Consider the following 64,840-nt stretch of genomic DNA (forward strand, 5'->3'; position numbering starts at 1 on the left):
GGAATTAAACCCTAATTCATGATATTCTACGGTTTAGGATTACCGATCTGATTCTCCAAAGAATCGCCGATTGCTTGCACATTCTCCACATAAAGATCTTTGTACTCAACCAGGAATCTTCTAATATGTATCCCGAACTCGGAATCTAACCTTTGGGTGGGCAAAGCTTGTCGAAATCTAAAGGACTCGACTAGATAGAAGATAGAACTTCAGTTCTGGAGAAAAGAAAATGTTGACCACTCATGGGGAGAGATGGGAACGAATTTAATCATTAAAATTGATTAAAATCCTCTTTCTAGTCTCCTTTTATATAGAGTTATAATGGGCCAGATTAGGGTCCGTGGAGGTTGGACTTGGGCCAAACCTGTTGAACTTTTGCTAATTAAATTGAGCCCAATATAATACAAGTCCAAACAAAATATTATTATCATCCACTATAGTATAATAATATTGACTGCCCGTCCAATCCCAAATTACGAGTAATCCGGGCTTTACCTCTTTAATTTATTATTTCTCATGTTTAAGATATAAAAATTATTAATTAATTTAAGTCTGCTGTTTGACTTTAATTAATTAATTAATATATTTTTCCAAGAGTTGTCTAGTTCAAAATTTTTGTTAATCATTCTGGAATAAATTCCAACCGCCCGGATTTCTGAATAATAAAACCTTTTTCGAACACCTCTTGAAGATATTATCAAACTGGACTCACCCAACACACGATTCATTGCAATAACAATACTAGCACCTCTAGACATTGCTCACCACTACCCAAGATATCAGGATTCTTGGATTACGAAAAATCCAAACCATTTGATAAATCAAAGTAGTGCATAATAAATATCGTATGCTCAATGTTATGTCAATAATGATTAAGAAATAACAATCACCGAGACCTCATCTTTCAGTAAATAGCAAGTAAGACTTATCTCAACTGTTAGATCGTTTAGTGCTATACCACACCAGTGTCGTTTATTTCCTACGGTAAGGAAACTAGCGGACTGACACCGCAACCTTTCACGATAGGTAGTCAAAGCCTATCTAGGTTGTGAAATTCTATTTCTCTTCTACAAAGAACCGACTGTGTCACCTTCTGTGAACGTCGTTCACGACCAGTCTACTATGTAGGAGAATTAGACTTATTTGCTTCTTATACATTCAAATGTTTGAGAAACATCTTATAAATGAACAAGCAAACATCAATGCGATAAAATTACTTCTTCTCGCATTGGGTTAAAAGTGGATTGTAGAATTTATTGTATACAAGCAATTCTATCCGTGCAACATGCTCGAAATATGCTTTTCAGTATACCGATCCTAACACTCACATCACTTGTAAGAAGATATTGATTGTCTTTTGTGTTCAATTGGCAATTTTCTCATTTCAAATATGACTTGGAATTAAATTGGTAGGTTATAATAAACTAATATTGATTCAAAATTCGCTCATGGAATAATTTTATTTCATCGTCATCACCACATCTTTTATTCATCCACACGGCAAGATAGTTTTTTTTTCATGATTATGAACAAAAATGTCGAAATTTAGGCTAAAAACATGTAATGTACAAAATATAATGTGCTTACTTCTTTTTTTATATGCAATAGTATGTATTCTCTTATGTGAACTGCATATACTACTAATAAGTTAGGATATGGATGTGTTAAAATGACAATCACTCTTAAAATAACATCATACCATCATTCCTAGCCAATTATTTGTATATGTGGACGAATAATCAGCTGTCATGTGGCAATCATAAAAAATTCGCAAGGGTAAATTTACACGGACTGCAACATCCAATACTCTAGACTGCAATATCCAATACTCTAGATTGCAAGGTGACGCGGCCTGCAATATCCAATACGCTAGACTGCAATCTATAGATTGTTGTCTAGCGTTTATACTATTGCAGTCTAGCATATATAATATTGCAGTCTAGCGTGGTGTCACAGTGTCATTTTAAGAGTGTTGTCATTTTAACGCACCCCAGTTAGAATATTTACATAGAGCATTATTAAGGACATCTTAAATTTGCAACATTTGATGCCTTAAACTACAATCATTTTATTATATAAAAAAAATTCGAATAATTAGATAGGATAATGATAAATGTACATATGCATAATCGGATATTTTATGTAACAGCCCGGATTTCTAGTGTATAATAAATACGGCGACTGCTACCAAGGCGGACTTAAAAGCAATAAGAACATAGGCTAGGGTTTCATTTAAAGAGATTTGTCCAAGGTATTAAACGAACTATCAAAGCAATAAGTCAACGGTTTAATCAATAAAAATCAATAAAGAATAGATACCATAAACTATGATCAAAAGTCAAGGGTTTGACATAAATTCAACAAAACGCAATATGTCTCGATCTTCTAATTCAAAAGGAATAAGTTCAAAACAACCAAATGATAATGAGTTTAATAATTCAGCGGAAGCAACCAAGAAAAAGTGAAGCCATGTATGAAGACACAACTACACTCGAAGTTCAAAATTTCCATCTTATTTAATTAAATTTGCTCAACACCCGCCAACGCTCGTCGTCGTTCAACTTGCACATAAGGAAAACACATGCAGAGCTGAGTATTTTGAAATACCCAGTGGACTCATGCCAAAACATTTTATTAATTATGTCACCCTTACCATAGTGAACTCGAGTTTTTGCAGTTATCAAAAGAAATATCATCGAGTATCACAAAAATATTTTCATAGACTGGTTAGTCAAACAACTCCCCACTTTCTCAACAATCCATCAATCACAACCTTTCCATAGTGCGACGAAAGTGTGGCCACACTTTTCGCCCACGAGACCGGCCGACTAGCAAGGACGGCTCCCGATCCCACCATGTACACTAGCTTGGTAGGGTTTGCGGCCCTACTCAGACCCGAATTCGTTTATACATATCCATAGCCCTATAGCCCAATGGAGCGAACTCTCAAACTGGGCATCAGGCGCACAACATCATCACAAATAATCACAGGCATGGCATAACAGTTTAAACCACCCTTATCTCTCCACATTTATAAATTTGCAACATAAAAGAGTTTAAGAATAAAGCCCACCTTGATTTTAAGTATGTTCTCTCTTTTGTTATCCTGCTTCGCAACCGAGGTTTCACCTTTTAATCACATATGCACATATCATGTATCAGTTTCAACATCAACTCCTAAATCATGCATGTCTCAACGTTTCCCCTTTTTCCCACCGATCCGATTTACATTTATCATTCAAAACCAAGACACGTTCATCATATACTTTTATACACTCAACAATCTTAGATCTAACATCAACTTATGTCACACATGAACACATGAGTGTTATTCACACGTCACATATACACACGCGCACGCATACACACACACACGCACATGCACCTCCTATATACCATTTATCCCACTTTCACTCAATCTAGATGCATGAGGGTTCAAGAATACCGATTAATCGGTTAGATGAAGAAGATTAATATATATATAGGTATCTTTTCTTGCTAAAACGAACGGTAGAAACAAAGTAGGGACTTGATTCTTCAACGATTCTTGAGGCTCAAACTCTAATTCTTCTCAAAAGATGAAGAATTATTGGAGAAAAGTAGAAGGAAATTGAGAGAGAGTGGAGAGAGAGGAGTGGCGTGTGATATGAGGTGGGGGGCGATTTTTGGGGGTCTGGGGTTAGGTTTTGGTCCTATTTATAGGGTTCAATAAAATCTCTAGGTAATTAAATAGAATATTTGGGAAGATTTGATTCTCCTCAATTAAATAAATAAATAAAGATTTGGAGAGATATGGTGGGAGAGATTGGCGTTAATATTGATGAGGAATAAGGGGATTTTCGAAATCTTAGGCTATTTAATTAGCCTATGATTTAATTTAGATATTTCACGGAGTAGAATAAAATATCACGGAGAAGAATAAAAATAATAATTCTCCCACTAAGAATTGGGAATAGGCGTTAATATTGATTCCTCCATAAGGAATCAATTCCAAATATTAATTAAAATAAGATATGGCAAGATCTCCTTGAGATATGGTAAGATTTGCTAGAATATTTATATTTATTCATGTAAGAGAATAAATAAGGGATCAAATAATAAAATTAAATATTCTCCTCTCTCAGAAATAGGAGGTTTTCGAAAATCTCCTTATAATAGGCATGGGGGTCGAAATTTCATGCAGGAAAATAAAGAAAAATCAGACTTTGGATTTAATTTAGGTAATTATCTCAAGCAATAATTATATCCAAGAAAAATAGAATTCCTTCTCCAATAGTAGTAGGGATCGAAAATTTCAAATAAATAAATAATGATCCTATTAAATCTCACTCATCCCTTAGGTAAATAATTCACCACAATATTATCAAAAATATTGACTATTTAATTAAATCTCAACTCCAATTCGCAATTAGGTCACAAGGAATCATGCAATAAATCACTCATCATTTAATTCACGTCTCCTACGTCATCAATAGTATTAAATAAAAATTTTACGGTTCTAAAATTAGGGTTTGAAAATTCGGAATGTTACATTTTGAGTATATATATATTAAGAAAAGATTTAACTTTTTATCTAGTAAATCAAGCTCAAAATGATATTTGAATTTTTCATTTAACTTTCATTCATCTAATTTTTATTATTAAAACGTAATGTACTTAATAGTAAATTTATTTTTATATGTATTTAATTTGAAATATCAGAGTATTATTATATACTTTTTTTTTATTTTAGTAATGGAGTCATTTTCACTTGATTTGGGCCAACCAATATTCTCTTTATTTAATTATTAGACTTGATTTGGGCCAACTATCCTATGTGAGCCTAATGAGAAAGACCAATAATATCCTACTATTCTGAGCCTATAATCACAGGTCCACATCATCTAAAATTCTGGGCTTTAAATGACACTATATTTTATTCATACGAGTAAATTACATAGGCACATCCATTATTTAAATTTCTTTATTCTATGACATTACAGAACAAACTTAATATTTTCAAAAAGATGCGAATTTAAGTATTATTATGACATCTGAAACAAAAAATGTAAGTAAAATTAAAAAAAAAAATCAGATTGTTGGAACCGTATATTACTCCATTCTTTCCTAAAAAATATAAACTTTTAGTTAGGCATGAGTTTAATTGCACAATTGATAAAATAATGCTCCAAAATATGAAGAGAAAGCGTGATGGAAAGTATAGGATACACATTATTAGTAGTTTAGTGGGATTTCCAAAATCAGAAAATTCATAATTTTCAGGGACGGACTAATAGTAATTTATATTTTCAGAGATGGAAGAGGTAGTATATAAATTGCTTTTTCACTTGCAAAATTAGAAAGGGATTGTGCCTGACATAGTAATTATTTACGCTAAAATTTTACACGGAAGGGGGCAAATAAGTAAGAGCACCCGCCACCGAGATGAGACGGGCCGAGCCCCGTTACGGGTGGCTCGTCTCACCAAGCATCACGCTGTGGAGAGGAGGGTGGCGAGCCAGCTAGCCCTATGTGGCGCAATTTGATTGGTGGTGGCGTGAGTGAGCGTTGTCCAGTCTAGGATCGAGATCAAGGCAATTGGAGCTGATATGATTTTTATTCATCCAATGGTAGTCTATCCACTTTTTTTTTCAATCTTCTACGATTTAAAGATATTAGTAAAATACTCTAAGAGTATCAGTTTTCTTGATGTTTCAGTTTTCATTATTCATTAACTTAATTTAATAGATAATGATTAATGCTCATTACGACTCTTTGATTCTATTCTCATCATCTTCACGTACGTGCATTTCTATATGGAGTATTTGTTTATTGATCGTAATATTTGAGTCCCTTGCTATTAAGTGCATTTTTGTTAGTTTAATTGTGTCTCGGTACAATTTCTTAGTTTCATAAAGTGATGGATTGCCTATCCTTTCAGACCAAAAGAATTGTTGTGTCCCACGGATACCATCACTTTTAAGATTATGAATACGATATAATCCAACTTTCCACGTCAAATTCTCCATCTTAACTCATCCAAAATTGACTAATCACGATAAAAAAGGAGCCATTTAGAAATCACCGCTCTTGTGCTCGTTGTTAAGTGAGCGCTTAGGGCATCTACAGTGGGACACCCTAAGCGACGCCCTATGCACCGCCATGTCAGCATTTTATCTTCCGCCACTTCCACTTGCAATGGGGCGGACTATAGACCGCCCTAAGCACGCCCTAAGCATTTTACTTCTATTTTGTATTTATATAATTTATGCAAATATATCAAGCAAAAATAAATAAATAAAAACAACACAATTAAGGCAAATCCTACATTTACTTAATTAATAAAAAAGTTACAAAATAAGAAATAAAAAAAAAAGTTACAAACTAAGAAATTAAAAAAAAAAGTGCACTAAATCCGGTCTAGAGTAGTCCCAATCTGCGGCTGAGGCCATCGATCATCCGCTGGATGTCTTCGATTTGAGCCGGGTTGTCGCCTGCATCAGGGCGCTGTGCGCGTCCAACAACGTCCTGTAGTCGGAGGAGGCCACCAAATCCGTATAGGCATGCGACGCAGCCGAAGTCTCGCTCGGGGTCGCACTCGGGGCCGGGCTTGCGGCATGGCCTTGCCCTTGGCCTTGGCAGCCTTGATGCTAGGGGGACGCCGGGATATCGGAGTGCCGTACCTCTCATACTCGAACACCGGATTGTTGAGATCCATTGGAGACGCGCCGCTCTCGCTGCTTGTATAATCGGCGAAGGTGCGCTTCGACGCCCTCTTCTTCGCTGCCGTCGATTGGGGAATCATACCACCAATGAACTTCTGCTTCTCCTTCAAGATCACCCAGGACTGGTAGTGCTTGAAGTCGCCGTACAATGACGTGTACGATCTCACCGCTTTGTCGCGCACATCCGACAGACTCTCACCGTTGGCCTGCTCCCTCTCGCACTTGTAGTACTCCCCCACGAACAGATTGACCTGCTTCTTTATTTGATCCCAGTGCTTGCGTAGCTGCTCCCTATGACGCTTGTAGGCGTGGGGCGGCTTGGCCTCGTTGTATTTTTCGGTGATGCGCTCCCAAAGTGCCGTAACCTTCTGGTTGTTGGCGAACACCGGATCCTCTGACACATCAATCCAACATCTTGTCAAGACGAAGGATTCGTCCACGACGTAGTTCGTCCTTCCCGGGGCGAACTCTTCACACACCGCCGTTTGCGGCAACTTCTGGGCTCGTGCCTTGGGCCGCCTCTTCTTGGTGGCGGAGCCCGATGCAGCGGCGGCGGATAGGCCGCGAGGAGCGGCGGCGGCGGCGGCGGGTGTGCGGTTCGGAGAAGGCTCCATGTCTGACAGCCCGTACGAGTCCGTGATGAATTCGGGATCGTACTGGGCGTTGGTGTCGAATGGCCGGTAGTCGTCGGGTTCTGTACCCGGCCATCGTGCACCACCGAACATCGGACAATTCGGACTTGGGTAATCTCCGAGATTCATTTTGTTTGAAGTGTAGAATATGTAGTGTGAATTTGAGAGTGAAAGAAGTGAAAAATGAGTGAAAAAAGTGAGAATATATATAAGTTTTGTAAAGCAAATTAAATTCAATTAAAAATAAAAAACGCGTCGCATCATCCGCGATGCCACAGTAGCGGAAGGTGCGACGGATGATGCATCGTCCGACGCATCGTCCGCCCCACTGTAGATGCTCTTATAGCCAGCAATGTGGTTCCCCGTTGCATACTTCAGTTTTGGGTCAATCCCAAAAGGCGTTAGTGTCTTGACGTTGAGCGAGTCTCAAAATTGATGTTATTCAGACTTGAAAGCAATTTAACTTGGTTTTGCTAATTACTTGTACAGCATTTGGAATTAAGAAAACCCCCCTTTGACTTCTAAATATCATTCTCTGATAACCAAATACTTTTGTTTTACTTTGTTTTCTAATATATATTTTTTGGGGTTTTTTTCTTTTTTAGGTTGTACGCAATTAATCTATTTTATACTTTTTCCGTCCAAAAAAAATAATGTATATTTACCATTTTTGGCCGTCCACAAATAATAACCCTACACATCATTCCACTAACACTACTTCTCACTTATTTTTTTCCCTTTCCTCTTACTTTTTTCCCTTCCCTCACTTTTACCAAATTATACATTACAACCCGTGCCATACACCAATTGCCCTATTTTTTTTGGACGGAGGAAGTATAAGAAATAAATGAATACAAGTAATACGGTTATGTAACAAATGAACATTGTACGAAATAGTGAAAACGTTACTACTACAGTAGATGCATTGCAAACATTATGCACGATAATGGTTACAAGTCTCAATAGCAGCAATTTCTGGATTGAATATGAAAACAAACAAATAACTATTGTGAAATAAAAGGCAACGTATCATTGAAAAACTGATAATACACTTTGACATAGTAACAACATGAGTTACATGACGATGATGATCACAGCACACATTCTATTAATTATTCGAATTTCGATAACATTAAATTTTAATATGTATATAATCAATTACTGGAACCACATGTCCTTCTAAGCTCCGCCAGTTAATGGTTCGATATCCCCCATTTTGATCATGGCGGCGCCGAAATCCGACGAGAACCTGCCAGGATTGTCGATGTATTCCTGCACAGTACTGTTGACAAGAACTTGATCCGATTGCAGCAGACCTCTCCCATTCCGCAGATTCCTAAACTAAATTGTTGTCGAGGCTGTTCGGAGTCACCCCATCCAACGGCACCAGATTGCCGTCGCCGCCGGTTTGAGGGCAGTTGCGCCGCAGCGTGATCGCAAAGTTCGGGTCGATGCTCTCGTTGACGTAGATCCGGTCCCGGATAATCACGCAATATCGCGCTTGCCCAATCGGTGGTCCTAGGAAGATCGTTTTCAGCAAGCGTTCTGGTGGCGGCGGCGGGGGAATCCCTCCTCCCTAGATTCACTGTCCACCGTTGCATCACGCGCCGCCACTGTCAGCACGTCCGCGCACGACACCACACCGGGGCATATCGCCTCCACCGCCTGCTTTGCAGCTTCCACCACCTCGAACCCTCTAACAGAATTAACATTCTGCAATGCAGTTCTATCATCCAATAGGATTGATCCATCACATCCCCAAATTACGATTTTTTTTTTGTAGTGAGTATTGCAATATTTTTCAAATGCCAAGCTTTGAAAATTCTAATTGGTCCCACCACGAGTTGCGACGTTTTTAAAATTGTGGTGGTATTAGATGATTAATAATAAGAGCATGTATGATATTTCAAATAAATTTATTGGAATTGAAAATTCTTTAGTACACATATTCTGAATCAGTTTTTTTGTTACTAGCCATATTATAACTTGTAATTAATTCCTGTAGTCTCCAAATTCTTCTATCCAGAAGATTGCATTTTTTGGAAATATTTTATTCAAGTGGACTTTCATGTATAATGTCAATTAATAATATGTTGTGTGTATACCTTCCAGTTTCCTACAGTAAGGTGGTGATTGGGAAGCCTTCATCTTATCCTTATCCTTATCCTTATCATGGTGAGATATATATCCCACATCAACATTGTCAATTGTTGCTTTTGATTGATTCAACCAATATGCGAAAAGACTCAGAACTCAGTAGCTACAAATCCAGTCCAGCGGCACCATAGGAGGACTAGTTGACGATGCCCAATTGTCATTTTGCAATGTGGATATTTGAATGAAACATATATTGGGGGTCTGCCCCCATCCTACACACCTACATTCATTCATTGCATAAACTAACATGATGAGTTAAGCCTATGTCTACATTCATTCATTTCCCATTCCCCTCTCAAATATCACTCACAACGTAAACTGCATTTTTTTGTGAAAATTAACTGAATTGGAATACTGAACAGAAAGCCCACTCGTTGAAAAACTGGATACAAAACTCAAATTAAATACAAATTTGATCAAAGAACCAAACTAAATTCAAAATTTGAAAACAAATTATTCGTAACTTTATAATTTCAAAGAAATTAAACCAAAAAATTTTGAACTTCACTTTGGGTTTTCCTCATACACGAAACTCATGGTAAGAAACTATCCATCAATAGATCGTAGAGAAGCAGCAAGGGCACATCGGTATCATCTCTTCCAAGATAATTGCGCTCGGGTAGAGAGAGGTGACTCAACTTATTATTACATAAGCAATACCCGCAAATGTACGAGGCTAGTGCAACAATTAATAAGCAAGAATATTGTATCCCACATAGACGAATTGTATCAACTTAAGTACCATGAACAAACATTAACTACTATCTAGACAATCGAAATGATTTGGTTTGTTCTTACAACTAATAAAAGCATATAATGAGCAAGTAACAAATAAAAATAAGTAAACAAGATCGTGAAAAGATACTATGGAGAAAATGTAGTAGAACTCAAGGATCCGATGCACAATTCTAAGCTCTTATCCAATCTATTTGTCTGACCTTTTAGTGTCACTAGAGTTATTAAGTCGATCACAATTATAGATTAAACTCCCTATTGAAGTGAGAAACCTGTAGATTAGGTCCTAGGATCGAAGTCCCTTATAACCCTAAACCCCTAACTCCTGAAGGCACGATGAGATCAAATAAAAAGGCTATATCTTCTCCTCTCGGTCTCCGATTGGGGCATGTAAGGTATTCACGTGGAGCCCTTTCGAAGAAGAAGATAATGGAGGTTGTAGAGTCGAAAATTTGGAAGTAATCTTGATAGGAAAATTATTGTTGAATCAGACTCCAGTTCCACTTGGTTTCTTGTGATGTGTCTGCCTCTTCTCAGACCTCAATCAATCCATGACCCTCAATATCGTTGTATACTATGATTGTGAACACCTGGATTCACATAAAAGATGGAGGGAGTATATGGGATTGGAATTGTAGAATTGAAATTCAATTGCAAATCAACATATTTTTGTGGTATGGAAAAACAGATTTGGAATTCGAGACTCCAATTCCAATTTCAAAACCTGAATTCCATGGTATTGAACGCACCCTTAATGTCTTGATGTTTAGTGAGTCTGAAAATTGATGCTGTTATGACTTGAGAGCAATTTAAATTGGTTTTGCTACAATTGTTGAATTGTACAACATTTGGAATTAAGAAAATGCCCCTTTGACTTTTAAACATCATTCACTGATAGTCAAATACATTTGTTTTACTTTGATTTTTAATGCATTATATTTTGGGTTTTTTGTTCGTTTTTAGGTTTTTCGCAATTAAACTAAATTTTAATTAACTTTTGTAGGTAATTATTCTATTTTGTTGAAGAAAAATAATAAATGAGTATAAATAATAGTAGTAAAAACAGTTTTGTCTTGACCCAGATATCGGTATAATAATTAATCTATTTTGCTACCATGGTAGAAATTCATGGGTTTCATCCTAAAACCAATAGGTGATAGAAGGAGTGGCCTATGAGATTTATATACTAGTTTCAGTTTTGTCTTAACACCGATGTGGGACAATTATATGTTATTTTTCTAGTTTCAATTGCCAACAATCTAATAATGAACATTGGAAATAGTGAAAAAGTTACCAGATGTTTGCCGATATTATGCAAATATATAATGGATTCTCCAAGTCTCAACAGTACCAATTTTTCGATCAAATAAAAGACAACGTATCATTGAAAAACTTATATTTTGACTTAGTAACAAACATGAGTTACATGATGATAACAAACTGATCACACACGTTATGTATATAACAAGAAATTATTCGAATTTCGAAAACATTAAATTTTGATTTGTATATCAGTTACTGGAACCACATGTCCTTCTAATTAACCCAGCTCCACCAGTTAATGGTTCGATATCCCCCATTTTTATCATGGCGGAGCCGAAATCCGACAAAAATCTGTCAGGATTGTCGATGTATTCCTGCACAATGCTGTCAGTCGATCCTCCGCTGAAAAGAACTTGATCCGATTCCAGCAGACCTCTTAAACTTTGCAGATTCCTAAAGTAAGTGTTGTCGAAGCTGTTCGGAGTAACCTCATCCAACGGCGCCAGATTGCCGTTGCCGCCGCTTTCAGGGCAGTTGCGCCGCCGCGTGATCGCGAAGTCTGGGTCAATGCTCTCGTTTCCATAGATCCTGTCCCGGAAAGTCACGCACCGTGCTTGCCCAATCGTATGAGACCCTGCAAAAATTTCCATTCCAATTAATTAATTAGCTGATCAATCTATAAATTAAATGTTGAAATTGAAAATATGAAAACCCTAGTTTTACCTGACAAAGCAACCAAATCCCTTTCGTTTAAGTTTTTGTTTTCAAAATTGGATATGAGGGTTGGGAGAGGATCGGTGAACCTAGGTAGATCGTTTTCAGCGAGCGCTCTAGTGGCGGCGGCTGGGGAATCCCTCCTCCCTAGATTCACTGTCCAAGACTGCCCTCCAACCGCCACCGTTGCATCACGCGCCGCCACTGCCAGCACATCCGCGCACGACACCACCCCGGGGCATACCGCCTCCACCGCCTGCTTCGCGTCTTCCACCACCTCGAAACCTCTAACCGAATCGCCATTCTGCAATGCAGCTCTTTCTCCAGTGGTATCATCCAATAGGATTGATGCATCACACCCCTAATTATTTACCAAAATAAATTATTAATCATAATAAATAAATTAATTATGAGAAAGAATATTAGATGAATGAGGTATATATAGTACCTGAACGAAGCAATCGTGGAAGTGGAGGCGAACAAGGGAGGCCGCCATCCTCTGCTCGTTGGTTACGGCCTGCCTGATGGAGGTTCGGATTGTACTCAGCGCATCGGGACATGTACTGTCGTAGAAAGTCGAAGATAGTTGTGCATCGGATGGCACGACCAAGAGTATAGCAAGTGTTGCAAAATAATAATAATAATGGTTGATTGAAATCTTCATGGTGTTACGTATGTGTATATGATGTTGAGTGATACCAAGAAGTTAGGAATGATGATTGAAGAGATTGTTAATTAGCTCTATTTATAGGGGAAAATAATTTGAATGATGAAGTGCCGTAAAACGAGACTAGTTCTTTTGCATGGACGAGTCATTTTTTCTACGTACAGTAAGTTGATGTTGTATACTTGTATTGCAATATTTTTCAAATGCCAACTTTTCCTTAAAACTGATTTTCTTTGCTTTGAAAATTCTAATAGGTCCCACCACGAGTTGCGACGTTTTTTAAATTGTAGTGGTATAGGATAATTAATAATAAGAGCATGTATGATATTTCAAATAAATTGTGGTCTCCACTCATTAAGTATATTATTGGAGTTGAAAATTCTCTAGTACACTTATTCTGAATCAGTTTTCGGTGTTAGTAGGCATATTACTTTGTACGCATAAAATTTAACATGTAGACTAATACATGTATATATATCACCCGATCTAATTAATAATTCCGATAGTCTCCAAATTCTTCCATCCAGAAGATTATATTTTTTTTGAATATTTTATTCAAGTGGACTTTCATGTATGTCAATTAATGATTTGTTGTTATAATTGTAATAATACGACTTATGTAGCAAAGAAAGTGTTAAAGAGAGATTGGGATCGGTAAAGGGAGTAATTCTATTATTCATTGATATGTGACTTTGTACATTAGGCACTATAAATAGGCTTAGGAAAAACTATACAAGGAAAACCTAATTACCATTAATTACATGATTCAAATCTTCTATGATTGGTATAGAATAATCTCGAGTATCTTCCTCCAGATATGGCGAGATCTTCCGTAATTTTCTTCTAACACTCCCCCTCAAGTTAAGTAACGGGGTTTCCGATACTCAACTTGCATAATACCTCTTGAAAGGATTTCGAGTTCACGGCCTTCGTCAGGATGTCTGCTAGCTGATCCTCGGACTTGACATATGGCATCTCAACAATCTTTGCTTCAATGTTATCCTTTATGAAGTGTCTATCCACTTCCACATGTTTGGTTCGATCATGTTGAACCGGATTCTCTGAAATACTGATAGCTGCCTTATTATCGCAATACAATCTGCATGTTTGGGATGAGAACAACTCCAACTCCTTCATAAGCTTTCGCAACCATAGCAACTCAGTCAAACCACTCTTAATCCCTCGAAACTCTGCCTCCGCACTAGATAGTGCCACTACTTTATGTTTCTTACTCCTCCATGTCACAAGATTACCTCCTACAAAGGTGAGATACCCTGCAGTCGACTTCCTATCATTTGGGTTTCCAGCCCGATCGGCATCGGTAAATCCATGTATCTGTAAGTGTCCATGTTTCTCAAACAAAAGCCCATGTTCGGCTATTCCCTTTAAATACCTGACAATCCGCAGAACTGCCTCCCAGTGTTCTTCTTGGGGTGCGTGCATGAACTGGCTTACAACCCCCACAGCATAGGCAATATCTGGTCTCGTATGTGATAGATAAATCAATTTCCCAACTAAGCGTTGGTATTTCCCTCTGTCGGCCTGCTTCGCCTCTTTCCTCATGTGCAGTCCATGGTTTTGAACCATCGGGGTATCTGCTGGTTTACAATCCACCATCCCAACTTCAACCAACAAATCCAGCACATACTTCTTCTGATTTATGAAAATTCCCTTCTTCGACCTTAGCACCTCTATTCCCAAAAAATACTTCAGTAGTCCCAAGTCTTTCATCTCAAATTCACTGAATAAGTTTTTCCTTAGCTTGGCCATTTCTTCTTCATCATCCCCGGCGATAATCATGCCATCCACGTATATGATCAAACACGTGATTTTCCCTTCTTGTTTCTTGATAAACAGCGTATGGTCAGAATTGCTCTGCTTGTACCCATACTTCTTCATCACCTCCGTGAACCTCCCAAACCATGCTCTCGGAGACTGTTTCAGCCCGTATAATGTCTTCTGCAGCTTACATACTTCCCCTCTTTGGAACTCGTCCGTGAACCCAGGTAGGGGCTCCATGAAAACTGGTTTTGGTAATTCTCCATGCAGAAAGGCATTAGTCACATCGAACTGATGAAGCGGCCAATCCTTGTTAGCAGCAATCGAGAATAACACTCTCACAGTGTTAATCTTCGCCACGGGTGAGAAAGTCTCAGCGTAATCTACACCATAAGTTTGGGTGTATCCTTTTGCTACAAGCCTGGCTTTATATCTCTCTATCTTGCCATCTGGTCTCCTTTTTATCGTGAACACCCATCTACACCCGACAGCCTTTACTCCTTCTGGCAACTTGGCTTTGACCCAAGTATCGTTCCTCATTAGTGCCTTCATCTCATTCATCTCAGTGAACATTGCCTCCCTCCAGTGTTTATGTTTCATTGCTTCCTCCGCCGACTGAGGAATCTCTTCTTCCTCGTATAAGGCAGCTTCAAAGGCTCTTGCCATTTTTGTCAGATTTCCTTGCACAAAGTTCGCCACTCCGTATTGGCTCTTTTTTCCAATCTTTTCGGGAGAATATCTCTTTGGTGGGACCCCTCTTGTACTTCGATAAGGGAGTGCATACCCCCCGTATCACTATCAATCGTGTTGTCTTCTTCTAGTGATTCTGCACTTATCGGATCAGTAGAAACCATAACGGGATTCGGTTCAGTAATTACCTCAGATATCGTTGGAGAAGGATCGAGGGATCGCGGATGGGATGACTCTGTTGGCGGCGAGACCTACTCGGCGGCAGTGACAACTGACTCTGTTAGATCCTCAATCGAAGAGTTTGGAAGTGGCACAACCCAACTAAGATAGTCCGCGGGATTACCAGGATCACTCTCCCCGTGACTACGAAGGTGGGTGTGGTAAAAGAATTCAGTTTCTAGGAAATTACAGTTCATGGTGGTGGTAATTTTTCTGGTATTGGGGTCAAAACATCGGTAGCCCTTCTGGTTTACCACGTACCCAACGAAAACACATTTGGTAGCACATGGGGATAATTTGGTTCTTTCGTGTTTTGGGACATGAACATAGACCGTGCAGCCAAAGACTTTGGGTTGAAGGTTCAGGTGTTGAGGGATTGTGGATAGTTTGGACAGGATATCAAGAGGGGTTTTTTTGTTAAGGATTTTTGTGGGTAGGCGATTCATGAGATAGACAGATGTGGCTATAGCTTCTGGCCAGAAATGTTTTGGGACTTTGGATTCAATCATTAGGGCCCGGGTTATTTCTAGGATTGTCCTATTTTTCCGTTCAGCTATCCCATTTTGTTCGGGTGTATAAGCACAAGAAGTCTGGTGAACCATTCTCTTTTCTTGAAAAAATTGTGTCATAGGGCTATTAACAAATTACCTCCCATTATCAGATCGAAGAGTTTTGATGGTTGTATGAAGTTGGGTTTGAACCATTTTAAAAAACAAGACAAACTTATCCATGACCTCAGACTTATGTTTCATAAAATAAATCCAAGTCATCCTAGTGCAATAATCAACAAAAATCACAAAGTATCTAAAACCATTCCCCCCAACAATTGGTGCGGGACCCCACACATTAGCATGTTCTAAAGAAAAAATAGATTGCATACGAGTGTTTGATAGTTTAAAGGATTGTTTGTGGCTCTTGGCCAAAACACGAGTGTCACATGAAAAATCAGTAGGAATAGAAAGCTTCGGAAAAATAAGTTTAAAGTTACCAGGAGAAGGGTGTCCTAGTCTTCGGTGCCACAGCCAAATTTCTTGTTTCGTGGATCCGTGAGCCAGCATCGCGCTGCCATGTTGAGCTATCTCGTCCACGAAGTAGAGTCCATTCTTCTCAGTGCCACGCCCAAGAATCCTCTTCGTCCGAATATCCTGTAAAATGCAGAAATCAGGGTGCATTAGAAGAGTACAATTCAATTCCTTCGTCACATGACTGATAGACATCAACCATTGAGATAAGGTCGGAACATATAAACAATTTCTGAGACGAAGTGTAAGAGAAATTTCAATAGTGCCAGATCCCTCAACAGTAATTAACTCCCCACTAGCCGTTCTAATATAGGTTTTAGTGATTTCACTCATGCTACTAAAATCATTCTTATCTGGAGTCATAGTATCAGTGGCCCCACAATCAAATATCCAACCCCTTGCCGTATCAACCTGGTTATTCACAAGATATGCAGCGGAATTTTTTTCTAAAGGAGCAAAGGGGTTTTCGGACACAAATTTACACATACTGGGGTCAATATTAGATTTTTCGATTTCTATAGGGTCAATCTGCGAATTCAGAAAGTCTGGGGGCTCCTTTTTATAGAGATGGGGTCTATTTTCTAATTTAATAAACTTCAGGGGATTAAAAGGAGATTGAGAGAAATGCCTAGGATTTGGTTTAAAACCAAACCCGATACCTCTCGGCGCCGCCTCCTCCCTCTCGGCGTAATTGCCGCTTCCCCTGACGTTGCCGCCGCCGGTTGAAGCTTCCGGAGTCACCGCCGGCGCATTTCCGGTCATTCCCCCATAATTCCCGTTTTGATTTCTCGGTTGTCCCTCCTCTGTAATTCCGACCGCCATTTTTGCTTGAGGTTGAACAGTTCTCGTCCTATGCCTCTCCTCCCACCACTCCGGGTACCCCAATTGTTTAAAGCACGTCAAATACGTGTGCTTCGACTTCTGGCAGTGGGTACACCAGAGATTTGATTTATCTGGTCGGTTTCCCGGTCGGCCAGTAGCTGCGGGGCGCGGCGGTCCACTCCGATTCGTCGAGCGCTGGTTCTGGACAAGAAATCCGCTTCCAATTCCACCCCCAGATGATGTTTCTCCAGTGTTCCCGCCGGCGGCATCTACGGTGGGGGAGGACGACGCCGGTGGCATGATGTGACGTCGAGTTGCCTCCATCTTCACCCACCCGTAGGCTGATTCAACTGATGGGTAGGGATCCTCCTTGAGGATCTCTCGTTTGATCGAATTATACTCCGGATTCAGTCCAGCCAGAAACTTAAACAATCGCTTCTCATTCGAATGTGTTCGATATTGGTTGACTCCCTTGTTGTAGCAAGTGACAGGCTGCTTTTGGCAGCGATCGATGTTGATCCATAGCCCGTGGATCCTCCGGTAATATGTTTCCAAGTCCATATCTCCTTGTCTGATTGTGAGTACCTTTTCTTCCAGGTCGAAGATCAGATATTTGTCCCCCTTGTTCTCCAACGTTACAGCGAGATTGTCCCAAAGGGCCTTTGACGTCTGGTGGTGGGCGAAGTCGGCAATGATCTCATTCTCTATGTTGTCGACGATCCAAGAAAACACCACCAAATCATCCTCTTCCCAATCATCGTACCCTTTGCTTCCCGGTTCTGGGGGTTTGTTTCTGATGTGTGAGTAGGCGCCTCGGCCACTTATCTTGACTTTCATGAGTCTCGACCACAATGGGTAGTTCTTTCCGTTGAGCTTGAATGCCACCATGACATTCTTGCTGTTCTTCAATTTCGATGGTTCAGTGTTGATTTTGTTATCCTCCGTGTCTGACATATTTCTGTGGTTGTAGGATTGGTTATTCTGGATCGATTTTTGGCTAAGAAAGGTCGGGATTGGTATTCTCTGGCTATGATGAGAATTTTCTGAGCCAAAAAACTTCCTGCTCTGACGCCATGTTAAGAGAGATTGGGATCGGTAAAGGGAGTAATTCTATTATTCATTGATATGTGACTTTGTACATTAGGCACTATAAATAGGCTTAGGAAAAACTATACAAGGAAAACCTAATTACCATTAATTACATGATTCAAATCTTCTATGATTGGTATAGAATAATCTCGAGCATCTTCCTCTAGATATGGCGAGATCTTCCGTGATTTTCTTCCAACAGAAAGCTAACAGCAAATTTTTGCAAAAGTTACTGTGCAGTATGGGTGGACACACCAGGGAAGGATTAGGGGCTTAAGCCTTATACCAAAGGCCCTATCCATGAGATAAAATACATGAATATAGTTTAAATTATTTTTTTATATAATAGCTCTTATAAGTGATGATTTCTGCGTCCGCTCACTTCATGCACACTATCTGTTGACAGTTTAGATGACGAAGATTCATGTATACATAATACATCATGGGAGGGATGAAAAAAAAATAATCAAATCAATAAAGGAAACACTAAGAATCGTTGTGTGCAACTTTTGTTATTCAAACATACTAGCATCACCAAAAAACCATCAAATGTGAAAAGGTTTGATTGTTGCATAGTCCTCTTGACTTTAATTTACCTGCATTCGTTTTAACTAAAAATAGAATGTGAAATTAAGGTACTAGCTAGAAAAGTCACCAATAAAGAACCAATAAACAGTGATCCTCTTTTGTTGAGAAATTTAGAAAAAATATAGGTGGATTAAGTATAACGACCCGCCCTCCTAGGGTATAATAAATTTGGCGGTCGCTACCTAGACAACATAAATACAACGAGAGCAAGGCTAGGGTTTCATTTAAAGATATGTGACCTGGGTATTTAACGGGCTATTGAAGCAATAAGACAACAGTTTAATCAAGAAAAATCAATGAAGAGTAGATAATCATAAATGACGATCAAAGTCAAGGGTTGACACGAATTCAACAAAACAAGATATGTCTCAATCTTCTAATCCTAAGAGAAATAAGTTTGGAATGACTGAGTAATAAAAATGAGTTCCAAAATTTAGCGGAAGCATCCAAGAGAAAGTGAAGCCATGTATGGAGACACGACTACACTCGAAGTTCAAAATATCCATCTTATTAATTAAGTTTGCTCAACACCCGCCAACGCTCGTCGCCATTCAACCTGCACATAAGGAAAACACATGCAGGGCTGAGTATTTTGAAATACCCAGTGAACTCGTTGCCAAAACATTTTATTTAATAAGTTATGCCACCCTTACCATAGTGAACTCGAGTTTTAAGCAGTTATAAAAGAATATCACGAGTATCACAAAAATAATTTCTTAGACTGGCCAGTCAAACAACTCCCCCACTTTTCTCATCAATTATCACAATCACAATCACAATCTTTCCATGGTGCGACGAAAGCGTGGCCACACTTTTCGCCCACGAGACCGGCCGACTAGCAAGGACGGCTCCCGATCCCACCGTGTACACAGCCTGGTAGGGTTTGCGGCCCGTACTCAGACCCGAATTCATTTATACATATCCATAGCCACTGTAGCCTAATGGAGCGTACTCACAAACTAGGCATCAGGCACAAAATATCATCAAAACAATCACAGGCATGGCATAAGGTTTCAAACGACCCTTATAACACCAATCAATATTTTTGCAAGAAATAAGAGAGTTTAAGAATAAAGCCCACCTCGACTGCTTAGATTTCAAGTATGTTCTTTCTCTTTGTTATCCTGCTTTGCAACCGAGGTTTCACCTTTTTACCACACATGTACATACCATGTATTAGTCCTAACATAAATTCCTAAATCATGCATGCCTCACGTTTTTCCCTTTTCCCATCGGTTTATCTTAATATCACCAATCAAGATCAAGTCATGTTCATCATATAAATTTCATTTGCATCTTAAATTCTAGATCTATTATCAACACATGTCACACAAGAGTATTTTTCCAACATACACACAACACACACACGCAACGCACACACACATGCACACATACATTCCATATCCCCTTTATCCCACTTTCACTCGTTCAAGAATACCGATTAATCGGTTAGATGAAGAAGAATTAATATAAGAATACCTTTTTGAAGAAAAACGAACGGTAGAAACAAAGTAGAGATTTGGTTCTTCAAAGTCTTGAGGGTCAAACTCTAATTCTTCTCAAAGGATGAAGGATTATTGGAGAAAAGTAGAAGAAACTTGAGAGTGAGGGAAAAAGAGGGAGGGGGCGTGTATAATGGGTAGGGGGCGAAAATAATGAGGGTTAGGGTTAGGTTTTGCTCTTATTTATAGGGTTCAATAAAATCTTTAGGTAATTAAATAGAATATTTGGAAAGATTTTATTCTCCACAATTAAATAAAACAAATATTGTAGAGTAGGGAAGAAGAAATTAACAAAAATAAGCTCTAGGGCTCAAGCATGAAATTTTTGAAAAATGGTGGCTTTTAATTAGCCAAGATTTTGTTTTGTATATTTTACGGAGTAGAATAAAATATCACGGAGAAAAATAAAAATAAAAATCTCCCATTGGAGAAAGGAATTGAGCGTGTAATAGGCCTTTTAAATAAGGAATGGATTTTTACTATTAAGTAAAATAAGATATGGCAAGATCTCCTTGAGGTATGGTAAGATTTGCTAGAATATTTAATTTGAGGTATGGAAGGAAATCAATAAGGGATCAATTAAAAATAACATAAATCCTTTCCTTCCCAAATATAGGTGATTTTCGAAAATCACCTAGAACAAGTGGGGGCCGATTTTTCTCATTAAAAATAGGGAATAGTTGGGTTTTGGATTTAATTTGGATAAATATCCCAAGAATTAAATTAAATCCGGAAAAATAGGATTTTCTCCAATAACATGAGGGGTTTTCGAAAATTCAAGAAAATTAGGTTATGGAAAAATATCCTAATAATCTCACTCACCCATAAACAAATAATTCATCACATAATTCCTCAAATTCAAATATTCGCATGCCACGTCATATAATCAACAAGTTTGACTTTTCAAACTTCCAACGCAACCCTAAACTTGACTCGGTCAAAATTTCGTTCCTCAATTAATTCTCGTCTCCTAAGTCATAAATTAGGGAATTAAATTTTTGGCTCTAAAATTAGGGTTCGAAAAAGTGGGGTGTTACATTCTACCACTCTTAACAGAAATTTCGTCCCGAAATTTGGTACCTTCAAGGGATGAGTTCGGGGTATAGTTCCATCATCTTGTCCTTAAGCTTCCACGTGGCTTCCTCGTGTCCATGATTTCTCCAAAGTATTTTCACTAAGGCGACAGATTTGTTCCTTAGGGTTTGAATCTTTCGGTCCAGGATCATCTGGAGTCTCTCCTCGTAGCTCAAGTCCAGATTCAACGCAACTTCCTTGAAGTGAATCACGTGCTTCGGGTCGAACATGTACTTCCGCAGCTGTGACACATGGAAAACGTTGTGCACGTTCCCAAGGCTTGGGGGTAGCGCCAATCGATACGCAACGGGTCCTATTCTTTCTAAGATTTCGTAGGGTCCGATAAATCGCGGCTTCAACTTTCCTTTAACACCGAAACGTATTATCCCTTTCGACTGGGACACCTTGAGAAAAACTTTATCACCCGTTTCAAACTGTAAGTCGGACCGTCGGACGTCAGCGTAAGACTTTTGCCTGTCTTGGGCTTCCTTCATTCTCGCGCGGATTTGTCGAACGGTTCGACCATCTCTTCAACGGCATCGGGTCCGAGTACCCTCCGTTCTCCAACCTCATCCCAGTATAGCAGTGATCTATACTTTCTGCCATATAGTGCTTCGTACGGCGCCATGTTGATCGTTGCTTGGAAGCTGTTGTTGTAAACGAATTCGATCAGGGGTAGTGCGGTTTCCCAACTTCCGCCTCGGTCGAGTACCACGGCCCTTAGCATGTCTTCGAGAGTCTAAATCGTCCTTTTGGATTGTCCGTCGGACTGCGGGTGGAATGCCGTACTAAAGTTTAATCGGGTTCCAAGCTCGTGTTGTAGGCTAATCCAAAATTTCGAGGTGAACTTCGGGTCACGATCAGATGTAATTATCACTGGGACTCCATGTAGTCGCACGATTTCTTGTATGTAAATCCTAGCTAACTTGTCTGATCCATGGGTTATAGGAATCGGTATGACTTGGTAAGTCGATCTATGATCACCCAGATCGCGGTGTTTCCTTTTTGAGTCCTTGGCAATGCCGTCACGAAATCCATGGCGATGTGCTCCCATTTCCACTCGGGTATCTCTAGTGGCTGTAACTTCCCATGCGGTCGTTGATGTAAGGCCTTCACCTGTTGGCAGGCTAAACAGCGCTCCACGAATGTTGCGATGTCCCTCTTCATGCTGTTCCACCAAAAGGACTCTTTCAAGTCTCGGTACATCTTCGTGCCTCCGGGGTGTGCAGTGTATGGGGTCTTATGAGCTTCACTCATGATCTCGTTCTTGAGCTCCTCGTTGTCGGGCACACATAGCCTTCCTTCAAAGGTGAGGGCGTTGTCAGACTCCTCACTAAAACTTCCGGATTCGCCGGTTCTTACTTCAACTCGGATTTCTTCTAGCTTCGCATCCAACCATTGTGCTGCAACAATTCTCGTTTTTAGATCGGGTTCTATCACTAGGGCGGCGATTCGACTTCCCACCGTTTCGGGCGACACTACCACTTCCAATCACAACTTACTAAACTCTCGCACCAAGCTTTCCTCTTATGTCAGGAAAGTAGCCAGTTGCGAATGGTCTCTTCGGCTCAAGGCATCTGCCACGACATTTGCTTTGCCAGGGTGGTAGTTGATTCCACAGTCGTAGTCCTTCACTAGCTCCAACCATCTTCTTTGTCGCATGTTCAAGTCCTTCTGCTCGAAGAAGTATTTCAAGCTCTTGTGGTCCGTAAAGATTTCGCATCGGACTCCGTAGAGGTGATGCCTCCAAATCTTTAGGGCATGTACCACGGCTGCTAACTCTAAATCGTGGGTTGGGTAGTTCAGCTCGTGTGGTCTTAATTGTCGTGACGCGTAGGCGATCACTTTTTTGTTCTGCATCAACACGCATCCTAATCCAACCTTCGAAGCGTCGGTGTATACTACGTAGTTCACTCCAGGCTCCGGCACGGCTAACACTGGTGCGGTGGTCAACTTCTCCTTCAAGAGTTGGAAGTTCGCTTCACACTCCGGCGTCCAGTTCACTTTGACTCCTTTCTTGAGCTGTTGGGTCATCGGTCTCGCGATCTTGGAGAATCCTTCTATGAACCTTCGGTAGTATCCTGCCAAGCCCAGGAAACTCCGAATCTCGTTCGGTGTCGATGGCGACTTCCATTGTTGCACCGCTTCCACCTTGGCGGGGTCCACTCTGCTTCCTTCTGCTGACACAATGTGTCCTAAAAAGTTCACTTCCTTCAGGCAGAATTCACACTTGCTGAGTTTGGCATACAACTTCTCCGTCCTCAGCGTCTCCAGCGCGATTCGTAGATGTTCTGCGTGCTCCCTTTCGTCCTTCGAGTAGACTAGAATGTCATCTATGAACACTAGGACAAACTTATCTAATTATGGGTGAAATACTCGGTTCATCAGATCCATAAATACTGTTGGGGCATTGGTTAGACCGAACGGCATCAGGACGAACTCATAGTGACCATATCTCGTGCGTAAAGCAGTCTTTGGTACATCCACCTTGCGAACCTTCAGCTGGTGGTATCCGGATTTTAAGTCCATCTTTGAAAACACGCCGGCTCCTCGGAGTTGATCGAACAGGTCATCTATCCATGGCAGTGGGTACTTGTTCTTGAGGGTCAATTTGTTCAACTCTCTATATTCGATACACATTCTCATTGACCCGTCCTTCTTCTTGACAAAGAGCACCGGTGCGCCCCATGGCGAAACACTGGGCCTAACGAATCCTAAATCCATGAGCTCTTGCAGTTGTATCTTGAGTTCTTCCAATTCCTTAGGCGCCATTCGGTACGGTGCCTTGGATACAGGTGCGGCTCCAGGTTCAAGGTCGATCGTGAATTCTAACTGTCGATTTGGCGGCGATCCCGGTAACGCTTCGGGGAAAACGTCTGGAAATTTTCTCGCGCCAGCGACGTCCTCTACATTATTTTCCTCCTTCTCTTCTCCATTAAGATAGACGAGGTAGGCAGGTCGTCCTTTCCTTATCATCGTGGCGGCTTGTAGTGCCGAGACTATGGCGGTTCACCGGTTCATCGAGATTCTATGATACACGATGGGTTCTTTTCCCGGGAAATCTGTCTCTCCTTACAATGAATTGTCGCAAAGTTCGCAGTCAACCAGTCCATTCCTAGGATTATATCGACGTCTCCCATTGCCATAACTTGCGGTCGTGAGCAACTAACTTAAGTTCTCCTAAGGGAAACTCTAAGTTCGAGCAAGTTCGGGAAATCTCTACTATTCCTCCTACTGGTGAGAACACCATCATCCTATGTTCAGATTTGCTAGCAGGCAAGTTTAAGGTATGCACACATAGTTCAGATATAAAAGAATGCGATGCGCCCATGTCAAACAATATAACGATGGGGGTATCGAGGATCTCACCTATACCTGCCAAGTTTTCGTTCTCGTGCTTCCCTTGCTCATTTCTGGGCTGCGTCCGATTCACGGAGTATGCTCTAGCTTGGGCAGGAGGCCTTGGGCGGAAAGGTTGTTGCTGCCGCTGAGGTTGATCCCGGTTCGCTCCCGGTCCCATTGGTGGCGCTCTCGGCGGCTGACGGAATCCTTGATGGTTTTGCCTTCCCCCGTTCCCCACGTTCCTACTCGGACACTCCCTAGAGGCGCCGTTTCCCCCACAGCTAAAATACCTAATCGGGTTCGGCACCCTACATTCCCCAAAATGATACTTAGCGCAAACGTTGCATTGGGGCGGTCTGGCCCGGGGGTCACTCCTCTGGTTGAATGAAGTCTGCCCTCCTCCGTTCGGCAGTCGGCTCGGGGTGGGACGGTATCGCTTGTTGTCGTATTGGGTTCTGCCCTCATCCCATCTCCTTTTATCCCGGGAGTACTGTGGCGGAGGTAGTGCTGGGGCGATGTTCCCCGTGTTCCTCTCCTTAGGCATTGCCGCTTCAACGTCCAGTGCAAGGGCCAGCGCCTCGGCGTATGTAAGTCTCCCACGGACGGCCAATGTCATCTTGATCTCGTGTCTTAGGCCCTCACGAAACTTATCGGTCAGCTTCTCGTCAGTATCGGCCTGTTCAGGTGCATAGCGGGTCATGTCACAGAGCGCGCGGTCGTACTCGGTCACGGTCAGACACCCTTGGGTTAGGTTGTAGAATTCGGCTGCCTTCGCCTTGCGGTAGCTTTTAGGGATGTACTTGTCGTACACCACGGCCTTAAAATCTTCCCACGTCATTCCATCCACTTGATCTCGTGGCATGGTCTTCAGCTTGGTGTCCCACCAAAAGTTGGCGGACCCAGTCAGTTGGTGCGCCACGCAAAGCATCTTCTCCGCATCGTTACACACTAATGTCTTGAAGATGCGCTCCAAAGCGCGTATCCAGGTTTCAGCCTTTGCTGGTTCTCCCATTCCGTCGAAAAGAGGGGGCTTTTGATCCAAAAACAACTTCACAACCTCCATATCCACCCGTGGTGGTGGGGGGGGGGCGGTATCGGTTGGGTCACACTGTCTTCTTCCGAAGCTGTGGAAGTGGATTCCGGATTCCCCCGCCTTACGTTGCGTCTAGGTGGCATTCTGATTCATTTTCACTGGAGTCGTTAGCGTACTTATTCAAATAAATAAAAAGATAGTGATGTGATTTACTTGCAAAAGTAGGGTTCAAGGAATTATCATGTAGTAACATTGTAAGAAGGTAGTTGTGCAAGAAAAGACATAAACAATTGCACAACAAGATGGAAGACACTTTGAAGGAAGTAAAACGGTCAAGTATATTTACAATAAAGGCAGAAAAGAGTAGAGAGATTGCTTGTTGCAAGATAAGGTAATAGAAGATGCGAATTCCTCATAAAAATCTCAAAGTGTGGCTTCAAAATGGTCTTACTACAACGAACGGAAAAGAGAAATGCAATACGAAAGGAAAGTTAAAATGACTAAAGATTCCAAAATTCTCAAAAAAAACATAGGGAATGGAAAACAAAAATCGCTACTCGATCACTACTCATCTCCGCCCTCATCCTCTTCGGGTTCTTCCGACTCTCCGACACTTTCCGCGTTTGAGCTCTCTCCTTTCTCGGATGGTCCCATCTCCTCGTCTTTCTTCTTGTCGCTTAGGGGCGAAGGAATTGAGGTGAGCATCTCTTCGACCTCCCTTCTGATCCTTAGAGGGGCCGAAGTGCCCATTCTAAGTGTCCTCCTGCGGGGAACGCGAGCAACGTGCGGCTCCTCGTCATCGCGATACTTCATTCGGCGTGCTGCTCCTGGCGAATACTTTTGCGTTGGTGGATGGAGAGGAGGTCCTTCGGCTGCAGCTGACATGGCCGGAAGTAGGACTCTTATTAAGCCGACGAAGTCTCCTCGAGGCGTATACATGGGCGGGCTGAACCAAGTGTACGATACTGCGGCTTGGGCGTCCACTCGCTCCAAGGGGAAGGTAGCATATGGATAAGTCGCATGATCCCCGCGTGATGGGTGGTTCCATACGCGTAAGCATCCAGCCAGTGGTCGTAGAAATCGGTGACGTAGTTCAGGAGGAATTGTTTTCCGTCCCATTCCAGCTCCTCGTAGCGCTGCACCGGAAAGTTCGTATTTTTGGCGTAACGACGACGCATCAGGGCATGATAGGGTTGAACCATCTACAAAAGAAGGAAGAAAAGAGAAGTCAGCACCGTCACAAAGGGGTAGAAAGGAATAACAAGTGTGTGTGGGTTCAAATGGTGCTGTGAAAAGATAGACGTGTGAAAAATATCAAAAGATGGTGGTACGAAGATAGTAACGTCGAGATTTTTCGTTCCTAAGCCGACTATTCGCGCGTTTCCTTTCACGTTTCGTCGAGTCCTTATACACACTAATTGTTCATACTAGTCATTCCGCATTTTCTATTGTTGATATAGCGCTGTGATCGTATAGCTAAGTCATGCTAGGTATCAAGTAGTCCAGGTCTAAGTGTTGCAACATTGTAACTAAATTCTCACATAATCACGTTTCGCATTCCACAATTTCGCAAGTTCACAAACAGTATTCAACGAATCATCATTCAAGAAGCATCGCTTCACAAGTACATAGTATTTCCAAACTTCTAAGAGTCATCCTAAGGCATGCTTTCTAGGTTCACAACAAATGACATTTTCCACCAAAAGTTTCAAGAACAAAAAGTTTCAATCATAAGTCACAGTAATATTTTGTACCTCTTTCTTCGTGGTTGAACGGGATATGTCTCAATCTTCTAATCCTAAGAGAAATAAGTTTGGAATGACTGAGTAATAAAAATGAGTTCCAAAATTTAGCGGAAGCATCCAAGAGAAAGTGAAGCCATGTATGGAGACACGACTACACTCGAAGTTCAAAATATCCATCTTATTAATTAAGTTTGCTCAACACCCGCCAACGCTCGTCGCCATTCAACCTGCACATAAGGAAAACACATGCAGGGCTGAGTATTTTGAAATACCCAGTGAACTCGTTGCCAAAACATTTTATTTAATAAGTTATGCCACCCTTACCATAGTGAACTCGAGTTTTAAGCAGTTATAAAAGAATATCACGAGTATCACAAAAATAATTTCTTAGACTGGCCAGTCAAACAACTCCACCACTTTTCTCATCAATTATCACAATCACAATCACAATCTTTCCATGGTGCGACGAAAGCGTGGCCACACTTTTCGCCCACGAGACCGGCCGACTAGCAAGGACGGCTCCCGATCCCACCGTGTACACAGCCTGGTAGGGTTTGCGGCCCGTACACAGACCCGAATTCGTTTATACATATCCATAGCCACTGTAGCCTAATGGAGCGTACTCACAAACTAGGCATCAGGCACACAATATCATCAAAACAATCACAGGCATGGCATAACGTTTCAAACCACCCCTATAACACCAATCAATATTTTTGCAAGAAATAAGAGAGTTTAAGAATAAAGCACACCTCGACTATTAACTAAAATAAGATATAGCAAGATCTCCTTGAGGTATGGTAAGATTTGTTAGAATATTTAATTTGAGGTATGGAAGGAAATCAATAAGGGATCAATTAAAAATAAAATAAATCCTTTCCTTCCCAAATATAGGTGATTTTCGAAAATCACCTAGAACAAGTGGGGGCTGATTTTTCTCATTAAAAATAGGGAATAATTGGGTTTTGAATTTAATTTGGATAAATATCCCAAGAATTAAATTAAATCCGGAAAAATAGGATTTTCTCCAATAACATGAGGGGTTTTCGAAAATTCAAGAAAATAAGGTTAAGGAAAAATATCCTAATAATCTCACTCACCCATAAACACATAATTCATCACATAATTCCTTAAATTCAAATATTCGCATGCCACGTCATATAATCAACAAGTTTGACTTTTCAAACTTCCAACGCAACCCTAAACTTGACTCGGTCAAAATTTCGTTCCTCAATTAATTCTCGTCTCCTAAGTCATAAATTAGAGAATTAAATTTTTGGCTCTAAAATTAGAGTTCGAAAAAGTGGGGTGTTACATTAAGAGTCAACATTTTCTTATTCTTAGGTATTCTAGAATCTGTTCAAATAAATTCTTCTCAATTTTCTTCCATTACAATATTTTATAACAATGTGTATATATATACATAGTTTGGAATTAAAAAAAAAACTACTCCATCTGACCCATCTAAGATGATACAGTTCTTAGCTGGCACGAAGTTTTATGAGTTATTAGTTAATGTGTTTAATTGGAGATTGAAAAGGTGGGTGTGAGAATTAAAATAGAGAGAGAAAGAAAGACTAATATTTTAATGAGAGTGAGAAAAAATGGTTGCGTGTAATAGCTGGAGAGAGAAAATTTCTAATAAAGGAAATATGTCATCTTATTGAGACAAACTAAAAAGAAAAACGTGTCATGTTAAGTGTGACGGAGGAAGTATATCTTATATCAAAACTAAGACCAACTTATAGCCCTTAGATTAATTAGGGTGACAACCACTTAGATAACGTCACATTACTAATATTTAAGATACTTTGCACTTTGTCTAGTTGCCCATTTCAAATCGTGCGCATATACACGTTTAACTTTCAGTTACCCGCATTTTGAATGGGTATGGAGCCGACCCAGTCCATTGCAACCTGTCGTCGAAAAATGATTTTTAGTATACATGCGCCAACACAAATTACTAATAGATAAGGGCCCAGTTATCGATATTACGATGTTTAGTCATAAAAAAGAGTATTATTAATAACAGTTATGCGTTATCCTACTTTCCTAACAGTGTCGACGCTACTTTTGACGACAAACACAATATGTATTTTTATTCTCCATCGACATGCTATTTTGTCTGACAATCAATGTGTTGGTGTGAAGTGCTCATGTGATCATGGCTTGGTGAAGCCGTGGACTGAAGTGCAACTGGGATGAAGTCATCGGCTCAGGACCGTTGAAGAAAACTAGCCGTTGCTCATTTTAGTTAGTTTGTTAGGATCTTTATTGTTGTATTGAGCTGCTCATATAAAGCTCAAAGGGAAGAAAAAAGGCAATTAGATCATCATTGTAACATCCCGGAATTTAGAACCCTAAATTTTGAGCCCTAGAATTAATTATTTATGACGTGGAAGGAGTGAATTATTCGATAAATGAATTTATGGCATTAGTTTGTTTGATTGAGAAGTTTGAAAAGTTAAATTTGTTGACTAGTATGATGTGGCATATGTGATTAATTAAATTATGAGATGAATTATTTGTTAAAGGGTGAGTGAGAATAATAGAGAAAATTTCCATAAATATTAGCCACCTAATACTAGTGATTTTCGAAAATCACACATATTGGGGAGGAAAGAATTATTTTATTTTAGTTAATCCCTTGTTTGATTTCTTTCCATACCTAGAATTTAAATATTCTACCAAATCTTTACATACTTCAAGAGATCTTGCCATATCTTATTTTAGTTAATATTAAAAAGATCCCTATCTTTTTGAATAGCCAAATACACGCCTATTTCTTTTTCCATGGGAGGATTCTTTATTTTATTTTATTTTGCTCCGTGATATTTTATTCTACTCCGTAAAATATACCAAAACAAAACCATGGCTAATTAGAAGGCCAAATTTTCGAAAATTTGGTGTTTATGCCTTAGAATCTATTTTGGTATTTCTTCTTCCCTACTCCATAATATTTATTTATTTATTGTGGAGAATAAAATCTTACCAAATATTCTATTTATTTACCTAAAGATCTTGTTGAGCACTATAAATAAGAGAACCCCTAAACCTAGCCCCCTAATTTTCGTTCCCCATCATTCCCCACTCTCTCATATTTTTCGTCTTCTACTCTCCAATATTTTGCTATCTTTTGGAGAAGAATTGAAGTTTAATCCAAGAATTCATGAAGAACCAAGTCTCTACTTTGTTTCTACCGATTGTTTTTCTCTAAAAAGGTACTTTGTTTATATATAAGTTTTCTTCATCTTCTTCTTCTTTCTAACCGATGAATCGGTATTCTTGAACCCTCATGCATCTTCTTTGAGTGAAATTTGGGATAAAAGGGAAAGGGAATATGGAACATGTGAGTGTGTGTGGTGTGTGCGTGATGTGTGTGCGTGTGTGAGTATGTGTCGTGTGTGTGTGGTATGTGTGGTGTGCTTGATGGCTAAATGCTCTTGTGTAACACATGCTGATGATAGATCTAGAGTTGAAACACTAAGGAAAATATATATATGATAAGCATGACTTGAATTTAATGATTTATGATGATTAAGACAAGTCGATGGGAAAGAGGGAAGTATTGAGACATGCATGAGTTAAGAGTCGTGATTGAATCCGATTTGTGAATATGTGCCTATGTGAATAAAAAGGTGAAACCTCGGTTGCGAAGCCAGATAACGGAAAAAGCAAAACTACTTGAAACTTAAGCAGTCGAGGTGGGCTTTACTCTAAAAACTCTCTTTTATTTTATCAAAATGTTGTTAGGCGTTATAAGGGTGGTTTAACTGTTATGTCATGCCTATGTTTGTTTTAATGTGATACTTGATATGCTTATACGAATTCGGGTCTGAGTATGGGCCGCAAGCCCTACCAGGTTGTGTACACGATGGGATCGGGAGCCGTCCTTGCTAGTCGGCCGGTCTCGTGGGCGAAAAGTGTGGCCACACTTTCGTCGCACCATGAAATGTTATGATTGTTATTTTGATGAGAAAATGGGAGGTTATTTTGACTGGCCAGTCTATGGAAAATATTTTGTGATACTCGTGATATTTTTCTTAACTGCTTAAAACTCGAGTTCACTTGGTAAGGGTGGCATAACTTATTGAATAAAGTGTTTTGGCAACGAGTCCACTGAGTATTTCAAAATACTCAGCCTTGCATGTGTTTTCCTTATGTGCAGGTTGAACGGCGACGAGCGGTGGCGGGTGTTGAGCATGTTAATTAATTAAGATGGATGTTTTTGAACTGCAAGCGTAGTTGTGTCTTCATACATAGCTGCTCTTTTTCTCTTGGTCGTTTTCCGCTAAGTTTTGATACACTCTGATATTGATTCGGTTATTTGGCACTCTTCTTCGTTTTTGAGGCCTTATACTTTTCTTGTGACTTTATCTTGAAACCTATGTCATACTCTTAAGTTTTGATCGTCATTTATGAAACTCCCTTTTCGTTTACCTATTTAAGTTTCTAGGTTAAGTTGATGTCTTTATTGCTTTGACAATTCCTTTAATTACTTTGGTCTAACCTCCTTGAATGAAACCCTAGCCTATGTTCCGATTGCTTTTAAGTCAGTTTTGGATAACAGCCGCCGCATTTATTGTACCCTAGGAGGGCGGACTGTTACAATCATAACAACAAAACATTGATAGGTAGCTCATCTTGAGAGTATCTTGAGCATATCGAGTGTGTGTATTCTGTAACCTCCATTACTCCTTCATTTCTTGCTAGTAAAAAACATTTCATCTCTTCTGTGGACGTAGATCTAAGGATCGAACCACATAAATCAGTGTGTTGATATCTCGTTGATTATTCTTGAATCCACAATTGTAATTCTAACACAATGTTCATCTATTTTTTTATTTTTTTTTTCAACTCCTTGCCACCCACCCCATACCTTTCAGTCACGCAAATATAAAAAAAATACTCCCTCCGTCCCAACAAATATGAAACATTTATTTTTTAACACGAGATTTTATGTTGTGTGAGTTAATGAACAAATAGTAAAGTAAGAGAGATGAAAAATAGAGATGAAGTTGTTTTTATTTTACAAATTAAAAAGTTTCATTTTTAATGAAACAAATAAAAAAGAAAATATTTTATTTTTAATAGGACAGATGAATCTTATAATTGTATATAATAATTTAGACTCTCCAGGGTTGAAATCCTGAGTCCGCCGCTGATAGCAAGTGCTCGGTACACTTGGCAGCAATGTGGTTCGCCGTTGCATACATCTGTTTAGTGTCATTCTCAAAAGGCGTTAGTGTCTTGATGTTTATATTAGTGAGTCTGAAAATTGATGTTGTTCGGACTTAGAAAGCAATTCAACTTAGTTTTGCTACATTTGTACATCATTTGCAATTAATTCTGGTACGTACATTTATTGAAATATGTTTATTGGTGTAACTTTTATTTGAGTTCGAAGGATATATAAATTTAGATTTACAGTTATTAATGATGGTGAAAATCTCTTTCAACATCACTTCGGTGGGTATTAATGATGGTGAAAATCTCTTTCAACAGCTGGGTTCACGTACTTTCAAATAATAGTGACCCATTTTTTTTATAATTTATACTACAAAATAAATGTAACATTATAAAATATTAATCAATTTAAATATTTTTATATTTATATTAGTATATAAAATAAAAAAAAAAATTATTACTTATTAACACATGTAAAGAGTCAGGTATTTTGGTACCCGATACGTCGGGTATGGATATTCGGGGCGGGAATTAGAGTACCCAAAAATATATTGGGTCGGATTTTGGATAGACATTTAGAAGATTTTTGGGTTTGGATACCCGGTTTTTTCGGGTCGGGTATCCACGGATACCCGTATTCCCACCCCTAAAGATGATCCATTGCTAAAAATGGAAACACTTTATCTCTATTTTATTCTCTTGACTTGAGGTCCATTTCCCTAAAAAAAAAGTTACTATTAAAAGGAAAATGTTTTGGAGACATAATGTCTCCAAGCCATAATTCTTAAAATGGTAAGTATATATTATATTATATTTTTAATTAAATTTATATTTTATATATGTACTTTATTAACCCTACATTAATTTGTTTACTAAATACACCTATTTAAGGATATAAATTTTGATTATGCATAGATGATGCATGCATTTAATAACATGCTGCAATCATCTAATCGTTTAAAACATGATTGGATAACTTTTTTTATATATGCCCATTTTAATGCATTTACTTAAAGATATTTCTTTAAAATTTTAAATATTAATTTTATTAGCTTTATATATTTAGTGTACATTTTGTCTACAAATAAAATAAGATTTACCAGCAAACAAATAATTTCAGACTTCTTAATGAATTAGTCTTTATAAATGTGAATTTAAATAATTTTTAACAAATAATTAGAGTAATAAAATATAAATAATTAGTTATCTAATATTTTTGAACTGTAAATACTTAGAGTTACTATAACATGTGACAAAAAATAATTACTTTGTAATTATAATACTATAATCTTCAATATTGATAAACTTATTCTTTTAATCACTTTTTATTCACAATAATCTTTAAAAATAATAAAGTTTTTAGCTCACTTTAATATAACACCCAACACATTAAAATTTGATAATACTATATTATATATTAATACTACTAATTAAGCGAGTATATGGTTTTGATTTTAAGAATTCTCTAGTTCTAATTTTTTATTTTTTTATTTTGATTTTTTTAAATTCTTAAATCTTGGACCATTACAGTTGAACCTCGATAAAATCATATGTTCTTATATCATTTATTTCATATTTTACATATGTTAAAATATTTAATTATAACATGCAATAAATTAAATTTGATACATGGTGTACGAATGCTAATTGAGTCTAGTGTTTATGATTTTAAGTTTAATTCTTTATTTTACAAAATTATAATTTCTTTAATTTATAATTTTTGAAAGATTATGTTTAACAGTGATCAATAAATAATCTCATACTAATAAGTCATAGCTCATCTAATTAATATTTTTAAAATATGTAATTAATATTAAAAATATGTCTGTATGGACCATTATCTTAGCTCAAATAACTATAGCATGCTATAAACTAAAATTTAATATAGGATATAGTATTCATTAAGTTTACAGTTCTGATTTTAAGATATTCATAATTTTAATTTTAATTTTTTATCCAAAATTTCAGTTTCTTAATTCTTAATTTTTGGAACGTTACGCATAATCTCAATTAAAAAAATTATATGTATGTTCTTAACTCAACTATATTTTAAATATATACAATTAATATTTTCTTTTTTATAGCTCGTTGCACAATTCTTTAATATTTTAATGTTATAGTTCATATTTTCTCTTTTTTTTAATAAAATATTAAAGTTTTTAACTAAATTCACTATATCATGAAACAAAGTAAAATTTTATCGTGTTAATACTAATTGAGTATGTGGTTTTGATTTTAAAATTTTCATAAGTTTGATAGTATTAATTTTTTACGTTCCAAAATTTTATTTTTTTAAAAAAATATTACAATTCGATTAAAAATATAAACACATGTTCTTAACTTATATATTTAACATTTTAAAGCTACATATTTAATATTCCCTCTCTCTTTTTTTTGCAAATATTAGAATTCCTAACTCTAAACAAATAATACTCCGCACTATCTTATAATATTAGCAGAGTTTATGATTCTTATTACTTTTAATTATTAATCAATTAGTAGTAGTTGACATGTGGTATATTAAAATAATCTAAAATGAGAAAAGTAGATTCATCCAATTATTTTTGTATTAAATTAATAATTTCTTTGATTTTTAACATTTAAAACGATAGATTTGAATCTGAATAAAAATTAATTGTATTTTCTTAACTCATCTATTTAATATTTTAAAACTATATAGTTATATTAAAATATTAGACGCCCTAGCTTAATTAAATAAAAAATATTAAATTTAGTTAAAAGCAAAGAAAAATTACAAAAAAATTGAAAAGATAATGAAAAAATAGTATATTATTTTATTATATAAACCAATCTGAATAAGATAAATGTTTAATTTTTTACATATTTTTTCATATACTATTAAATGAATGATTTCATTGTTACTACATTGACAAAATGTTTCAGAAAATTTAAGGAAAAAAAATAAGTTATGAAAGAATAGCGCAACGTAAAATATATTTGAAAAAGCATATGATGCTATTTAAGTAATCAAATTATTTTACAATTAAATATAATAATTTAGTTATATAGTGTGTTAATTAATAATGGTAATCTAAATTACTGATTTTTTAATTATTTGTTTTAAAAATTTACACGACAAAAATGGTTTTGATTGAAAAAATTTTAAATTCATTACCCTCGTTGCATGATTAAGTTTATCTCCAATTAACATATATGCATTTAGATAAGAATAATTAATTTGGTTAAATTTTCCTTAATTAGGTATATATCTATTTAATACTTTAATGTTAGGGTAAATTAGTCACAATGTTATTATGGCTTGGAGACATTATGTCTCTAAATCACTACTCCTATTAAAAATAGAAGTGTTATTTTTATAAGATATTACAAATATGAAAGTAAAAGACAACATATATATCATTGAAAAACTGATAATGCACTTTAATTTGACAAAACAAACATGAGGATGAAAATGATGATAGCACACGGTGTATAACACTGAATTTTGAATGTGTCAATTATTGGAAGAAGCACACGTCGATCTAATTAACCCATTTGCACCCGTTAATGGTTGGATATCGCCCATTCTGATCATGGCTGCGGCGAAATCCAATTTGAATCTGTCAGCACTGTTGATGTATTCCTGCGCAATGCTGTTGGTGAGTTGTTGGCTGAAAAGAACTTGATCCGATTCCAGCAGACCTCTCCCACGCTGCAGATTCCTAAAGTAATTGTTGTCGAAATCGGTCGGTGTCACCTCATCCAACGGCGCCAGATTGTCGTCGCCGCCGGTTTGAGGGCAGTCGCTCTGCCGCATCCTCACAAATTCCGGGTCGAGGCCCTGGGTGTTGTAGATCCGGTCCCGGAATGTCACACATCGCGCTTGCCCAATAGTTTTAGCCCCTGCAAGAATTTCCATAAATTAAATGTTGAAATTGAAAAATATGAAAAACCCTAGTTTTTTACCTGACAAAGCAACCATATGCGTTTGGTTTAGGTTTTTGTTTGCAAATTTGGTGATTAGGGTTTGCAGAGGATCATTGCCCCTAGGAAGATCGTTTTCAGCAACATCAATGGTGGCGGCCAAGGGGGAATCCCTCCTCCCTAGATTCACTATCCACGAAGGCCCTCCAGCCGCCACCGTTGCATCACGCGCAGCCACTGCCAGCACGTCCGCGCACGACACCACACCGGGGCATATCGCCTCCACTGCTTGCTTCGCGGCTTCCACCACTTCGAACCCTCTAACAGAATTGGCATTCTGCACTGCAGCTCTTTCTCCGCTCTCATCTTCCAATAGGATTGATGCGTCACACCCCTAATTATTTACCAAAATACTCTATAATTAATTATAATAAATGTAAATTACTTATAAGAAAGAATATTAGATGAATGAGATACCTGAACGAAGCAATCGAGGAAGTGGAGGCGAATAAGGGAGGCCGCCATCCTCTGCTCGTTGGCCACGGCCCTCGTGATGTTCAAACGGATTGTACTCAGCGCATCGGCGCATGTAATGTCGTAGAACGTCGAAGATAATTGTGCGTCGGATGGCACGATCAAGAGTACTATAGTAAGTGTTGCAAAATAGTAATAATGGTTGGATGAGATCGTCATCGTGTTACGTATGTGTATAATATGATGTTGAGTGTTACCAACAAGTTAGGAAGAATACTTGTGATTTTGATGATTGAAGAGATTGTTAATTGGCTCAATTTATAGAGGAAAATAATTTGAATGATGGAAATGCCGTAAAACGAGACTTGTTCTTGCATGGCCGACTCATTTTTTCTACATACTCCCTCCGTCTCAAGATAGTTGGGATATTTCATTTGTACAGGATTTAATAAATTGATAAATCGATGTGTTAAAGGTTAAAAGTGGAGAGAGTAAATAAAGAAGATGAATTTTTTAATAATGAAATGACTCAATTACTTTGGAACAATAAATAAACATACGACTCAACTATCTTGAAATGGAGATGCGTTGACAGACACAGTAGAGAGCCTTTCCCAATTCTTTTTTTTTTTTTTTCTATTTTGATTGTTTTTTTTTTCAAAATTTTGGAATACTATTCTTAACCCATCCCAAATTAGTGATGATATACACCAAATAATTAAAAATTGAAAGTTAAAAAGATGCTCAAGTTGGTATTTAAATTTCAAAGAATAGTAAAAATGGCTGCCAACTTATTTGGGGAAGAAGATGATTAACTAAAAGACAAAAAAAAAAACTAAAATAATAATATAATACTTCATTATATTGAAAACGTGTGTGGAGATTCGTTCCACTCTTATATTTATTATATATATTGGCCTATGATTATATTCTATAATTTCTCAAATCATGAGGCTATGGGAAGTGATCAACCACTCCGTTAGGTAGAACTTTTTTTAAAAAATTAGTAGCAAAATATAACGAGAATCTTGGTAACTAATTATATACTCCAGGTGATTATAGCAAAAAATTGTTTTTTACTAATCATACTTGTTTTATTATGAGAAATTAAGATATAAAATATATACATTGATATATTTTGGTAAGATACGTGTACTCTCCTTGAAATAAAAGTCTATAAAATCTAGTATCTTCCCAAGAAGAGGAGTACAGTATATAGTAGAAACCCTACTAGAAAAATTTTCGGTGTCCGCTGGATGTAGTATTGCAATATTTTCAAATGCCAACTTTTCCTTAAACTGTTTTTCTTTGCTTTAAAAATTCTAATTAATCCCACCACGAGTTGCGACGTTCTATAAATTAGAAGATTAATAATAAAAGCATATATGATATTTCAAATAAATTGTACATGGTCTAAATTGTACATGGTCTCCACTCATTAAGTGTATTATTGGAGTTGAAAATTCTCTAGAACACTTATTCAGAATCAGCTTTTTTGTTATAGATACTCCCTTCATCCCACAAAAGATATCACACTTATGGGACAGTACAAGATTTTAAAAGGTTTTGTTTTGCGTATTAAATAGAAAGAGCAAATATAATTTTAATATTTATATAAGAGAAAACTTTTTTCAAAAATGGAAATGTGACATTTTGGACAAACTAAAAAAATGTGACATATATTATGAGACTGAGACTGGGGAGTATATTACTTTGTATGCATATGTAGACTAATCCATGTCAATTAAAATATATAATTACAAGTGGACTTTCATTTTATTATACGACTTTGTTATATATAAAAGAAAGCTTACAGCAAATGATATGGATCTTGATACAGATATTTGTTCTACTTCATTTGATTTCCTTCATAGAATATCTTTTATATTATTTTTATTATTGATTTTTATAAGTTGTTAGGATTATATTTGATTTAGTTTATAAGGATTTGATTTAGTTTTCTTATTTTAGTAGATACTTTTGTACCACAAGTTTTATAAATATGTATGGAATATTTAATTATAATTATAAAGAATGAAGAAATCTAGAATATCTTTTGTACTATTATTTTTATTACTTACGGGATTTCAATAAGTTGTTAAGATTATATTTGGTTTAATTTGTTAGGATTTAATTTAGTTTCCTTATTTTAGGAGATCTTTTTATACCATATATTATAAATATGTGTGAATTATTTAATTATGATTAAAAAGAATTAAGAAATAAAATATTATTCTCTTTCAACGGTTAAAAACTGATTCCTCACCTATTTATAATATGTGTGGAATATTTCTATATGAAAAATGAAGAATTAAAATTTTGATCTCCTTCTCACTCAACGGAAGGGAGAATAAGATTAATATTTTCATTTTTCTTTTTTCATTTTTCATTTTTCTAAATCATAAAGAAATGCTCCATACATATTCTTAATAGATGTATTATGTGTTTTACAAAATGATTTCCTAAAAATTAAAGAAACTAAATCAAATCCTAAAAAATTAAATTAAATATAATCCTAACAATTTCTAGAAATAAAATATAAAAATAGTACAAAAGATATTCTAAATTCATGCATGAAATTAGATGAAGTAGAATAAATATTTGTATATTTGTATCAAGATCGAGAGAATCGATCCCCTGCTGTAGGAGAATAACATTGCACTAAATATTGTGCCTCAAACGACGTAGTTTTACATCAGTTTCTTTTCCTATTCACGACAACATCTTACTTAATGCAATTTTGTACTCCTTTTATCTTTTTTCCTTTCCTTCCTTTCCTCATATCTTTTACGTCATCTTTGTCATTGCTTATTATACTACTAATATTGGAAATTTGGGCTTCCACGTAACTAATTTAATGTGTATGGCTTTCTTTCAGTTGCCCAATTAAAATGATATATTAAAGATTAAAATTTGGACTAAAGTGTATTTATTTATTATGGAAATAAGTGTAGATACCAATTTGTGATTTTCTATTTGATAAGGGACCGAATAAAAAATAAAGGGTCTTATATTTATGAAAATATAATATTAGAGTTATGGTCTCCAGACGTCAGAAGAATATTCGATATTTTTGTATTCTCTCGTCAGCCTATTGCGAAGAATGTCTTTGATCGTTTGGAAGATCCATAGCCGCTGCAAAGCAATTCCACCGTTTAATTCTAGATGGATCAAGGTACGCTTCCGCTTTATGGTTTATGCTCCTTCTTCATCGTTCTTGATCAAATCATCATAGAAAACTTTATGTAATTGTTCATTCAATTATTCTAATAACCAACTCTTTGCTTATTCCGCCAAATTTACTTTCTCTAACATAAGCTAATTTAGAAAATCGAACTTCAAAAATAATAATACCCAATTAATTGTTGACATTATAGTAGTATATAATAGAAGTATAGAACGATACTTCAATGAACCTAAATAGAAAATACAATTGAAGCACACATGAGGTGTTAATTTTTTTTTTTATCATGCGGTGTTGCTATTAGACGCGTCTCCATCCATTAACAGAATATAAGATTTAAATACATAAAAAAACATATATAACAATTATTCCCAATTAAATACGTATTTAATTTTTCTTTAAGAAATTAAATTTCTTAAATGCCTCAATATGATTTGATAAATTAGTTTTTCTTTAAATAATAAATTTGGTGGAAGAAGGTAGTAAAAGTTGAAAAAATAAATGTTCCATAATGCAAAGAAAAAAGAGGAAAGTAAGGGATTAAAAATAATAGTATCATTATTAGTGAAAGAAACTAATGTAAAACTATGCGTTTGAGGCGCAACATTTGGTGCTTTGTTATTCCCCCACAATCAGGGGGATCCTCCCCACCAAATATATGTGCAAATTATCTGTTGACAGTTTAGATGATGAGAATGATTATGAGTACATTATAGGAGGGATGAAACAAAATAATCGAATCAATAAAGTGAAAAATATGAATCTTTGTGTGCAACTTTTGTTATTCAAACATGCTAGTATACCAAAAAAAATCAAGAAATATTAAAAAAAAAAAAATCCACGAAGTTTGGTCAAATTCGGATCCATCCTATAACTTTCAAAAATGGCCGATAAAATCATGACTTTGATGAATTTTTTATTTGTCCCATGGATTTGAATTTGGGAAGAAATAATATGACGTGGCCACCAGAAACTTACAACGTGGACTCAATATCAATATTACTTTGTGAGGGTGGCGATATAGATTAAAGTTTTAGAGAGTTTTCAAAAATTCGTTTACACTGCGAGCATTTAAAGCTCACCTCCCTTCTTCTCTCTTTTGCGAATCATGTAGCGAGGTATTTCGCCCGTTGGGCAGCTGCGCATGTCAAGTTACCATTAAAGTTAGAGTGGTATAAGTGGCATTTTTAGAGTTGAGGATTTTTTATATGTATAATTGAAAGGTTTTCGTTAGAGGAGGTTTGCTAATTATGTAATAATGATGTGTCAGTTGTTATGGTTCAAGGAAAAAAAATACTAGTAATACATTGGTAGATAGACAAGTTCTTAATAAGAGATTAAGCGCATCAAAGTGTGACTCCATTTATTTGATTTAATTAATCGAGTAAGGGGTGTTATATATGTAAATTAGAGAATTAACTTTTTGAAAGCGCGCGATAGCAAATTAATGCTATTACTACTGTATTAAAATAGTGTGCAAATTGCAGAATATACAGGAAACTAAGGGCGCATCTCACTCGACTCGGTCATTTGCATTTTGTCTCGTTGTTCATTTCAAATCATGTGCATATACACGTTCAACTGTTAGTGACCCACATTTTGAATGGGTATGGAGCCGATCAGTGGTGTATCTAGAGTTTTTGATTTGGGGTACGAATTATACGACAAATAATTACTCCCTCCATCCCGGATAATTCGTCCCAGTTTTCCATTTCGGCATGTCCCACATAATTTGTCTCATTTCACTTTTACCATTTTTAGTAGTGGACCTCATATTCCACTAACTCATTCATACTCACATTTTATTATAAAACTAATATATAAAGGTAGGACCCACATTCCACTAATTTTTTCAACCCATTTTTCATTACAATTCTTAAAACCCGTGCCCGGTCAAAGTGACCCGAATTATCCGGGACGGAGGGAGTATTATAAATAAAATTATATTGATTATAAAAATAATTTATATCGTAAGAATTTTTTATATGAATTACGAGTTATACTAAAAATAATACTTCATCCTCCCACTTTAGGAGTCCCGGTTTACCATTTTAGTATGTCCCACATTAGGAGTTTCGGTTAAAATATTTCATAAAAGCCAATAGGCCCCACATTCCACTAACCTTATTTCATTCATACTTTATTTTAAGATTAATATATAAAAAGGGACTTACATTCCACTATCCTTTTTCACAAACTTTTCTTTACATTTTTTAAAACGCGTATCGAATTAGGACTTCTAAAATTGGACAGGGGAATATTACCTAAAATGTTAAAAATAAGAATTTCATATTAAAAAATAAATGCAATAAAAAAAGAAGATTTTTTTTTATTTGAAGTACAAGTTACATTGCTTAAAATGATAAAAAAATAGAGTATCAATATAATAAATAAAGCAATTAAAATAAATGAAATAACAAACATAATAGGGAAAATCAAAATAATTAAAGTATAGTAAACAATCCTAATATCTATAGGAGTGCAAATTTTACCTAACTAAAAAATTAATTACTGGAGTACTACATTACAAAAACGAAAAATGTTAGTAGGGGTGCAAATAATTAACTAACTAAAAAAAACTAATTACCACATACTGTAACAAAAATGAAAATGTAGTACAGAAATAAAAAAAAGTATTCAAACAAAAACATAATTAAAACAATGAAAAGGAGAATGCATAACAAAAATGAAAATGTTGAGTATAGAAATGAAAAAGTAGTTTTCATAAATCAAAAAGTAAAAGAAAAGGAAAATAAAAGTTAAAAGGTCCAGCGGGGAATAGAACTCGGAGCAGTTGAGAGACATAGAGCAGTTGAGAGACATTATGAGCGTCGGACCACTGGAACACCAAGGTTCAGTACAAAGTACCAATAAATGTAGGGGTAACTGCTTTTAAAGAACCAATTTCCATGAATTTCGGTTTTTTTCCACGAACTTTAAAAAGTTCGTGTAATGTCACGAACTTTATTGTCGGTTGTCATTTTCCCATATCAGGTTTTCCGTACAGATTCAAACTGTTCGTTGCCTATTAAGACAATGTCCAAATTCTTTTATATCTTACTATCGTTATCTTCGTCTTTGAAATAGCTTTGCGTGGGTACCTTGTACGCCTCAATCAGAACTCGAATGAAGAAGTTATGGCTATTTGATGAAGGCTGCGACCTTGTACTATCATAATGGCCATAACTTCTTCATCCGAGTTCCGATTGAGGCGTACAAGGTACCCACGCGAAGCTATTTTAAAGACGAAGATAAAGATAGTAAGATAAAAGAATTTGGACATTGTCTTAATAGGAAACGAACAGTTTGAATCAGACCGGAAAACCTGACATTGGAAAATGGCAACCGACAATAAAGTTCGTGACATAAAAAGTTCGTGGGAAAAACCGAAATTCATGGAAAGTTGGTGACTTTAAAAGCAGTTACCTCATAAATATATTATTAATATCACAAATTTTGGGGTATAGTTATCACAAATTTTGGGGGTATAGTTGTACCCCCTTGTTCCCACTTGCATACGCCACGGAAACTGACACGGTCCATTGTAATTTGTCGTCGATTTTAATACTTGTATTAGTATGAGTCATTTTAATTATGCTGTACATTAGTGGAATATAATATATTTCCATACTAAAGATATATTGATTTTAAGAACATCAAGTTTTACGGAGCGGATCACCTCATTCAAATAATACACCATTTCATACTACACTAATAAAATAATGACATGTGGATATTTTTTAAATTAATAAAATAAAAGACTAAAAGATTAATCATCATACACCAACATTTTAATTAATCAAACCAATAAATAAACGTACTTCCAATAAATAAACCAAGTCATCAATGCAAATTTTCGAGCTGCTCATTTTCTGATCATTCTTGAAACACCATTATTGTTCTTGAAATTCCACTTTCACTTTGTTATTTATCATTCTTTTATTTTTCCCCCTTTTTCTTCAGAACCAAGTAACTTTAACCCCAATAGAAATTCCACTCTGATGTTTTTTAATTGTGATTGTTCATCCTGTCTATGATAAATTTGTATTCAGAAATACAGAAAGGAATCAATATAAACTAAAGTTATAATTACAAGAAATTAATAATATAATCCGTATTAATTGAGGAAGAATTTGAAAAAAAATAAAATCAAAGCCCTAATCACCAAAAAAACATTCATTTCAAAATTATGAATCCCTCTAATTAAAATAAAACCCCATTCTTCCATCTCTGATTTCATCCATCCCATCCATGCCATAAATTTAGATTTTGTCGAGCTACTGAAAATTGAAAAACTAGCAGCAGCAGCAGAAGGCAGCGAGTGAAGAGAAAGAAAATAATTCAGTTGTTTTTCAGCTTAATATTCACTGAAATGGCGCTGATTAAAAAATATCCATATGTCATTATTTTATTAGTGTAGTATGAAATGGTGTATTATTTGAATGAGGTGATCCGCTCCGCAAATCTTAATCTGAATATTGAGCTCCATGACTTAAACAAAATTTTGCTTTATTTCTATTGCAAAATCACTAATTAGTGTTACAGATATTTCATCAAAAATATCTTATATTTTATAATAGTGCAAATCTCATATTGTAGCTTAATTTTCTAGAGTTTGAATTTATTAAAAAATATATTCTTTTATTCGAAGACTGACCTTAGATACTGGTTATCTAATACTTACACCACTAGCGATAAAGTGCAACTTGTTTCTAAATTTAATTTTGTTTAGTGAGATATTCCCATTAAATATATCATATTGCTATTTTAGATTATCACTCGTTAAATATTTTATTTCATATATGCAAATCCTTCTACTTTAATTGTTTATTTCAATAGATCCTTATATAATTTTTTCGTTTTAGTAAATCCTTGTACTTTTATATTCGATATATTTCAATCCTTATTTAACAGACTGTTAACTTTGTTATAACATCATATGTTAATTATTTAAATATATTCCATCTAATATCCTACTCGAAAAATATGAAGATAACATAAATTAAAAAAAAAAGATAAAAACAAAAAACAGAAAAACTAAAGAATCCAATTTGACGAGGCGTTGCCGGGGCAGAAGACGGTCAATCCGCCCTCCACATTGTCCTCGAATGTCTTCTCAGCTGGATTCGCGAGCAGCGTCTCGGCGAAGATTTTGCAGCCGTGCTTCGACATGAGCGCGGTGATGTTGATCTGGCTGGGGCGGGGGGCGAGGGCCTCGGTCTCGGGGGATGAATCGACGAGATCTGGATAACGGAGATGTTGTAGGGAATTGCGTCGATTGATTTGACGAAAGTGGCGGAGATATCGCCGCCGTTGTCCTGGGGGAGAAGCCGACTTTGCTGGCCTTGAGGTCGGTGATGTTGACGAAGCCGGCGGATCCGGTGGCGGAGCCGGTAGCCTGGAACATGGTGGCGGCGAGGGCGGTGCCATCGGTGATCTGGTGGAGCTTCCTGGCGTCAAGTAGTCAAGGAGTACGTGGAGGGAGAGGACGTTTTTTATGGCGCCAAGGGAGAGGTGCTTGGAGGGACATGGCGGCGTTGTCGACGGCGCAAACGTTGATGGTCTTGTGGCGGTTGATCTCGGGGGCGAGCTGGGTGACGGTGAGGTAGTGGTTGAAGGTGGAGAAGTCGGAGTCTTTTTCGAGAATGCGGGTGATGTTGTGGGCGGCGGTGGGGGAGGCGAGGGAGAGGACCGCCGCCGCGGCGAGGAGGAGCTGCATTGTCGGCGGAGATTGCGAAGCGGAGAAAGAAGAAAGGTGAGCGAGTGAGTGAGTGTGTGTGTTTTGTTATTTTAAGTTTTTTTGTTTTTTATTTTTATTTATGTAGTCTTCGTATTTTCGAACTAGGATATTAGATAGAATATATTTAAATAATTAACATATGACGTGTTATTTTATAACGGAAAAGTTAACGATTCCGTTAAATAAGGATTGGAATATATCGAATATAAAAGAACAAGGATCTTACTAAAACGAAAAAATTGTATAAAGACCTATTGAAATAAACAATTAAACTACGGGGACTTAGGGTGTCTCCACCGGCGGCCGTCCCGTTCTCCCGTCGGCGACGTCCGACCGGACGTCCGCCATAGTGAGCGGGACGTCCGCCCACGCCCGTCCCGAGTGCCCCTGCGATGGGCTCGCCCCTCGCGTTGATGTCCGACCGGACGTTCGCCACTGTGGCGAAGGTCGGACGTCCGACATTTTTAATTTTTTTTTTAATAAACTCTAGAAATAGGGTCCCCCCAACTTCATTTCATTCACACCACTTGTGTTACAAGTTTCTCTCTCTAAATATACAAATTTCATTTCTACTACAATGGAGTACAAATTATGTAATTTTATTTTTAAACTATGTTTTTTTTTAAATTATGTAATTTTTTTTAATTATGTAATTTTTTTTAATGTAATTTTTTTAAATGAAGTTTTCGAATTTCCCGTATTTCGTTTCGACGTATTAATAATTGCGTAAATTTTTAGTCCGTAAATTGAATAATTGTGGGAAGGGCTAGTGGAAGTCCTAGTGGGAAGTCCTAGTACAGTGGGAAGAGCTAGTGATGTAGCAGTGGAATGGGAAGAGCTAGTGCTGACGTGGCATGCAGTTTTTATGGGAAGGGCTAGTGGAGGTCCTAGTGGGAGGGGTGCCACCGGAGACACCCTTAGGGATGTGTTTTGCCTTTCATTTATAATATTTTAGTGTGAAACACATTTTTATTATAAATTAATATAAATACATAAATAGAATTTCATTAATCTTTTTCATATATTTTTATATAATATTTTTTGAATAATTTATGATGAACTTAAATTAGATATTTATTTATAGACGAAAGGAATATATCAATTAGGTTTTATTTTAAAAAACTTTTTGGCCCCGTTTGTTTGTCAGGATTCTTACAGGGAAAGTAATCTGATTCCTTGAATTTTAAAATACTGTGTTTGTTTCAATTAATAAGAAAACAAGGAAAGTAAAGTGATTCCTAAAATTAGGGAAAGTTAGTGGAATTTTGGGATTATGATTCCTCAGTCCAAAGCTGTTATTCTTTTTCCCTGATTTGAGGATTTTGAACAATACGGAAAAAAAGATATCTTCTTTTTAATTCTATCGATTTCTCTTCTCCATTATTTATCTCTACTGAATTTTTTTCCTCCTCCTTCATATCTCTGCCGATTTTTTTCTCTCGGTCACCGATTTCTCCTCCGTATCTCACCTCTATTGAGTTTTGTTCTCCCTTTCGATCTTTCAATTTCATGGTTATCTACTAAAATTCTTGATTAACATCAACAAATTTATGGTTTGCTATATATGTAGTTTTATATAGTCAAAAACGAGAACAGGGGTAGCAAAATTAAAACAGTAGCCGACCACAGAAATTCTTGGAGTCGGCCGTCTGAGGTTGAAACAACTTATATGTGATTTCCCAATTAAATTAGGAAGAATGATAAAGAATATATGTGGGGAGTAAATTGTAATTAGCCATCACAATGTTGATTGTCTGATCTTCATTTTGGAGAAGCATGTTTAGGCTTTGCAAACGAATTTGCTTTCAACTTTAACTTATAATCAGATTCTTTGGTCTCCCAAGATAATTTTTGATATCTTTCACACTACTTGAATCAACTGCACTAGTTTGTATAGTTGAGCTCCTTTTCAAGCTCATGCTTTGCTAGATAAATATTCACGTTGTATAAAATGATGAAAACTAAAACCCAATTAATAATACATTGTATAAAGTTATATTAGTAAAATATATTGAAGTATAATATTGATAATATATATTTAGCATGTATTTATAATAAATTAATTATTATATATTTTAATTTAATGTTTAAATTAAGTATAAAAAAATCCTGACATGTTTCAAACATATGAAAGTAAAGTGACCAGGAATTATATTCCTATTAATTTTACTTTCTTGACAAACAAACGAGGCCTTTATGATTCTTCTTTCTCTTCTAGTTAATTGTACTCGTTATCTTTACCTTGAGTCCGTACATAAAAGGAGAAAAAAAATTAGATTTACTTCTTTTTATTTGACAATATACTATTTGGATGGCACATATTTTCTACTCCTTTCGTTTATGAAAATTTGTCACATTGATTTTCTGCATTCGTTATAAAAATGGGTCAGATTTTTACTTATTTGATAATAAGTAATTAAAGTGGAGAAAAAGTAAAATAAGAGAGACAATAATATAGAAAAAACTCTTATTTATATTATTCTTTCTTATTTTACCCTCTTTACACTTTAACTATCTATTACTCCCTCCGTCCCATAAAATTATATGAACTTTCCATTTTCATCCATCCCACAAAATATGTGCATTCCGTTTTTGAAAAGTTATTATCAATTTAATAATGTAGGTCTCACTATCCACTAACACTACTTTAACTATCATTCTCCTCTTCTCTCTTACTTTACCATATCATTCTCATCTTCTCTCTTACTTTACTAATTTTGTCTTAATTCTCGTGTCATACCTAATGCCCATATTTTTATGGGACGGAGGGAGTATTATTTTTCTAAAATGAGTGCAGAAAATGAAAAGTGACAAATTTTCAGGGACGGATGGAGTAATATATAATTAGGAAAATACTTCCCCCCGTCCCATAAGAATATGGACAATTGATATGGTACAATAATTAAGACAAAATTGGTAAAGTAAGATAGATGAGGAGAGTAACAGTTAAAGTAGTATTAGTGGATAGTGTAACTCACATTATTAGTAGTGTTTAATGGTGATATAAGTTGTAAATAAGTTGATGTATAAGGGTAATGAATTGGGATAAATTTCCGAATATGGAATGCACACATATTTGTGGGACAGACGAAAATAGAAAGTACACATTTATATTTTTATGAGACAAAGGAAGTATAAGAAAAATAGAGATAAAAAGTGATTAAAATAGTACTCCCTCCATTCCACTGAAGATGACTCACTTTTCTTTTTGGTTTGTCCCAACCAAGATGACTCATTACTAAAATTAAAAACACCTTATCTCTGCTTCTCTACTTAACACTCAAAACAGATGTGCATAGAATCTCGTGCCGCCCAAGGAAGGGGCCATCTTCTTTGGGACGGAGTGAGTATTAGCTTGAAAAATAAAAGTGATTAAAATAATACTATTAATCCCTCCGTCTTACTGAAGATGACCCACTTTCCTTTTTTATTTTTCACAACCAAGTTGACTCATTACTAAAAATGGAAACATCAGTATTCTCTACTTTATTCTCTCTCTTACTTTACTCTCTCTACTTCACACACAAAATAAAGTTGTATAAATCTCGTATCGCCTAAGAAGGGGTCATCTTTTTTGGGACAGGGGAGTAGTATAGAATGAGGTCCATTTCACAAAAAAGAAAAATATTACTACTAAAAATAGAAAGTGTACTATTTTAATAATAATAATAATAATAATAATAATAATAATAATAAATACTATTCCCTCCGCTCCGCAGTAGTGGAGGTGTTTCTTTTCGGTACGCGATTTAAGAATAATTATGTTAAGTGAGGTGTTTCTTTTTGGCACGCGATTTAAGAATAATTATGTTAAGTGAGTTAAGTAAAAGAAGAATAGAGTAGGGAATTAAAAAGGTAGAAAGATGAAAAGAAATAAATTAAGAGAGTTAAATAAGTGAGAAGAAATATGTTCACTTTTATTAAAAAGAAAAATGACTCAATTACTATAGAACAACCAAAATGGCGAAATGACTATAGTATTATGAAACGGAGACAGTATAATTCTACGAAAGTAAAGACAACGTATGATTGAAAAACTGATAATACACTTTGACAAAACAAACAAGATTTACAGCACACGGTGTATAACAAGAAATTATTCGAAAACAGTGAATTTTGAAATGTGTTAATTATTGGAAGCACATGTCCTTCTAATTAACCCAGCTCCACCAGTTAATGGTTCGATATCTCCCATTTTGATCATGGCTGCGGCGAAATCCGAATAGAATCTGTCAGGATTGTCGATGTATTCCAGCACAATGCTGTCGGTCAATACTCTGCTGAATAGAACTTGATCCGATTCCAGCAGACCTCTCATATTATACAGATTCCTAAAGTAATTGTTGTCAAATCCGTTCGGGGTCACCTCATCCAACGGCACCAGATTTTCGTCGCCGCCGCTTTCTGGGCAGTTGCGCCGCCGCGCCATCGCAAATTCCGGGTCGATGCGCTCGTTGCCTTTGCCGTAGATCCGATCCCGGAATGTCACACATCGCGCCTGCCCAATCGTACGAGACCCTGCCAAAATTTCCATAAATTAAATGTTGAAATTAAAGATATCAAAACTCTAGTTCTTTACCTGACAAAGCAAGCATATCGCTTTCGTTTAAGTTTTTTTTCGCAAATTTGGCAATGAGGGTTTGGAGACGATCGGTGACGCAAGGAAGATCGTTTTCAGCAAGCGCTCTGGTGGCGGCAGCGGGGGAATCCCTCCTCCCTAGCTTCACTGTCCACGACGGCCCTCCAACCGCCACCGTTGCATCACGCGCAGCCATTGCCAGCACGTCCGCGCACGACACTACACCGGGGCATATCGCCTCCACTGCCTGCTTCGCGGCTTCCACCACTTCGAAACCTCTAATAGAATTGGCATTCAGCGATGCAGCTCTTTCTCCGCTGCCATTTTCCAATAGGATTGATGCGTCACACCCCTAATTATTTACCAAAATACTATATAATTAAGCATAACAAAATAAATTAATTACTAAAAGAAAGAATATTAGATGAATACCTGAACGAAGCAATCGTGGAAGTGGAGGCGAATAAGGGAGGCCGCCATCCTCTGCTCGTTGTTCACGGCCTGCCTGATGGAGGCCCGGATTGTACTCAGAGCATTGGGGCATGTATCGTCGTAGAAAGTCGAAGATAGTTGTGCATCGGATGGCACGATCAAGAGTATAGCAAGTGTTGCAAAATAGTAATAATGGTTGGATGAAATCTTCATCGTGTTTACGACTGTGTATATGATGTTGAGTGTTAACAAGAAGTTAGGAATGATGACAAGAGATTGTTAATTAGCTCAATTTGTAGGGACTTTTCTTTTGGTGGAATTTAAAAAATTGATGTATTATTGATTAAAGTTGAGAGAATAAAGTAAGCTGATAAATAAGAAGAGAAATAAAGTTTTTTCCAATAAAAATGAAATGACTCAAATTTGGAACAGTCCAAAAAGAAATAGACTCTATAACGGAATTGATTTGTCAAATGCCAACTTTTCCTTAAACCGTTTTTCGTTGCTTTAAAAATTCTAATTGGTCTCACACGAGTTGTCACGTTCTTTTAAATTAGAAGATTAATACGTGGTTCTCCACTCATTAAGTATATTATTGGAGTTGAAAATTCTCTAATAATCTTATTCTGAATCAGTTTTTGTGTTACTAGGCATATTACTTTGTAGTTAATTTGTACGCATAAAATCTGACTTCGACTAATCCATGTATAATGTCAATTAAAATATGTAATTACAAGTGGAATTTCATTTTATCATATTATTGTAAAGAAAGCTAACAGCAAATCATAGGGATCTTGATACAGATATTTATTCAACTTCATTTAATTTCCTCTATAATCTGAATATCTTTTATGCTATTCCATCCGTCCCATAAGAATATGCACTATTTCCTTTTTAGTCCGTCCCGCAACACTACAAAAAAAAACGTTGTTTTACTAGCACCAAAGTACTTGCTACTAAGCATATATGCTCGCAAAACGTCATTTTGCAAGCACTTTGTGAGTACAAGGGTGCTACCCATTTGACTCGTCACAAAAATTGAGAGAATTTTAGCAAGCACGTGCTGAAAATTTGCAAGCACATTGACTCGTGTTCGCAAAATGGCTTGCAAAAAATTGTGGTCGATTTAGTACATTGCAAGCATTTTTTGCTCGCAATACTTTCTCAATGTTGTCGCCAAATTCAACTTCAGCAAGCATTCTATTGTGCTGGCAAATAATTCCATTTTCTGACTTCATTTTGCGAGTTCTGCTGTGCTCCCTGTTAAGCATTTATTCGAAAATATTTTTCTATTAAATTTTTAAAAATTAATATTAAGATTTATTTTTCCAAATCATAGTATGAAATAACTCAATTGAATGCATAGATACAAAATATTATTTTACACTTAATTCAATTAGATCATAAATTTAGTTCAAATACTACTAGCTCCCACAGCTTAGTTCAAATACTACTAGCTCCCAAAATTTAGTTCAAATACTACTAGCCACTTCTTCTAGACTCTTGAACTTGCTGACTGAAGACCTTAACTAGTTCCTGCAATTCTTCGATCTCTTGATGCAATGGCTGTACTCGTCGCTCAAGAAGCTCATCAACCTGGTCAGTGCTAAGGCCAAACGAGTCGGAAGATGCATAGTCAGTAGCTCAGCTGGTAGCAAATGAAAAATACAAGCTTGTGCTTGCCCAAGGAATCTGTTTCCTTTTCTTTACCCTCCCAAAAAACTCGAGAAATATTGCATCGTAATCTGGATCTTCCTCTTCAGCCCTTGCCAAAACTCTCTCCTTCAAACAAACAAACAAACGTACAATAGCAAGCAATTAGCAAAAAGATAATTAATAAGCTAAACAGGTTTTATAATGTCAATAAAATTCACTGAAACAACCATAGCTTAATAAATCAGTAATCTACACTTTCGTGGCATTCAATACAAATGACGAAATAAATCTCATGAGATCTCGTTAACTGAGAGTATAACACCAATTCACCTAAATTGAAACAGGAAAGAAGTAAAACTCAAGAAGCAATTTCTATAGATCGAGCTACTCTTAACTAAAAAAAAAACATCTAGAAGCAGAGATTTTGAGGGTCTAAAGTTGCATCTCATTTATCAACTGAATCATCAGGCATCCAATTCAAAATTTCAAAGACTCCAAATTTTTCTTTCCAATCGACAATCTCAAATTCTCAATCATATATGCTGAGGGATAGTCGAATAAATGGAATATAGAAGCATGCTAATTTGAATTACCTCTTAAACTCTCGCTTAGGAAACTCATCAATCAATGTGTAGTTAGTAACTTTGTAAAAATTATAAAAATTCTGTTAACATACTCATCCACTTAAGTTCCATCCCTTAGATGTATGATTTTTCTTCTGTATCGATCGGGGAGATCAGGTTGATTATGTGATATTGGTGAATGTACTCCAACTGTTACTTCTTCCCCTTCTTCCCCTTCTTCTTACCCTTCTTCTTCCGGTGACACTTCTACGTCAAAAAGTCTCAAGACATTCTCTAGATCAGGAGGAACTCCTCTAGTTCCTCAAGCTGAGTACCACGGGATGAGGCTCTTCTAAGTTGTCCAGTAAGTCCTCCTCTAGGCATTTCAACTAAAAGTTCAAACATAATCAGACCCTAGCAAGTAAAATAATCCATATAGCATGTATATAAGCAGACAACAGTTATTGCACAATAAATAACCAACACTATTCAAGAGACAATATCCAGGAGAAAAAAAAAGAGAAAACACATACACACTCAATCACCTTAGTGTGTTCTAAGTTATGCAGATTTCCAGAGCTGAGCAAATGTTAATATTTTTTCTTACATGGGATGGGGGTGAATAATACCATTGAACTACAACAATAACGTAGTTGGACAAATATTACTTGAACATTGAGAATATTTGAAGACCTCGTTCCTCAAAGAACATGATGATACGGTGTGGAAGGTGTACCAGCATAGGCCTCGGAAGAGAGTTAGGCCCAACAACTCGACGGTGGAATAGTTGGCGGAACAGACGCATGGGAATCGGCATTAGTTTTTGAAGATTTATTGTTGCAGATTTTATTGTTCCAGATTTATTGTTGCTTAATTTCTCATTGTTGGTTTAGCATTAGTCTAATTATATTGAGACGCCCAAAGGAGAGAAATCATCTTTGGGAGAATCAGTTGTGGGCGAATTTATTACGTAGGCCACTGCGGAGGAGTTCTTTCCTTTGTTCCTTTTGTTTATCATCAAATAAAAGCCGAGTTCCTTTCATTTCAACATAACTTAATCTTCAGAAAAAGAAAGCTATCAGTAGAGGAACTTTTACAAGCTAAAGCACCTAAGTTTTTTTCACTGTGTCAACAATTCATGTCAAGCTTCCATATAAGATTAGCATACACTATGAATGATTGTGCACAACAGAAGTTTAAAAAAAAAAAAAAAACACAGTGACATTATATCCGATTCTCCACTATAATGTGCTTGACAAATTTCAATAGTGAATAGGGAAATAAAGAAGAAATGAAGAATTGATAAAAGAAAATTCCTCAAATCATAAACTAAATCCGAACCATCACCAGCATGAGGAAAATCAAACAACTAGAGAGGTGGAGCAGAAGCTTTCGTAGCCGCGTTAGTTCCTCCGGTTGAATCTTGCGTCCTCCGGTCGATTCTCGCCGCCGAGAGTGTGGTGAAACCTCCGCGAGTTTAGGGTTTTTCTTGAGAGAGAGAGAGAGAGGCGGTGAGAATTGAGCTGAATTTTGAGAAGGAGTGAGATTTTAGCAGACGATGTTTTCTACAAATATCCCCAAATTAAATACCGCCAATTTTGAAAAGAGGCAGCGAAATTTTAGCACTCGGTTTTCTTAAACTATTGCAATTTCACAAATTTAATGCCTAATTAATAAAAGTAAAATGACTATTTATAAAGTTGGCAATATTATTAAATTTAATAAAATTAATAAAGAAAATCACTAAAATGAAGCCAACCTAGATGGAAAACACCAATTTGCCTTATCTCTTTTCTTGGTCGGAAAAGGTATAAAGTAAACTTGAGATGCTTGCTGGGCTAAGACAAAGGAATCATATTTCGGGTACTCCTTCAGTATATTCACTTCTACAATTTTGTACTTCGGATGAACAATTGTACCACCGCGTGGATGCTGAGTCTCAATGACGGACCAGAAAATAGAATTCGTGGGGTCGAAACTATTAAATAAAAAATATATAAAATATAAAATAATAAATAACTATTAGTTTAAAAAAATATAATATTAAAATTATTTTAAAATATGAAATTACAATGTAAGTAACATTACATTTTGTTATGCACTATAGTTAATTCTTATTTTCAAATATTTTATTTTAATTTGTGAGACATTATAAGTATAAATCTTTGTATCATTACTTTTTTTAGTAGTATAATTTTATTTGCTATTCTACAAATATTATTCTTATTATTTGTATTTTAAATAAAAATAAAACTCAATAAAATAAATCAATGAAACATAATACTAACAACAAGTACACATTGATTAGTTTAATAAAATTAAATTAAAAGCATAAATTAAATAACTTGGGGTTTTTTGCGGTCAAACGAGAAATTATGATCTATGCATAAAACTAAAATATATAATAAAATAATCAAAACAAAGAAACCTAAAATCATTTTACTAGCCGCCGCCTATGTAACAACTGCTTTCAACGTCGCTCTTCTTCTTCAAGAAAGCTCTCCTCCCTCGTTCATTCTTCATCTAATTACCTTCTCCTTTTTTATCCAAGATGTCATTTTTTCAATTTTGTTCACTATTACTTTGTTTCTTCTCTTCCATGGAAACACTATGGTGGGGTCGGAGGCGGTGCTATAGTGGTATCGGCCGGCCGATTAATAGAGATTCCGATGGCTCTCACAGACCCGCGGTGGGGTCGGCCGACCCCACCCGACCCCACCTGAGTCCGTCCTTGCCGAGTCTCATCAAACCATACAACAGTTGAACAAAACAACTTTCTTTATCGGTCTTGCGCGTTATTCCACCTCCACAACTTCTTTCAAAATTCCATAGAAGTCATCCGCGTCATATTATTTAATCTCATGCATCTGTATAATACAGAGAGTTCAAGACTTTTGCAATTATTTAATTACACATTTTATTAGTTATTTTATTTGGAAGCAATATTTTTGTTTGGAGGCAAAAAGGGCCAAGTAGATGAAGTTTGTTAGCTAATTAAACACTAAGGGCATGTTTGATAATATAGATATGCCAAGAAAAGGATAAAATTGAATTTTTATCTGCACATTTCCTTCTGTTTGGTACATAAGAAATGCTTAACTGAGAGCCTGAGAATTGTACTAGGCCCGTCCAGGCCCGAGCAAATTTTCCTTTTTCAACTCAGTTACGTAACTCACCAAATTGGTGGGTTATAACACTGTTTCATCGTGTTTTCCACCAATACCCCTACCATGTTCACTCTCTTCTCCCTTTCCCCATCAATTGCCTCTCTTTCTCTCTCTCTCTCACATTCTCAATTTCTGGTTGGGTTTGCAAGTTCCAGCCCGACGGAAGTGTTTCCATGGTCGGTGGTAGTATTGCGAAGACCGGAAGCTCTTTAATTTACCATCGTTTCACCCTAATTCTTCCGGCGATTCCTTCACTGGACGAGAGCTTCAATATAGTCGCCGCATCGATCTTCAAATGCTGAAGATATGGTTTTATTGGTATTTCTGTTTGCTTTAAACCTCATTTCGTGGCTTTGACCACCGGATTCTCCCTCGCGATTTCGCTTCCTGTCCGGTCGATTTGTAAGCATAGCTGCTGTAATGCGATCTTTGTATCGATGATCGATGCAGAAAAGGCCTCCCATCGGAATCAGGACAGACCTACCTTCCTTCGATTTTATCGTTGATGAATCTGGGTTCAATTCCCTTTGTTTTCATTTCGGTTTTTGAATATACAAAATAGTTTTCATCTTTGATAATTACAGTATGTGTTTTAAATTTTTTGAGTTTCATTGGAATTTGCAATTTGTGAAGATAATGACCTGATAATAATTACTACCTCCGTCCCCCAAAATTTGCTACACTTTGACTCGACACGGGTTTTAAGAAATGTAATGGAAAGTGAGTTGAAAAAGTTGGTGGGATGTGGGTCATACTTTTAAAGTATTAGATTTATAATAAAATGTGAGTAGGAATGAGTTAGTGGAATATGAGGTCCACTACCAAAAATGGTAAAAGTGAAGTGTATCAAATTTTCAGGGACGGACCGAAATGGTAATATGTATCAAATTTTCAGGGACAGAGGTAGTAATAATTTGATGAAAGTTACAGAATGTGAAAATGGAAGTGGGAGAAGAGTAGGGGTGGCAAAATGGGTAGCGGGTAGTGGGTAATTCCCATCTCGACCCGCTACCCGCCGGGTATTGGGTACCCGTTATCCGACGATAACGGGAAACGAGGCGGGATCGGGTAGAGTATTTTAGAGTTTTGCGGGTAGCGGGTATATCCACTACCCGCGCGGGTATACCCGTTAGTCCCGATATTACCCGTTAGTATTAGTATTAGTATTAGTCATATTTCATCTTTTAATACTTCCTCCGTTCCATATTAATAGAGGTGTTTCAAATAGTTAAAATGGATAAAAAAAAGTAAATAGTTGAATAATAATAGCCATATATGCACTTATTTTGAAAAATAAAAAATAAATAATTAGAACGGAGAAAAAAAAAAGTAAGGGGGATAATAATGTAGAGAAGAGTATTTATATTATTATTTTTCTAAAATGAGTGAAGAAAGTGAAATTAAGGTGGAACGGTGGGAGTACTTTATATAATCTAAGAGTTCTTTTAATATATTTTTATATTCCAACGAACATACAATTGAAAATTCACCGGAACTAGCTATAGAGCGTCCTCTCACTTTTATTCTCAATCTATCCAACATTTACCATCGATATTAATAAAGTAAATTAGGGAACATTGACGGTTATTAAGGTTTTCAATTTTTTTAATAGGATTTCGGGTCGGGTACGGGTACCCGCAATGTCGGGTGCGGGATACCCGACACGGGTATCGGGTAATCCCGGTATATCGCGGGGCGGGTATTGGGACAACTAATTTGGCTAAAATCGGGTACGGGTACCCGACTTGTCGGGTGCGGGTACCAGTGGGTAACCCGTATTTCGTATCTTGATGTGCATACATATCCTACCTTTCTTATCAAACGGACCCTAATTGTTGAGCCCGAGATTAAGTTATCACTATGATAGCATAAAATAATGCAATGATTTAAGTCTCTGATTGTATTATTAATAGCCTTCTATCAAGGGATTGTATCAATCCTTGATTTATCTCCTTCCTAGTTTAGTTTAGAAATCCTTGTATATATTGTGAAGTGTGTGATGAATATTCTCAATGCAAATACAATATTTACATTCACATGGTATCAGCCTAGGATACTGAAATCCAAATCTCTTCTTGCTCTACCTTCTCTGTTGCTCTCCCTCAGTTCATAGGCCTTAAGCCATGGCTGCTTCTTCAAACCCCTCTTCTGATACATTGCCATATCGTACTTTGATCCATATGCTCACTATTAAATTATCATCAACAAACTACTTGTTGTGGAGAAGCCAAATCTACCCACTTCTCATTGGTCAAGGGCTTATTAGCCTTATTGATGGATCACGTCCAGCACCACCGACTGACGTGGTCGCTGACGGAAACTCAACACCAAATCCAACATACCAATCTTGGCGTGTTGATGATCAGAGACTTGTCAGTCTCATATTCTCTTCCTTGTCTGAGGAAGCAATGTCCGTGGTGATCGGCTGCACCACCGCTCGCGCTGTTTGGCTCGCACTAGAGCACACTTTTAGTCATCAATCTAAGGCTCGAGAACTCCGTCTAAAAGGACAACTTCAGTCCATCAAGAAAGGAGGTCGCTCGGTCTCTGAATTTGGATGAGATTTCAAACTCGTTTGCGATCAATTATCTGCAATTGGGTTATCCGTTGATGAAACAGACAAAATCCATCTATTTATGATAGGACTTGGCTCTGACTTCTCTAGCTTCTCAGCAACTCAAATGGCTATGTCCCCATTACCATCATTTTCTGATCTTCTCAACAATGCTGAAGCTTGGGACATGTTTCAACAAACACTTGAACCAAACATATCGTCCCCAGCTGCTTTCACCGCACACACATACTCTCGGTCTTCTAATAACCAAATGTCTCGTGATCGCGGTTCAGGTCCGAAAAAGAGTGGTCGTGGTGGTTTTAGCCAAAAGCGCCAGCCTCACTGTCAAATATGCAGGACAACCGGCCATTATGCCAACGTTTGTCCCGATCGATACAATCGTGAGATTGCTATTGCCACACATGTGGCCAACATTGCTGAGGCTTTCTCCGCATCGAGTATTGCCTCTGATCCTCCTATCTCTGATTGGTACTTAGACACGGGTGCATCAGCGCACATGACTCCTACTCCGGCACAACTCCACTCATCTACATCATACACAGGTTCAGATTCAGTTGTAGTCGGTAATGGTGCCTTATTACCTATCTCTCATATTGGCACTTGTTATTTGAATAATTTTATTCATCTGTCTGAGGTGTTAGTTGTTCCCGGACTCACCAAAAACTTGCTTTCAGTGAGCAAATTAACTACAGATTTACCTATTGATGTGGTTTTTACTGATAATTGCTTCAAAATTCAGCATCGGGAAAATCAACACATTCTGGCTCAAGGCAGTCGTAGGGATGGTTTGTACGTGTTGGATGACACAAAGTCAGCTCTGGTTGCAGCTCGTACGCCTAAAGCATCTTTTGAACTGTGGCACTCTCGGCTTGGTCATGTTGCATTTGATGTAATTTCTTTTTTACATAAAATTGGGAGCATATCTGTTAGTGCTTTGTTACCCAACCCAATGATTTGCGACGCTTGTGAGAAAGCTAAAAGTCATCGATTACCTTTTGTTCGTGATGAAAAACGATCGTCTTCTATTTTAGACATTGTGCATTGTGATTTATGGGGCCCTGCGCCGGTTAACTCTGAATCTGGTTTTCGCTATTATGTTATTTTTGTGGATGATTATTCCAGATTTACATGGCTATATCCATCGAGACAAAAATCTGATTTCTATGACGTGCTGCTTAAGTTTAAGATTTTTGTTGAAAATCAGTTGTCTAGTCATATTAAAACTTTTCACAGTGATGGGGGCACAGAGTTTACCAATAAAAAGGTGCAGATGTTATTCCGGGAGTCAGGCATACACCATATATTTTCATCTCCATATACGCCTGCACAGAATGGACGAGTGGAACGTAAACATAGGCACGTTACTGAAACAGGTCTTACAATGTTATTTCATTCCTTTACTCCTATGAAATTTTGGATGGAAGCCTTTAGTACTGCTGTATATGTTATAAATCGTTTGCCCTCCAAGGTGTTAGATGGAAAATCACCTTTTGAGTTATTATTCTCTACTGTTCCAAACTTTGCACACTTTCATCCGTTTGGCTGTAGGGTTTATCCGTGTCTGAGGGAGTACACTACAAACAAATTTGAGCCACGGAGTAGAGCTTGTATTTTTTTGGGTTACAGTAGCTCGCACAAAGGGTTTCGGTGCTACGATCCTTCTACTTTCCGCATCTATATATCTCGTCATGCTAAATTTGATGAGTCATCTTTTCCATTCTCTAAGTCCCCTGACAAGTACAACTCTCACTCTCTTCTTATCTCAGAATTTACTGAACCAATGCGATTGGATGGTCCATTGAAATTGCAGCTCCCAAATGTAAATCCTGATTTGGCTCCTCAACCAAGTTCTTGCAATCTATGTGATGAGCCGACTCTACTTTCTAGATTACAGTCACACACCAACCAAGAAGAGCCTACTATCAACACTCATGAGTTGCCTGTTATTCCACACGAGACACAGTCACAGCCCAACCAAGAAGAGCCCGATATCAACGATCAACATGTTAATGAGTCAGCTCTCGATCCTATCATTGAGCCCGGTCCTCCAGTTGAGATGAATCCACCTGTTCCTCCACCAAGAGTATCTTCTACTCATCCTATGCAAACTCGAGCACGGGCAGGTATCATCAAGCCAAAGTATATACCAAATTATGCATGTACTCGTTTATTTCAGGCTCTCATGACGATGATTACACCTCGTGGAATCAAGTCTGCCTTAAAAAGACAAGAATGGGTTGAAGCTCTAAAGCAGGAACTTTCTGCCATGGCTCTCAAGGACAGTTGGGATCTTATTCCTCGTCCAAAAGATGTAAATGTTGTGGGATCCAAATGGGTTTTTCGAACGAAATTAAAGGCGGATGGCTCACTTGATCGCTATAAAGCTCGTCTTGTTGCACAAGGCTTCACACAACTTCCGGGCTTTGATTATTGTCATACTTTCAGTCCAGTTGTTCGTGCTTCTACAATTCGAGTCGTGTTATCCATTCCTGTTTCCAATAATTGGCCTCTACATCAACTGGATGTCCAAAATGCCTTCCTGAACGACGTTCTATCCAAGCCAGTATATATGGAACAGCCCCCTGGCTTTATAGATCCTCAATTTCCAAATCATGTATGCCGTCTTAAAAAGGCGATATATGGTCTATAGCAAGCTCCTCTTGCGTGGTATCAACGACTCAGTGATTTTCTTGTACATGTTGGATTTTTCTGTAGTCGTTCTGATCCCTCACTGTTCATCTATAATCGTGGCTCATCCACTATATATCTCTTGGTTTATGTTGATGATATAATTCTGACAGGAAATTCTTATGATGACTTGAAATCTTTCATCTCTCGCCTTCATCAAGAATTTTCCATCACTGACCTTGGAAAACTTGGTTATTTTTTTGGTCTTGAAGTCACTTATACTTCTTCTGGTATTTTCTTGAACCAGGCTAAATATGCTCGTGATATCCTTCAACGAGCATCTCTTGAAGAGTCAAAACCTGTCTCTACACCCTTGGTTGCAGATTGCCAACTTTCAACGGACGGCCAGCCATTGAGGATCCTACTTTATATCGGTCATTAGTTGGATCGCTGCAGTACCTGAAAATTACACGTCCTGATTTATCTTTTGCAGTAAATCTTGTTAGTCAACATCTTCAACATCCTACCGTTGCTCATTTTCAAGCGGTAAAACGAATTCTTCGCTATGTAAAACACACTCCAGCCTTTGGCTTAAGTTTTACACGTAGCTCTTCGTTTTCTCTTGTTGCATATTCTGATGCCGACTGGGCTCGTTGTGTTGAAACTAGACGATCTACTTATGGCTATTCTATTTTCCTTGGCGGTAATCTAGTATCATGGAGTGCCAAGAAACAACCCACGGTCTCTCGCTCCAGATGTGAATCCGAGTATCGAGCTCTTGCAAATACGGCTTCTGAAATGGTGTGTGTGCTCCAACTTCTTCGTGAGCTTCAAGTCCAGCTGTCTTCTTGCCCGACTCTTTATTCAGATAATAATAGTGCTATCTTTATCAGTCAGAATCCGAGTTCTCATAAACGTGCTAAGCACATTGATATTGACTTCCACTTTTTTAGGGAGCTTGTTTCCAATGGTCAGCTAGAGACTCAATTGGTATCATCAGACTTACAGGTTGCAGACATTTTCACGAAAGCTCTCCATCGTCCTTTGTTTGAATTTTTCAGAGACAAGCTACGCGTTGGACCTCATCCGACGTCTTGCTTGAGGGGGGATGATAGCATAAAATAATGCAATGATTTAAGTCTCTGATTGTATTATTAATAGCCTTCTATCAAGGGATTGTATCAATCCTTGATTTATCTCCTTCCTAGTTTAGTTTAGAAATCCTTGTATATATTGTGAAGTGTGTGATGAATATTCTCAATGCAAATACAATATTTACATACACACACTATATGGGCCTAATTTTTGTTAATAGTTCTACTTCAAAATTCCAACTTCTGCGATAGCTAGTGATGGAGTATTAATTCAATCATTCCAATATTTTAAAACAAAATTAGCATTTCTCACCATGAACAGAAATAACAAATTATTAACAACCATTAAATTAGAAGAGCAAATAAAAAATAAAAATTGTACCTTGTAATAATTGGAAAATTTGTGCGATCTTCTGATTTGTTCCCTTTAATTCGGAATTGACCTTTGTGTGGGCAAAGCTTTTCAAATCCTAAAAAACTGTAGAAGAATTGAAGACAGAAATCTGGAACCCTAACTTTTAATATGTCGATATTTTACTTTTTCTCTCAAAACGCAGATAATAAAAAATATAATTAATCTTTCATCTGGCTTCTCTTCTTCTCGCTATGATACTAAAGTTAATTAATTTGCTCGAAGTAGTTCTCGCAAAATCATTTTCAACCACCTATTTTGCATTTTACTCGCTTTGTGCACAAAATTCTTCCAAATATTGCAAGCACAACATGTGCTTGAAAACTTGTGCTTGCAATCAAGCATTTTATTTGTAGTGCAAGAATATGCACTTTTCAATTTTAGAAAATCTTTTCTCTCTAATGAGGTGAGACTCATTCTCCACTAACAAAACTTAAATAACTTTTTCTCTCTACCTCTCTCTTACTTTAGCAATTTTGCATTAAAACTCATGGCGAATATAAAATGCATATTTTGTAAGGACAGAAGGAGTATTATTTTTATCATTTATTTTCACAAACTGTTAGGATTATTTTTGATTTAGTTTTTTCGGATTTGATTTACTTTCTTTATTTTATGAGAACATTATATACCACGCATATTATAAATATGTGTAGAGTATTTCATTATGATTAAAAAGAATGAAGAAATCTAGAATATCTTTTGTATTGTTTTTATTATTTATTTTCATATGTTGTTATGATAATGTTTGATTTAGTTTCCTTATTTTAGGAGATTGTTGGAATCATGCTTAGTCAAAGAACTTCCGATAATAAATGTAACAACATATTTAATTTTATGAAATTAAATGCAATAGCATCGATCTACGTTCTGAGAAATAATGTATCAAAGTTGGTCACAATAAAGCTAAAAATGAGTTATGAGAAAAGTCAAGGGATTAATTAAGTGTTAATTATCCCACATCAGGGATATAAACCTCACTGAATAGTTATTTAATAGGATGAATTATTACGTGTAATAATTATCGTGGACTAAGATGAGCAATAGAGGCCGCACGTGTGCGCCGCCGCCCTCCTCGCCGAGGCCGTGAGCCGGGAGCTGTGCATCGGGAACCGTGACCCATGACTCGTGCACCGTGTCCCGTGGACTTGGACCCCGACGCATCGTGTACCAAAAGTTCCACAATGAACCTTGTTGTGTACCGTGTCTAGATGCATCATGCCTTTTTAGCTCCGAGCTTGTAACCCCCGGCGGTCATAGTCAAGTCAAAATGACACACGTAATGGTTGTTGACTCCAGCAGCTCCTAATGTAGTGGACTTGGCCTATAAATAGGTAGTCACTTCATGCATTGCTCACAATATTGCGTACCAAGCATAGCACTGCACCGCATAGCTCTTTCCTTCTCTCTGCATAGTCTTTCGTCGACACTTTACCCTCGCCATCATCCTGTTCGCCGGAGCTTGTTCCGTCTACTGTGCTGCGACA

General features: G+C 37.0%; 4 protein-coding genes and 2 pseudogenes across 4 annotated transcripts; all 6 read right to left on the bottom strand.

The window, feature by feature from the left end:
* Nucleotides 1–8,317: 8,317 nt before the first annotated feature.
* On the bottom strand, nucleotides 8,318–9,314 carry LOC148932695 (lignin-forming anionic peroxidase pseudogene; annotated as a pseudogene).
* Nucleotides 9,315–11,612: 2,298 nt separating this feature from the next.
* Nucleotides 11,613–12,923, bottom strand: LOC125205229 (lignin-forming anionic peroxidase-like). Its single transcript, XM_048104059.2, has 3 exons — nucleotides 12,654–12,923; nucleotides 12,215–12,566; nucleotides 11,613–12,125 (listed from the first exon to the last, which is right to left on the bottom strand). Exons 1-3 carry the CDS (start codon nucleotides 12,867–12,869, stop codon nucleotides 11,740–11,742), a joined length of 954 nt encoding a protein of 317 aa, XP_047960016.1. The 5' UTR covers nucleotides 12,870–12,923; the 3' UTR covers nucleotides 11,613–11,739.
* A 3,712-nt stretch (nucleotides 12,924–16,635) lies between these two features.
* LOC148932696 (uncharacterized) lies at nucleotides 16,636–18,358 on the bottom strand. Its single transcript, XM_089065960.1, has 2 exons — nucleotides 17,240–18,358; nucleotides 16,636–16,707 (listed from the first exon to the last, which is right to left on the bottom strand). Exons 1-2 carry the CDS (start codon nucleotides 18,356–18,358, stop codon nucleotides 16,636–16,638), a joined length of 1,191 nt encoding a protein of 396 aa, XP_088922086.1.
* A 17,920-nt stretch (nucleotides 18,359–36,278) lies between these two features.
* Nucleotides 36,279–37,576, bottom strand: LOC125202392 (lignin-forming anionic peroxidase-like). The gene is made up of 3 exons (XM_048100782.1): nucleotides 37,327–37,576; nucleotides 36,892–37,243; nucleotides 36,279–36,828 (listed from the first exon to the last, which is right to left on the bottom strand). Exons 1-3 carry the CDS (start codon nucleotides 37,540–37,542, stop codon nucleotides 36,440–36,442), a joined length of 957 nt encoding a protein of 318 aa, XP_047956739.1. The 5' UTR covers nucleotides 37,543–37,576; the 3' UTR covers nucleotides 36,279–36,439.
* A 7,920-nt stretch (nucleotides 37,577–45,496) lies between these two features.
* LOC125197987 (fasciclin-like arabinogalactan protein 1) lies at nucleotides 45,497–46,315 on the bottom strand (annotated as a pseudogene).
* A 3,934-nt stretch (nucleotides 46,316–50,249) lies between these two features.
* On the bottom strand, nucleotides 50,250–51,502 carry LOC125202024 (lignin-forming anionic peroxidase-like). The gene is made up of 3 exons (XM_048100335.2): nucleotides 51,259–51,502; nucleotides 50,827–51,178; nucleotides 50,250–50,765 (listed from the first exon to the last, which is right to left on the bottom strand). Exons 1-3 carry the CDS (start codon nucleotides 51,469–51,471, stop codon nucleotides 50,374–50,376), a joined length of 957 nt encoding a protein of 318 aa, XP_047956292.1. The 5' UTR covers nucleotides 51,472–51,502; the 3' UTR covers nucleotides 50,250–50,373.
* Between the last annotated feature and the right edge of the window lie 13,338 nt (nucleotides 51,503–64,840).

This window comes from Salvia hispanica, chromosome 2 (genome assembly GCF_029641045.1).
Source record: "Salvia hispanica isolate PSC_SH4W2 chromosome 2, Shi_PSC_v1, whole genome shotgun sequence".
In the NCBI taxonomy this organism is placed as follows: domain Eukaryota; kingdom Viridiplantae; phylum Streptophyta; class Magnoliopsida; order Lamiales; family Lamiaceae; genus Salvia; species Salvia hispanica.

Bases quoted from the DNA above. Each gene is read 5' to 3' on its own strand.
- LOC148932696 (XM_089065960.1), bottom strand. From the start codon at position 18,358: ATGTCAGACACGGAGGATAACAAAATCAACACTGAACCATCGAAATTG. The intron at 16,708-17,239 runs ATCGGGTTTGGT...TCTGCATTTTAC, and splicing joins AGGAGGCGGCGCCGAGAGGT to AGGATATTCGGACGAAGAGG.
- LOC125205229 (XM_048104059.2), bottom strand. From the start codon at position 12,869: ATGAAGATTTCAATCAACCATTATTATTATTATTTTGCAACACTTGCT. The intron at 12,567-12,653 runs GTACTATATATA...GTAAATAATTAG, and splicing joins TCCACGATTGCTTCGTTCAG to GGGTGTGATGCATCAATCCT. The intron at 12,126-12,214 runs GTAAAACTAGGG...AAATTTTTGCAG, and splicing joins GGATTTGGTTGCTTTGTCAG to GGTCTCATACGATTGGGCAA.
- LOC125202024 (XM_048100335.2), bottom strand. From the start codon at position 51,471: ATGAAGATTTCATCCAACCATTATTACTATTTTGCAACACTTGCTATA. The intron at 51,179-51,258 runs GTATTCATCTAA...GTAAATAATTAG, and splicing joins TCCACGATTGCTTCGTTCAG to GGGTGTGACGCATCAATCCT. The intron at 50,766-50,826 runs GTAAAGAACTAG...AAATTTTGGCAG, and splicing joins CGATATGCTTGCTTTGTCAG to GGTCTCGTACGATTGGGCAG.
- LOC125202392 (XM_048100782.1), bottom strand. From the start codon at position 37,542: ATGACGATCTCATCCAACCATTATTACTATTTTGCAACACTTACTATA. The intron at 37,244-37,326 runs GTATCTCATTCA...GTAAATAATTAG, and splicing joins TCCTCGATTGCTTCGTTCAG to GGGTGTGACGCATCAATCCT. The intron at 36,829-36,891 runs GTAAAAAACTAG...AAATTCTTGCAG, and splicing joins GCATATGGTTGCTTTGTCAG to GGGCTAAAACTATTGGGCAA.